The following is a 72,089-nucleotide window of genomic DNA, read 5'->3' on the forward strand; positions in this document are numbered from 1 at the left end:
TGAAATTCAGTGTATAACTCATCTGAGAAAAGGCTTTGTGAAATTCCATTGAAATAGAATGCCAACATGAAATACATAGGAAACTCATTAATAAATGGAAATATATGTTGATATATTACATAAATGCATATAATTCTAAGTCAGAGATTGGACTGTGTGTGTGTGTGTGTGTGTGTGTGTGTGTGTGTGTGTGAGAGAGAGAGAGAGAGAGAGAAAGTAACAGCTTAGAAAAAGTTTCTGTTTACAACCCTTCATTTCTGCTCTATTTCTATACTGAAGAATGAAACCCGACCAAAAAATAGATTGTAAGTTATTTTTTGTTTGTTTTTTTTTTAATTTTACAACACATGGGAAACTTCAAGCTGGAGGAATAAATTAGTAGATCTATATGGGTAGAGAGACACTTGCTAATTGCAAATTATATATCTTTACGTATATATATATCCATATATATGCAAAAATATATCTTTGCCAGTGAGCCACCTGGGAAGCCCCTCATAGAGTAAAAGATGAGACCAAATATATGACTTCCAATAACGAGAATCAATAAAGACAAAAAATGAAACTTTGTAATGAATAATGATTTAAATATTCACCTGAGGATTTATTCCTTTGTTGCAGGTTTTTGGAGCAATGGGCTATATTGTTTGAATCAAAACTGATGTGTATTGCCATAAATAAGGGACTTTTCAAGCTGGTTCCATGTGGTCTAAAATTATTTTATTTATTACTAAAAGGAATGCCTTAGACAAGTCCTGTGGTAGAAACAAATTTATTGCCTGTGCTATTCACCTGTGTTATTTCTCCATATATTACCATTGATATATATTATCCATTCTTCACAGCAATGGCTTTGCAGTGAGAAATTAAACATCTCATTGTCTTTCTCCGTCCATTTTACATTATAATGTTTCTGAGCAGACGTTTACAATTCTCTCAGAATTACAGCAGATCTTTAAATAGAAACGAAGTTAAAGCAAAAATCTTAAGACTCGGTTGAAAATTTCTTTATTTTATATGTGGGATGTTTAAGCAAAATATGCTTTCTTCTATTTTTAAGAAGAAAACAAATAAGTGGCATGTCAGTGGAATTATCTGGAGCTGACTCTGTCTTAAATAACAGCAAGGCTAGACTAGAGACAGTCTAACATAGATATGGTGACAGAAACAGGAAAAATAATTATTTATTTTACATTCTTTTATTCTAACATGTTAATCTAGTCTATACTATGCTATACCACATGTTATAAAATGTGAAAATAACTGAAAGAAAACTTCATGTGAAATTGTATCAGGAGGGTCTGCAGGGAGCACTCTCACGCACAGACCAGAGTGAGCCTGCAAAGAAGGTCCAGAAGTGATTGTAATGAGGTCTGTTTGTATAGAATTCTTGTGTAACATTCTCTGTGTTTCAACCATTTATCCATGATGTTACAAACGTTACTGTTCTTCTGGTACAAGGAGGGACATTTTTTACATAGGAATTTCACCACCTGCTTTTAAGAAAAGGAAGGAAGATCCCTCCCTGTCCTGGCAACAACGCATAAACCACCAGTAAGAGACCAAAACAACTTTGAACTCTTGTTCTTCTCCGGGGAACTTTCATTCAAAATGACCCTCTGCAATCTCCTCATTTGAACCTTTCTAGCAACACATGGACGGAGAAGGCAGTGGCGCCCCACTCCATACTCTTGCCTGGAAAATCCCATGGACCGAGGAGCCTGGTGGGCTGCAGTCCATGGGCTCGCGGAGAGTGGGACACGACTGAGCGACTTCACTTTCACTTTCACGCATTGGAGAAGGAAATGGCAACCCACTCCAGTGTTCTTGCCTGGAGAATCCCAGGGATGGCGGAGCCTGGTGGGCTGCGGTCTATGGGGTCAACACAGAGTCGAACACGACTGAAGTGACTTAGCAGCAGCAGCAACACATGGAAAAGACCTTGATGCTGGGAGGGATTGGGGGCAGGAGGAGAAGGGGACGACAGACGATGAGATGGCTGGGTGGCATCACCGACTCGATGGACATGTTTCAGTAAACTCCGGGAGTTGGTGATGGACAGGGAGGCCTGGCGTGCTGCGATTCATGGGGTCGCAAAGAGTCAGATAGGACTGAGCGACTGACCTGAGCTGACTGAACTGAGCAACCATTGTGAAGGACTGATCCCTGATAAATCTAGATAAACGGTGCTTTATATTTTATGTACTTTCTGCATGTCTGAAATATCATATGATTGCATTGTTATAAAAATGATGATTTTGTATTTCAAAGTGTGTTTTTGGAAATTTCCAGATCAGATTGAATTTTAAGGACTATAATAATGATTTCAGTGTGAAAATGATTTTATACCAACTTCATTAGATTAGCAATAGGTATTCCTTGATACATCCACACCAAGCCTTTCTTTCTATGTATGCAAAGTTTCTTGACTATATCTTTGTTGCTAGGGAATGTATAAAATCATTCTAAACTAGCAAAAAAATATCCATACACAATGTGTATATCTTCCATATGTGTGTGTGTGCTAAACTGCATCAGTCGTGTCCAGTCCTTTGCGACCCTATGGACTGTAACCCGCCAGGCTCCTCTGTCCATGGGCTTCTTCAGGTAAGAATAACAGAGTGGGTTGCCATGCCCTCCTCCAGCGGATGGAACCCACATCTCATATGTCTCTTACAGGTGAGTTATTTATGACTAGCACCACCTGGGAGCCCTGTCTTTAATATACCACTATCTTGAAAGGTGTTAAATTGAAATATAATGTATGTATAAAAATGAAAAATTTTAAGTGTGTAGCTCAATCAATTTGCACATCATGAGGACATTTAACACCTACACAGTTCACAGAGCAGTTCCTCATTATACTTCTCCTGCCTCTCCCTCCAAATAACCATTGTCTTTATTTCCAACCGCTTAGATAATTTTGTCTAGGTTGTGCTTGATCTATGTGTGTGTACATCGTGCATGGTGAAGGTGTGAGTTATTGTTTATGAATGTATATAAGTGTGTGAATATATGTGTCTTCTTTAGTCTAATTTTGGGTTGATGACATTCATCAGAGATGTTGCTTGTAGCAACAGTTAATTCATTTGTGTTGATTTATAATTTCATATTATAGAAATATATAACAATTGGTTTATTCAGTGCATTGTTGATAAATATTTGGTTTGCTTCCAGTTTAGAGCAGGTATAGTCAAACTTCCATGTTTATTTTTGTTTTGTCTCCTAATGAACATATTGTGCATTTCTGTTTGAGACATACAATTGAATAAAATTGTTAGTACATGAGTATCAACAAAAGATAGTGCCAATTCTCCATTTTTGTCTATCACATTGTAGCTCCATCAGTAATATATAGGTTATTCTCAATCCTATTAACTGCAGCAACCTAGTGGGTGTATAGTGTTACCTTGTTTATTTATTTATTTTTCATCATGATAACTATATCTTATATTGCCCTCATGATTAATGGGAACATTTTCATACAGTAATTGACCATTTGGATGTTCTTTTTATCTAAGTGCCTCATCAACCATCCTGTCCATTGCTTATGAGATTCTATTTTCTTATTGATTGGTAAGACTTTGTATATTGTTCTGAAGATAAGCTTTTGCCAGTTATATTTTTTACAAATATTGTTCCTTAGTTTGTGACTTGAATATTTAATCTGATATATATGGTATTGTATTAACTAGTACATTACTATATATTTTGTGGTGTTTTAAAAATTGACATAACACTATCGGTTGAACAGACCCATCTTTTCTTTATTGTCATATATCATGTCCATGTATGTGTGAGTGTTTCTGGACTCCCAAATCTGTACCATTGACTTTTTTTTTTCGCTTAACCTTAATCCAAAACATACCTTTCTAATTTACTTTCCAGTATATATAATAGTCATTAGAATAATCTACCAACTCTTTATTTTTAATTAATTACCTTTGCATTACTTATACTTTGTATTTTAATATCTAATTTACAATATCCACAAAAGAAACTCATTGTAATGTTTGTGATTGTGCAGCATGTTTAGAACAATCTGAGCAGATTAATGTTTATCAGGTTTGAATCACTGGTTGCAGGAATAGGATATCATCTGCATTTATTTAGGTCTTTCTAAATGTACATCAATAAGCTTCATGGTCTTTAGTTCGAAGGACTTTTTCATTTAATATGAATATATTTTGTGCCTCTTGATTTTGCTGTCAGCTATATCATTTTCTTTCCATAAAGCTTATATCTGGTATATAGATATTCAATCAATTGTTGCACAGTAGTCACATTCTAATGACATATTAGTAACATACTATTGTTATTATTTAGTATTATATTTCTGAATAATAATAGTTTTACACCTTCTTCTAATGTATCTTCTTCCTTAGTTCACAGAGAAAATGTTAAACTTTCCTTTTCAATGATATTTCAAATCTTTTTGTGGGTTTTGTGAATATCCTTTATCCTTTTTGTAAATGTCCTTCTTTAATGGATAAATATCTTTTATCCCTTATGGAAATTCTCTATTACTAGCTTAATTTTTATTAAGATGATAAGTGAATTTTACCTAGTGCTTTCATTGGTGCTTAGTGTTATAATATTCTCTCCTGATTCAGTTATGATGGGATTATACTGACAAAGTTTGAATTTCAAAGGATGTTTCATTCATGGTCTAATAAACCCAATGTGTTCATAAAGAACTGTCATTCATATATATTGTTTATATATATTTTATTTAGTATTTAGGCATACTCACTTCTGAGTGAGAGATTGACCTGAATTTAGCAAGTAATTCTTCTTTTTCTGATCTTGGCAGAGTTTGTAGAAGATTTACACTTTTTTCACTATAAGTTTCAAAGAATTTGTCAGAAAAATGCATTGGCCTTCTTGTGGAAATGTAGTCAGATATGCAAGTTATTCATTGGTTATAGAACTATATAAAATCTTCTTTCTTCTTTTTTATTACTTTTAATGAGTTGTATGTTGCTTTACTCAGAGAAGGCAATGGCACCCCATTCCATTACTCTTGCCTGGGAAATCCCATGGACGGAGGAGCCTGGTGGGCTACAGTCCATAGGATCGCGAAGAGTCAGACACAACTGAGTGACTTCACTTTCACATTTCACTTTCATGCATTGGAGAAGGAAATGGCAACCCACTCCAGTGTTCTTGCCTGAAGAATCCCAGGGACGGGGGAGCCTGGTGGGCTGCCGTCTATGGGGTCGCACAGAGTCGAACAGGACTGAAGCAACTTAGCAGCAGCAGCAGCGTGTTGCTTTACTAAGGTTTTTCGATGTAATGAGATACCCAACTCGAAAACTACTGATCTTGTTTAGATCAGATTGTAACAAAATTGAAAGAGCAATAAAGTAGAGCTATATCCATTAATCCTAAGAAATTCTTTTTTATCTAATTCCTTTAGAATTCTCCACAATTAGTTTTCTTTCTGTGTGGTTGTATTTATGCCTCATCATTTAAATATGATTTAATGGATATAAAAATTTCTGTATAAGCGGTGATCATTATTTCTAGGTTATCAAGGTAAATCACTAGTAATATGCAGGTACTTGGACCTGTTTTTGACTCTTGCTTTCACCTAATCTGATTAACACTTTGACATAAATAAAAAGTAAAATAATGATGTGCATGCATGCTAAGATCTTCAGTCATGTCTGACTTTGTACAACCCTATGGACGGTAGCCCAAGAGTCTCCTCTGTCCATGGGATTCTCCAGGCAAGAATACTGGAGAGGCTTGCCTCCAGGGGATCTTCACGACCCAAGGATTGAACTCACATCTTCGGCAGCTCCTGCACTGCAGGCAGATTCTTTACTACTGAGCCACTGGGGAAGCCCAAAATAATGGTATTTTATTGCAAAAATATGAAATAATATTTAAAATTAAATTTTTGGTTAGTTGGTGTGATGATGCAGCTCTTTGCATATCACAGAAAACATGAGATGAAGGATGCCGTTTATATCATTTTAGGTTAACTTCAAAGAAGAATCCTATGAAATATTAATGGGAACAGGATTAAAGAATGTATAGGTAATTTCTAAAGATTCTACAAAGCATTCTGCAGAGTCTATAATACCCTGTAATACCAATAATTGGATAAACGTCAGGATTATTATTTTCCCATATGATTTTCATTTTGTACAAGTACAAATGATTCAAAATTTAAATATAGTAACAGGAAGTAACCAGTGCCATTATCAATCTAAAAATTTAGATTTACAGGAGCCCAAGTGCTAGCTTATTCCTGCTGCCTCCCTCAAAGTAATTCTTACAGAAAATACTAGTCACATGTATAAGCTAACAATATACATTTTTTCTTGTGACCTATCATTTAATTGTAGAGAAGTACACTATTAATCATCATGATTATAAAATGAAAGCAGAATGAAAATTCAGTTTATTTATGCAGAACATGGAAATAACAATATTCCTTGTAATATTAAGGAGACTATAAAGTACATCTCAGTCTCACCACAGTTACAAGTTGCATCAGTAAATGTAATTGCTCTGTACCATAGCAATTACTTTAAACTGCTTAGCCTTCAGTTATATGAGGGTTTTGTTTTTTGAACAGTATCAGGTCATTAAATGTGCTGACTGGTGTTATCATTTCATTTTCCTTTCCTTCTGAAGCTCGTGACAATGAAAGCATTTCTGCAGATTCTATACAAAGTCACAAACAAAGTCACCGGGCTGAAGCTTGTCACCCAATAATAGACTTCGTCATTTATGAGTTCCCACTTTATGGCACTCCTGAAATGCTTTCACCTGAACCATTACTGAGCAACCTGAATCATGAGGATAAATCTGCCACTGTGTTCTGCATACAATGACAGATCATCTAAAGGGCGAAAGAGTCTCAGTGAGAAGAGAGCCACTTCTATCGCACCTCCCCTCTGCCTATCTATATGCATGCCTGAGTAGGAGGAAACTCTTGCTTTCTTACAATATTATTTATTGGAAGCTGTTACTCCATTGCATTTTTCACTCACAATTTGACAATTCCTCCTACAGTGTGGTTGCTGCAGCAAAGACATACTTCTCTTCCGTAGTAACTGCTGTCAGCAAAGGAGAGTTAATTTCCTTCTTGCTGATTCTCAATTTGAGCATCTATATGTCAGGCATTCTGCTTGCATTTTGCTTCATTATTTCATTTAGTTTTCATGGCAGTCCTATGGAATGAATATTATTATTTTCATTAAAAGAATCTCGGCCACAAACCTAGTTAAATAGTGCAATAACTATTCAACCTTGATTTTCTCTGATTCCAAACTCTGCCCTTTCAATGGGCTGTGTCTCTAGTTTTTGTGCACATAATGTACCATTAGTATTGTTTTATATAATGTATTATTAGCATTGTATTCTTTTCATTTTTAAACCATGAAATATATATATATATACATACATACAAGTATACATATAGCTGCTGCTGTGTATAAATTAGATGTACAATTATATCATGTTGATAAGCCAAACAATATATTTAGAAGTCAGCTTCATACCTTAAAAAATCCTTGTTTGTTCCCTGTCAAATTCATTCTCTTGGGAGTAATAACCACTTTTTCCAAATTATGTGTTATTAAACATCTCTCTTTTCTTTAGAGTTTTACTATCTGTATTATGTATATATAGTTGCTTAGTTCATTTTTTTCATTTCTAGTGCATTTCTGATTTACATAAATGAAACTGGTTTTATTCTTTTGAAGCTTGCTATTCTCAGTTAATATTATGCTTTTAAGATTCATCCAGTTTGACACATGCGCCTGCAGTCTTGGGCTTCCCAGTTGGCAATAGTGATAAAGAACCCACCTGCCAATGCAGGATACATAAGAGACATGGGTTTCATCCCTGGGTGGGAAAGATCCCCTGGAGGAGGGCATGGCTCCCCACTCCAGTATTCTTGCTTGGAGAATCCCATGGACAGACAGCCTGGTGGGCTACAGTCCATAGGGTTGCAAAGAGTCGAACACCACTGAAGAGATGTAGCATGCACACAGCTGCTGTTTTTGCCATTGTTGATGGGAATTTGAGTGGTTTCCAGTGTTTTACTATTATTAACAGGACTGGAAGGAAAATTATGATTTCATGTCTGCAGAAGCACATATGCAAGATTGTCTCTAGGATATACACCACGTAGTGGGATTGCTAGCTCATAAAATATGCACATGTTAACTATATGGGTAGTGGTTTAGCTGCTAAGCTGTGTCCAGCTCTTATCACTGCCTGGACTGTAGCCCTCCAGGCCCCTCTTCCATGGGATATTCCCAGCAAGAATACTGGAGTGGGTTGCATTTTCTTTCTCCAGGTGGTCATCTAGACCCAGGGATAGAACTGGAGTCTCCACTGAGGTCTCCATTTGCATTGTAGGCGTATTCTTTACCAACTGATCCACCAGGTATTGTCACAATCATATGGCTTTCTTTCTTTAATTTGTTAATGTTTAAAAACACATTGATCAATTTTCTGTTGTTAAATTAATCTAGAATTTTTGGGAAACAAACAAATAGCTCATTATATATATATATATCTTTTAATATATAGTCTTGAATCGTCTTGGTAATTTTGCTCTTAATAATTTTCATTTTCAGAAGCTTAACTTTTTGTTTTGTTTCTTCAACTCTCTGCAAGTATATGTGTGAGACTGGACTTAAATATCTCTTGATAGATGCTTAGAAAAAAATAATTCTAATGCTGTTTTATTATTGTGTGGAATTTTAAGAGGTTACTGATTTCAATTCACTAGAGTTAAATTTCCATTTCAATTTTCTAGTTCTTTACATCTTAGTCAAATTATCTTATTGAGGGAAGTTATCCACATAAGTTTTCTAAACTACTAGCATACAAACATTCAATTTTAGCATGTAATATATTTAAATTTTAATATCCTACTTTCATACTTTTCTTTACTTCTATTGTAGTACATTTGTATATTCTCTTTTTATCATTATCTTGCCAAATGTTGTCTATTTGCCTCAAACATAATCCAAGCACTCCTAACTAAATATATCATTTTAAAATAATTAAAAAGCCTCAGATATTTAAAATTACTCAAACCAATGGATACAAGAAAAAGTCTAGAAAATTAATATTTATATGATCCCAGTTTCATATTTAAGCAAAAAGTAAGTAATTATAAACTTCAGTTTCCTGTTATAATGATGTAATTTCATAAACAAAAAGTTCATCCTTCTAAAAATTGAGATATAAATATATATAAAAATTAAAGATTTATTTTAAAATAGTGAATGCTGTTTCTATTATAGGTAAAAGTATTATCACATGATTTTGTTTTAGATTAGTATCTCCATCTAAAGGCCTACCCTCATTTCTCTAAGATATTATGATAAAAGCGGGATACTCATGAATGAGTCACTCCTTCAAGCAGTAGAAACTCATCATGGTGACAGAAAACATAATGTTTACCAATGGAAATTGCTATGCTTATTATAAAACAGGTAATTTATTCCTAAATTTAAGAGTCATAAATATTGTACCAGTACATTTTACTCTTTTAATAATGCTTTTATATTATCCACCTTGTAATAAAATTTTGAATCCCTTTTGAAGAAGGAAAAGGCATATGGTTTCCATCTTGCAGAAGTACAATTTTATAAGTATACTTGGAGGAAAGAGTTGCTAAATGATAATAAGTAACATGCTGTGGTGTTTTAATGGATTCAGGAAGTCATTTGCTTTCTCAGTATGAATGTCTTGAAAAGTTTTTGAATATTAGTCGAATAGTGATGAAAAAGTAAACATTAAATTGCTTTGAAATGGTAGAAAGAGCTATTTGATATTCATAGACAATGGGGTGACTATTTGGGGGTATTAAATATTTTATCACCTGCAATCTTTAGTTAAAAATTGTACCTTGACCCCCAGTAAAAATCATACCATGGAGAAACTATGATCATAAAATTTTGTACATAAGGCAGAATTTTTTAATGCCCCTTACATAATGTTTCCAATAAACCTTTAATATCTTCGCTGCATTAAGGTAAAGGGGGATATAGCAAGGCAAAAAATGAGATAGACAACCATCCTTTCTAATCTAAAGAAATTGAAGGAGAAAGTGAATAAAGTATGAGAGCCCATTGCTCATATATCTGCTTCTTCACAAAGAAACCTCAGGTGGAGTTTGGATTCTAGGAGAGGCCTCAAACCAATGGAGACACCTGAAGCTGCAGATTCAGGAATCTGAAAAACAGATTGTCCGGGGGGATAGATTCAGTGAAGAGAGAGGGTAGGTTTGGCAAAGGGAAAGAATAGCCGGTGGAACTTGCAGCAGCACTCTTGCATCCATTTGAACTGTACATTGTTTAGTAGGTCAGGATTTTATTTCCTGTTTGTGGCCAAAGTACCAGAGGACCATGGAGTAGCAAAAGCTAAAATATCATGACCAAACAGTCACTAGTGATGAAGTCTTTAATCTAGCACAGTGAGCTATAGGTTTTGGTGAAAGCAAGACACGGTTTAAGCCAGGTGCAATTACTTATACCAGAATGCTCTCCAGTCAAGAGGAGACAGAGATTCCAGACAGAAAGGAGGGAGAATTTTGTAGTTATAGCTGTGAAATCTCAGGCCTCTTGCCCTCCACCCACAAAATGTTAAGGCTCAGAAGCCACAAAGCCTCAATCCCACTTATATTTGGTACATTGTTATAGAAGATATTTATCTAATCAGAAAGAAAAAATAATTGTATCAAGGTAAATTTATCAATGTCAAAAACAGATTAATGGCCCCCCCAAAGATGTCCATGTCCCAATTCCCAGAAGAGGGGACAGTGTTACATTGCATGGTAAAGAGGAAAGTCAATTGTAGCTGGAATTAAGGTTATTCATCATTTGACCTTAAACTAGGGAGAATGGCTTGAAGGAGCCAGGTGTGCCTGATGTAATCACAAGCGTCTTTAAAAGTGGATGTGACGGCAGACAGTCAGAGTGATGTGAGCTGAGAGCTCCACCAATCTTAAGAAGTCTTCCCCCCGAGAGTCCCCAGAAAGGAACACAGACCTGCCAGTACCTTGGATCTAATTCAAGGGAACGCCCAAGCTACAGAAAAGTAAGTAAGTTTGTGGGGACTTTTTGTTTGGTTTTGGCTATGCCAGAGAGCATGTGGGATCCTGGTTCCCAGACTAGGAAAGTTTGTGTTTTAATCCACTCACTATGTGGTAATTTGTTACAGCAGCTCTAGAAAACAAAAACAGTGAGATTAAACCAAAGCTGTTTTATGTTTTTGTTTATTTCTTTGTTTATTTTTCTCTGTATTCAATGATGGAGTACTCATGGGGGGAAAATTGATTACACAGTAGTAGAAAGAAATGTGAATATACTTGTAACTCTGACAAACATCTCTCAAAGATGGAGAAATGACCAAATTTACATTTCCTGATAAATCTTTTCAAGTGCCTAATGAGATGTGAGTTTTCTTCTTACAACTTAAAGATATATTTCATCTACTCCCCTCAAAATCTACCCACTATAAGTTCTCCTAGTATCTTAATGTCTAGGCTTCATCTTGGTTTTTTTTTTTTTTTTTTTTAACTTTAAAGCTGAAAAGCAGTTTCATGTAATCTTGGATAATCAACTGGTTTCTGAAACTCATTATCTCTGATAGCAAGTTAATTGCATTCCCTTCCAACCTGTTTTGGCAAGAGCACACTGTGTGTGCTCTTAATCTTTGTTAAGACTTTGCTATTTACATAGCCATTGAAATTAAATCTGTGGGGGCTATCCTTTACTAATAACTTTCTTTCATGTCCACCTGGTCTCAGTCCTCTTGAACCTGGCTTTATTCTTTCCTTCACCTTTGCCACAATCTTAGATTATTCTCACCATTTCTCACCTGGACTATGGCAATAACATTAATTTTATTTTATTTTTTCCATTTATTTTTATTAGTTGGAGGCTAATTACTTTACAATATTGTAGTGGTTTTTGTCATACATTGACATGAATCAGCCATGGAGTTACATGTGTTCCCCATCCCGATCCCCCCTCCCACCTCCCTCTCCACCCGATCCCTCTGGGTCTTCCCAGTGCACCAGCCCCGAGCACTTGTCTCATGCATCCAGCCTGGGCTGGTGATCTGTTTCACCCTAGATAATATACATGTTTCAATGCTGTTCTCTCGAAACATCCCACCCTCGCCTTCTCCCACAGAGTCCAAAATTCTGTTCTGTACATCTATGTCTCTCTTTCTGTTTTGCATATAAGGTTATTGTTACCATCTTTCTAAATTCCATATATATGCGTTAGTATACTGTATTGGTCTTTGTCTTTCTGGCTTACTTCACTCTGTGTAATGGGCTCCAGTTTCATCCATCTCATTAGAACTGATTCAAATGAATTCTTTTTAATGGCTGAGTAATATTCCATAGTGTATATGTACCACAGCTTCCTTATCCATTCGTCTGCTGATGGGCATCTAGGTTGCTTCCATGTCCTGGCTATTATCAACAGTGCTGCGATGAACATTGGGGTGGGCAATAACATTTAGTTGGTCTCTCTGTTGCCATTCTATTTCCCTTCTAGGTATAGGCATGTTCCTGTGACGCTGCCCTTTCGAAATCCCGCTTCTGATGTCAGTTTGTTGGAAGTCATCACTGTATCTCTCCTTCCCCCTGGCCCTAGCCCATCTCCACTCCTTCTCTACAAGTTACATAATTGTGATCTGTTCATGCTCTGTGCTCAGCCATGTCCGACTCTTTGTGGCCCAGTGAACTGTAGTCCTCCAAATTCCTCTGTCCATGTAATTTTCCAGGCAAGAATACTGGAATGGGTTGCCATTTCCTTCTGTAGGGGATCTTCTCAGCCCAGGGATTGAATCTGCACTGGCAGGCGGATTCTTTATCACTAGCACCACCTGGGAAGCCCTCTTTTCTACTGTAATATCTAATAAAGAGCTTGGAAAACTTAATGTACCAAATAGTATGTGTAAATAAATATTTCAAAATAGTTAAAACCAATACTTTACACAGTAATGGATCAGAGATTATTCTGATCTTTGCTGGTATTCCACTGACAGAGGAAGAAAAGGAATCTTTTTATCTCCTGAAGCTGAAGTTGCATTAATCACAATCAACACTCGATTATATTCATTTTTGACAAACTAAAATTTGATCTGTGCAGTAAGAGACTGATGTAACTGTTTTAAGAGGCTGTTGTTAATTAACCTAGGACCAGGGAGACTGAAATTAGTACATCAAAGAATACACCTTCTGTCCAGTGACTTCTCTTTTGTTCAATGAATAATTTTTAGCATTATTATTGAAAGCGGTGGCTTCACTCAGTCTATTGATATTGATCTACTGTTCATAAAGTTATCAAAACTCTTAAACTGATGGTAACTCACCTTTAAAAGGATGTTTCCTGGGATTAAAAAAAAATAGGAAAAGTACAACAAAGCAGTTCACCATTTGTTACCATCCTTAACCATTGGTCCACACCTGATTATTCCTAACAGGCCATTGCTTTTCATTCTCTAAGTTTACTTTTTTTCACTTGCTGATACTACTATTTGTTTCATAGTTGATTAGTGTAACTTTTAATTATGGCACCCTGCCTAGCATGGAACCTAGTCAAACTGGCACTAACCCAGACTTTAAATGGATCCTTGTTTATTTTCCCTGAGCTCTTCATGAGGGATAGAAAAGCAAAATGTTATTATAAAAATGTTTCCTTGTTATAAAACCTCTCCATTTATAAATTATACTGTTTCAAGAAGTCTTATAGTATCTTTCATATTACTTTACCAAGCACCAATGTTAATAAAAAATATTAAAAAGGCACATAACTGATGATAAAAAGGCTGAGGTTTATAATAGAAATATAAGTTTTCTAGGTCACTCTGTACGTGCTCTTTGAAAAAAAATAAAAAGACAAGTGTTTCTACTTAAAATAATTTGGAGATTCTTCCCTCCTTGTGAGAGGATTGTAAGGATGACAAATGACCTATACATCTATGCTGAGATTGGGATGGAGCTATATATCAGTGAAATAAACTAGTTTGGAGTGAAAATATATAGGCTCTTTTAAGATTTTGTACATTGGATAGAACAACACAATACAGATTCCATGAAAAATGCTAATAAAGGAGAAATGTTTGAAATTTCCAGATTTTTTCCTTTCTTAAGGAAAACTGCTGAGTGCTTTATCCTGGTTGCATTTTTTTGTTTTTTAAGAAATTTTGTTATTGCTGTCTTTAACTTTAGAAAATTATCTTTCGAATGAAAAATAATGCTTCATTTTATTTATCCCTGTTATGAGCCAACCTCTCTCAAAATGTAAGGTCATTCAATTGCCAGTGAAGATGTGGAAATTTAGAAAGTTTACAGATTTATCCCAGCCCCCAAACCAGGAAGCAGCAGAGTAGGTCTCCAAGACTAGTTTTCTCAACTACAAATCAAGTCTTATCACTGCACAATACAATGTATTAGTTTCCTTGTTTTTGTTGCTTAGTTGCTAAGTGATGTCCAACTCTGTGCACCTCCATGGACTGTACCTCACCCAGCTCCTCTGTCCATGGTGTTTCACAGGCATGAATACTGGAATGGGGGCCATTTCCTTCTCCAGGGGTTCTTTCCGAATCAGAGATGGAACCTGCATCTCTTCAATTGGCAGGCAGATTCTTTCACCAATGAGCCATCAGGGAAGCCCATTAGTTTCTTGGGGCTGTCCAAACAAAATACTATGAACTGTGTGGCTTCAACAAAAGAAATGTTTTCTTTCACAATTATGGAGGTTAGAAGTCCAAGATCAGGGTGTCCACAGGGTTAGTTCCCTCTGAGGACTATTAGGGGAAATCTGTTCAATGCCTCTCTCCTAACTCCAGGTAATTTGGCAGGCATTTTTCACATTCCTTGGTGTCTGCTGCATCGCTCAGATCCCTGCCTTCATCATCATGTGGCGTTCTCCCAGTGCACATGTCTGCCTCTGTACCTGCCTCTCCCCCCTTTGTGTTGTTGTTCAGTTGCTCAATTGTGTCCGACTCTTTGAGACGCCATGGACTGCAGCATGCCAGGCTTCCCTGTCCTTCACCATCTCCCGAAGTTTGCTCAAGTTAGTGTCCACTAAGTTGGTGAAGCCATCAAACCATCTCATCCTCTGTCATCCCCTGTCCTCATGCCTTCAATCTCGTGCAGCATCAGGGTCTTTTATAATGAGTTGGCCCTTCCCATCTGGTAGCCAAAGTATTGGAGCTTCAGAATCAGTCCTTCCAATGAATATTCAGGATTGACTGCCTTTATGATTAATTGGTTTGATCTCCTTGCAGTCCAAGGGACTCTCAACAGTCTTCTCCAAAACCACAGTTCAAAGGCATCAATTCTTCAGCACTCAACTTCTTTTATTGTCCATTTCTCACATCTGTACAAGACTACTGGAAAAACCGTAGCTTTGAGTATAGGGAACTTTGGAGGCAAAATAATGTCTCCTCTTTTTAATACACTTTATAGGTTTGTCATTGCTTTTCTTCCCCCCATTTGAAAGATTCTAATTAAATTAGAGCTGTTAAGTAAAAACTGCACCAGACAGGATGAACAGCCAAAGAAGATTGTATTCACGGATATTGCGAAAGTTGTCTAGACTATTACAATAGAGAAATTGAACTCAACTCTGTTGAGACAAATGGCAAGAGAATTTTTAAGCTCTGGGGTGAGCTAGTGAAAAAGTAGTGGCAGGGATATTAGTGGAGGTGGTGGGGGTGGGGACTGACTCCTGTGATTAGGCCATCTGTGTTTGCTAATTGGGGCCTATTGAAGTCAGGTCCCTACCCTCCCACAGAGACTGGGAGATAGGGCCTCTGTCTTAATGATTATATTTCAAAGGGATGACTCCCAGGTCTTTGGGAAAGACATTCTTATTTCTAAAGCAAGGTTATTTCAAGGTTAAAAAGCCTGGCAAGAGGCTGAGAGAGGATTTACATCTTAATGGAGCAGAAATAATTTACAATTGCAAGCTTTCTTTAATGTCTAAAAAGAGAGGTCAGGGACCCAGAGTTAGGAAGAAATCTATTTAAAGCTTAGTCAAGCTAAGCAGAACTGTCAAGGTCCCTTTAGGAAAGGAGAGCCCACCCTAATGACAACATTGAATTTATTCCCCACCTAAAGACCCTCTTCCAAATGCCCTCACTTTCTGTGTTTAAGGTTAGCACTTCAACATATTTAAAATGGCGGTGGGGGTAGGGGAATTCAGCTCAAAACACATGGATATGTAACTCACTAATCACTGAAAAGGAAGAGAAATATTTCTAAAATATTTTTGATTCTTGAAATATTTTAATAGGTCAAACTAGAAAAGTTTTATAACAAAAGTATAAATTCCAATGTCATGTTGAATGTTATTTTGATGCCTTCTAATGTATAGCAGAATTTTATGAAAGGAGTAATAAATGTACAATAATGGCAAGTGAGTAAAGTGTTTTACTCATTATGTGGATGACAAAAATAAAACAATTTATGAAAAATTAAATGTTAGATTTATTAAGGTAATATAAAAATTTCCTACAATAAATTTAGCTAAACCTCTCAAGATGAACAAATATAAGCAAAACAAACATTGTTTCATATACTTGTATAATTATGCTTGGAAAAAATTAAATTTTAAAAACATCAGATTTCCAGGACTCTTAGAAATTCTAATTCAGACATTACATGTGTAAGATGTGTAATTTGTATGTAACCATATCCCATGTGGTGATGGTTTTTCAGTCACTAAGTTGTGTCTGACTCTGTGATCCTGGGACTGCAGCACCATATGCTTCCCTGTCTTTCAGTTTTTCTCCAAGTTTGCTTAAACTCATGCCCATTGAGTCAGTTCAGTGATGACGCCAACTATCTCATTCTCTGTTGCTGCCTTTTCCACCTCTCAGCCCTTCCCAGCATCAGGGGTCTTTTCCAGTGAGTCAGCTCTTCACATCAGGTGACCAATGTGTTAGAGCTTCAGCATCAGTCCTTCCAGTGAATATTCAGGGTTGCTTTCCTTTAGGATTGACCTGTTTGAACTCCTTGTTGTCCAATGGACTTTCAAGAGTCTTCTCCAGCACTGCAATTTGAAAGCATCAATTCTTCGGTGCTCAGCCTTCTTTATGGTCCAACTCTCAGAACTGTACATGACTACTGTAAAAACCACAGCTTTGTTTACATGGATCTTTGTTTGCAAAGTGATGTCTCTGCTTTTTAACTTGCTGTCCAGGCTTGTCATGGCTCGAAGGAGCAAGCGTCTTTTAATTTCATAGCTGCAGTTAAATATCCACAGTGATTTTGGAGCCCAAGAAGATAAAGTCTGTCACTGTTGCTGTTGTTTCCCCATCTATTTGCCATGAAATTATAGGACTCAATGCCATGATCTTCGGTTTTTGAATGTTGAGTTTTAAGCCAGTTTTTTCACGCTCTTCTTTCACTTTTATCAAGAGTCTCTCCAGTTCCTTTTCACTTTCTGCCATTAGGGTGGTGGTGTCTGCATATCTGAAGTTATTGATATTTCTCCCTGCAATCTTGATTCCAGCTTGTGAGTCATCCAGCCCAGCATTTCTCATGATGTACTCTGCATGTAAGTTAAATAAGCAGGGTGACAATATACAGCCTTGATGTACTCCTTTTCCTATTTGGAACCAGTTTGTTGTTCCATGTCCAGTTCCAACAGTTGCTCCTTGACCTGCATACAGGTTTCCAGAAGGCAGGCAAAGTGGTCTGGTATTCCCATATTGTTAAGAATTTTCCAGTTTGTTGTGATATACACAGTTTGTGTTAATCCTATGTGATTATTATTAGGGAATTTTTGACAAAATAAGATCTAAAGTCCTTTAAAAAAAAAAATGAAGCAGGAAACTTTTTTTAAAGGTAAGAAATTTCATCAACTTTGGGAGAAGATTATTTCTGCAAAAACATATCATAAACTTGTTCATATCAAATATGGTTAAATCTAGCTGGAAAATTTTTTTAAAAAGCTATGTCATGCAATAAGAAATTATGTGATTTTTTTCAAATAATAATCTTTTGGGCTGAATATACAGCTTCTGACTAATCCTTTTCTTCCAACGTATGTATTAAGTGCTTAAAATATGTTAAACACTAAAGCTGAAATACTGTCATCTCTTCCTTTAAATGACCTTTTTCATTGCTTGGTAGATAATTTAGAAACTCGCAGCTTTTCCATATATAGAAACAGAAGGTATGGGTGATATTTATATTACATATCTGTATGTAGTTCTACTTTAATAACTTAAAATTATTATTGGTCTTCCCTGGTGGCTCAGTGGTAAAAAACAAAACAAACAAACAAAAAAAACTCCTGCTAATGCAGAAGACATCAGTTTGAGCCCTGGGTCAGGAATGAACCCCTGGAGAAGGAAATGACAACCCACTCCAATATTTTTGCATGGGAAATCCCATGAATGAGGAGCCAGGTGGGCTACAGTCCCTGGTATTATAAAAGAATCAGACATGACTTAGCACCTAAAAAATAACCACCATGAATGGTAGGACATGTTTGTGGACTTATTTTGGAGCCTGTATATAGAATAACAAGCCTGCATGTAGAATAACAGACCTATCTTCTGAAGTTGATCATTCCGTGGATCTAGTTCAAAGGGCGTTGCATTTCTCTTAGCTCAGAAATGAACTTGAGTTGGTGGTCCCTAGCTTGGAAACAATGTAAGATAATATCTTGAAATTGGTTTTATTTCATGGAGGCTAGTTTCACTGTGGAGCCTGGTGGACTGCCGTCTGTGGGGTCACACGGAGTTGGACACAACTGAAGCAACTTAGCAGCAGCAGCAGCAGTTTCACTGTGAAGATAAAAAGATGGAGAGAGACATGTGGAGATATACTCAAAGCTAGAAAATAAGCAAAAACCTGGCAAAGTTGTACCACCCCTAAGACCTCAAGAAGTTAATCATATTTTTTCCCCGGACTTCCAAAGCATAAAATACCATTGCAGAAACAATTCAAGTTGTAAGCATATCACTTTTTGAAAGTTGAAGGCATGTTACCATAATTTGAGCATTCTGTAGTGAAATCCATGAAACAAGAAAAAGAAACTGAGGAAAAGTTACCTTAAGTTCAGTTCAGTCACTCAGTCGTGTCTGACTCTTTGCTACACCATGGAACACAGCTCACCAGGCCTCCCTGTCCATCATCAACTCTCAGAGTTTACCCAAACTCATGTCCATTAAGTCGGTGATGCCATCCAACCATCTCCATCCAATGTCGTCTCCTCCTGCCTTCATTCTTTGCCAGCATCAGGGTCTTTTCAAATGAGCCAGCTCTTCAAATCAGGTACCAAAGTATTGGAGTTTCAGGGTTCAACATCAGTGCTTCCAATGAACACCCAGGATGATCTCCTTGCAGTCCAAGGGACCCTCAAGAGTTTTCTCCAACACCACAGTTCAAAGCATCAGTTCTTCACCATTGAGCTTCTTTAGAGTCCAACTCTCACACATACATGACTACTGGAAAAACCATAGCCTTGACTAGATGGACCTTTGTTGGCAAAGTAATGTCTGCTTTTTAATATGCTCTCTAGGTTTGTCATAACTTTCCTTCCAAGGAGCAAGTGTCTTTTAATTTCATGGCATCTGTCACCATCTGCAGTGAGCCCCCAAAAATAGTCTCTCGCTGTCTCCACTGTTTCCCCATCTATGTGCCATGAAGTGATGGAACCAGTTGCCATGATCTTAGTTTTCTGAATGTTGAGTTGTAGCCAACTTTTTGACTCTCCTCTTTCACTTTCATCAAGAGGCTCTTAAGTTCTTCACTTTCTGCCATAAGGGTGGTGTCATCTGCATATCTGAGGTTGTGATATTTCTCCCAGCAATCTTGATTCCACCTTGTGCTTCTTCTAGCCCAGTGTTTCTCATGATGTACTCTGCATATAAGTTAAATAAGCAGGGTGACAACATACAGCCTTGACGTACTCCTTTTCCTATTTGGAACCAGTCTGTTCCATGTCCAGTTCTAACTGTTGCTTCATGACCTTCATACAGGTTTCTCAAGAGGCAGGTCAGGTGGTCTGGTATTCCCATCTCTTTCAGAATTTTCCACAGTTTATTGTGATCCACACAGTCAAAGGCTTTGGCATAGTCAATAAAACAGGAATAGATGTTTTGTTGAAACTCTCTTGCTTTATCAGTGATCCAGCAGATGTTAGCAACTTGGTCTCTGGTTCCTCTGTCTTTTCTAAAACCAGCTTGAGTATCGGGAAGTTCACAGTTCACATATTGCTAAAACCTGGCTTGGAGTATTTTGAGCATAGCGTGTGAGATGAGAGCAATTGTGCATTAATTTGAGCATTCTTTGGCATTGCCTTTCCTTGGGATTGGAATGAAAACTGACCTTTTCCAGTCCTGTGGCCACTGCTGAGTTTTCCACATTTGCTGACGTATGGAGTGTAGCCCTTTCACAGCATCATCTTTTAGGATTTGAAATAGCTCAACTGGAATTCCAGCACCTCCACTAGTTTTGTTGGTAGTGATGCTTCCTAAGGCCCACTTGATTCACCTTCCAGGATGTCTGACTCTAGGTGAGTGGTCACACCATCATGATTATCTGTGTCATGAAGATCTTTTTTGTACAGTTTTTCTGTGTTTTCTTGCCACCTCTTCTTAATATCTTATGCTTCTGGTAGGTCCATACCATTTCTTTATTGAGCCCATTTTTACATGAAATATTCCCTTGGTATCTCTAATTTTCTTGAAGAGATCTCCAGTCTTTCCCATTATATTGTTTTCCTCTAATTCTTTGCACTGATAACTGAGGAAGGCTTTCTTATCTCTCCTTGCTAGTCTCTGGAACTCTGCATTCACATGGGAATATCTTTCCTTTTCTCCTTAGCTTTGTGTTTCTGTTCTTTTCACAGCTATTTGTAAGGCCTCCTCAGACAACCATTTTGTTTTGTTGCATGTCTTTTTCTTGGGGATGGTCTTGATCCCTGTCTCTTACACAATGTTACGAACCTCCATCCATAGTTCATCAGGCACTCTGGATATCAGATCTAGTCCCTTAAATCTATTTCTCACTTCTACTGTATAGTCATAAGAGATTTGATTTAGGTCATACCTGAATGGTCTAGTGGTTTTCCCCTCTTTCTTCAATTTAAGTCTGAATTTGGCAATATGGAGTTCATGATCTGAGCCACAGTCAGCTCCTGGTCTTGTTTTTGCTGACTGTATAGAGCTTCTCCATCTTTGGCTTCAAAGAATATAATCAATCTGATTCCGGTATTGACCATCTGGTGATGTCCATGTGTACAGTCTTCTCTTTTGTTGTTGAAAGAGGGTGTTTGCTATGATCAGTGCGTTCTCTTGGCAGAATCCTATTGGCCTTTGCCCTGCTTCTTTCTGTACTCCAAGGCCAAATTTGCCTGTTACTCCAGGTGTTTCTTGACTTCCTAGTTTTGCATTCCAACCCCCTATAATGAAAAGGACATCTGTTTTGAGTGTTAGTTCTAGAAGGTCTTGTAGGTCTTCATAGGACTGTTCAACTTCAGCTTCCTCAGTATTACTGGTCAGGGCATAGACTTTGATTACCATGATATTGAATGGTTTGCCTTGGAAACGAACAGAGATCATTCTGTCATTTTTGAGATTGCATCCAAGTACTGCATTTCAGACTCTTTTGTTGACTATGATGGCTACTCCATTTATTCTAAGGGATTCTTGCCCACAGTAGTAGATATAAGGGTCATCTGAGTTAAATTCACCTATTTCAGTCCATTTTAGTTTGCTGATTCCTAAAATGTCAACATTTACTCTTGCCATCTCCTGTTTGACCACTTCCAATTTGCCTTGATTCATGGACCTAACATTCCAGGTTCCTATGCAATATTGCTCTTTACATCATTGGACCTTGCTTCCATCACCGGTCACATCCACAGCTGGGTGTTTTGGTTTTGCTTTGGCTCTGTCTTAAAGTTACTTTAATATTAGTGAAAGTCTCATAAAATCATGTTTAACATATTTAAAGCAAATGCATAAATGATTTAACTTCCACACATTTACATTTTTGTTTAACATGCTGAATTCTTACAGCTAATGCTTATAATGTCTTTGTTGTGTATTTCCCTCACTTTCATTCTAAAAATTGTTAGAAATATTATCAAAAGTTGTGGGCTTACATAACATTCACTAGTACACCTTAATGAATGCTTATTATGTGAAAGGCATCACTCTGAAGAGTTTCCCTGTATTTGCCTCTTACCATTTTACATTAAAATGATACATGGAGAATTTGAATGTCTTTCTCAAGGTCTAATATGTAATAGTTGGTGTCATAACATTCACAGCCAGTGTCTGTCTGTTATGTCAGAGAACCTTAAATGTTTAATGTTCACAAGTATAACACACTTATATATATTATTTTGAAAAACACCCCAAATTTCAAGCAGGTAGGTCAGTAGTACAAGTTGTTTTTTTTTTTTTTTTTTAATCTTGATGATTCTTAATATTCCATCATTACAGGTTGGGACAAAACAGTCTCTAAGCTATCATAAGTGTAATAATGAGTTTACTACTTGCAACTCTGTATCTCTCCCTCACTAAGTAATAGTATAACAGTATACTAGAAGTACATGAAAGAAGCAGTACTATGGAGATTTACAATCCCTGAAAGTTACATTGAAATATAAATTATTTGCTGTACTATGCAGGATATATTTTTAGTGCCCCTAAAAACAATAACCCACCCTATACGGAAGTCATCCGTGAGACTGATTCTGGTATCCTCTTGCAGTTGTAGGTTTGTCCAATGGGGAACAGCAGATGGCTGTAGGCGGAAATGTGAGTAGTAAATCTGGATATTTATCTGCTTACCATCTCTGGGGTTACCACAGGCTGATTACTGACTGGATCCAAGAGCACAGCTTCTGGTAGTCAGTTGTTTGGATACAGTTCATGACTGTGTTCCATGTCATAGCCCCTCTAAGTGTCTCTTGAGAGCCAGGGGTGTTAAAAGATTCCTGCTTTTGCCAGCTCCAAAGCATTGCAGTAATTTTGTGGGTTTTCTATACCCTGGCTTTATCTTGTAATTTTTTTTCCTTTATTAAGCTCTTCCAAATTACAAAATTTCCATGTGCCATCTGTTTCCTGTAGGAACCCTGTCTGGTACCTTCACTATAATTGAAAATAACTTAATTATGATATCACTTTAATTTTTCCTTCAGCCAAACATTTAAGTCATTCCCTATTTTATTCCAGCATTATCCATCATTATATACTTTCATGTATTCCAATACATAATAGATTAGATTATTATGCAGTAAATTGTTACTCTTCTGCACCACCAGAATAATACTCCTTTGGACAATGTAAATCTCCAGGCATAGTGTACAGTCTATGGTTGGGGTTTAATAATATCACGAGATTCAGTCCAGAAATGATCAGCAGGTGTGATGAAATCAGAGCTTTTAAATATTCTACTGGATTTACTTACTCACCTGTGCTTCTATTATCTATGATGCTAAGAAAATGTCTTGGGTTGATGCTACTTCCAGGGGAACAAGGAGATACTTGGAGCATATTGGACGCAATTCACAGAGTCTCAAGAGTTATACACAGTAAGACATATGATGGGATTAGCATAGTGTCTTTAACAAAGACTCAGTGCTAGTTGTGGCTCTTATCACCTGATTTGAACATGCACTTCTGTAAATATATTTTTACCTACTTTTCTCCATGTGCTTGTGATAAAAGCCAGTTTCAAAGTCACATTTGAATCTAGTTTCTACAAGGATAGCCTGTGGTTTTTATTTGGTGGGGGAGGTGGAATCAGCATAACATGCAAATATTATATTACTGAGATTTTTGCCTGTGCCTCAAGGATGTCACTAGGAGAGATACATTAATTACTTAAAGACTTTATGTATTTGACTATTCAAGCTGAAGTGAATAATTAGAAAACTGAAGATAGCATATTCATATTTTACCTTGAATGCTTAAATCAACAGCCTCTGATAATCACACATACCCTTTCCTCATTCCTCCACCTGCCCCTGAGTCTCTGCCAAAAGATGAGTGTGACCGCCTGTCTATAGTGAGCTCTGAATGAAGCATATTTGCATTCAAAAAAAAAAAATTAAGGTGATTGGAATACTGTCCTGTACCTGTCAAATTAGTTTAGTAACAAAACGTTTGCTATGTGTGCATTTCCTAAAAGAATGTTTATTACTAGCTAGACTTTTGATCTCTAAAAAAAAGACTAAAAAATAGTCTGTTTTGGAGAGACATCAAGTCCATTCTAGAAAAGAATTGCATAGTAGGTGGTTATAATTCAGTTTAACAGATTTAGTAAATGAATGTGAATTATAAAAGCATAAAACAGTGCATTATCTGTTAATATTGGCACAGTATTAATATGATTTGAGTGACACCTATTCATTTTGGGCTCAGCTTTGCATTGCTTATGCCTGCTTTAAAAATTAAATTATAATATCTTTGCAGCTTCTCAATCTTACTCAAATTTATGTGTTCTAAGTTACAGGGAAACAACACAGTAAACTTTGAAATGCCTAATATATAAGTAGGTCAATCACAATCCCTAATTATTCAAATTCTCCCCATCCTGGTCTTGACTTTTAATGAAAGAAGTGTATTCTTCCTTGTCTAGGGTTAACACCCATTTACTGTTATGGTTCTTAGCCCTTTATATTTCTTTACAGATCTTATGTAAATTTATTCAGCAAGAATTTATTAGCATCATCACTCTAGACAATAAGTATATGAAGTTTACAAGACAGATAAAATACAGTCTATATTCTAGTAGAGGAAACCAACATAAAAATATACAGTCTTTTGATTGTGAAAATTTCCAGATACTTTCTACCAGTTTACTTTTCACATTTATTTATTCAATCATCATTGTATATATGGTTCCATTTCTTCATTATACAAATATGTTCTAAGTGTATGTCCTAAGCAAACCATTTTTTTACCTCAAAGAAAAAGAAACAAATGATACTTTAGTTACTTTCCTATCTTCCTGCTTCCCTTCAAACCACTATCAGACTTTCTAATTCTCTGATCACCTTTAACACCTAATACTTTGGATGTCTGGTTTTCCTCCAACATTCTCTGAAATCACTTTTACTGAAGCAACTGTACCCTGTGATTTTTCTCAGTCAGTGAGCCCTGTATCTTTAGAATTTAGATTACAGATAAATGCAGATAAATAAATATAATTCAATCTTTTTGTTTCTAACTCAAGAAATCTTAACAAATCAAAATACATAAAAGTTTTATAACAACTCATATCAGCTCTAAATTATATTGAAAATGAAGTTATTTGAAAAAGTATAGTAGAAAAGCAATGACTTAAAGAAAAAGTGTGTTCAGTTCAGTCACTCAGTCGTGTCCAAGTCTTTGTGACCCCATGAACTGCAGCACACCAGGCCTCCCTGTCCATCACCAACTCCTGGAGTTTACTCAAACTCATGTCCATCGAGTCAGTATGCCATCCAACCATCTCGTCCTCTGTCGTCCCCTTCTCCTCCTGTCCCCAATCCCTCCCAGCATCAGGGTCTTTTCCAATGAATCAATTCTTCTCATCAGGTGGCCAAAGTACTGGAGTTTCAGCTTCAGCATCAGTCCTTCCAATGAACACCCAGGACTGATCTCCTTCAGGATGGACTGGTTGGATCTCCTTGCAGTCCAAGGGACTCTCAAGAGTCTTCTCCAACACCATAGTTCAAAAGCATTCATTTTTCAGCGCTCAGCTTTCTTCATAGTCCAACTCTCACATCCTTACATGACACACTGGAAAAAAACCTACCCTTTGGCAAATATTTAGAACATTTTGTGAAATAATATCTTCCTTTTGAGGTCTACTTTTAACTATCACTATCTTTTGAAACATCTGATCTCTAACTCCTGGAAAACAGTTCTTGCTTATGGGGTGGATGTGTGTGCTGTGTACCACAGTCACTTTTATCCTTAATAGTGAATAGGTATGCAAACTTTTGTTTTATATACCATTATAGCATAACTACAAATATATTAAGAATTTTTAAGAATTAATGTTTAATCTGAGAATGTAAGTTAAAAGTGTATGCAAATCACACCTATTAGAGTGTGACACAGAATAAGCTCTCAAAAGATAGTGATTGTTTCATACAATGATTAGGTTTTTCTTTTTTCTTTTTTTTTTTTTACCCCCAATATACCTATTAAGAATATTTTGAAATACCTCTAAACTGATGTCTGGAAATAACATTAACCTTGGTATTTCTTGGGCTTCCCTTGTGGCTCAACTGGTAAAGAATCTGCCTGCAATGCGGGAGACCTAGATTTGATCCCTGGGTTGGGAAGATCCCTGGAGAAGGGAAAGGCTACCCACTCCAGTATTCCGGCCTGGAGAATTCCATGGACTGTATAGTATGTGGGATAGTAAAGAGTGGGACCCAATTGAACGACTTTCGCTTTCACTTTCACTTAGTATTCCAGTGAAAATTATGCTTGTTACACCTCAAGAAAAGTGAAGAAGAAAATTACTTTTTTATTAGTAGGGAATGAAATTGAGCATTTGAGGGGAAGGTAAATCTTATTTCCCTTGAGGAAGGTAATGTCCACCGACTGAGAATAAGTGTTGGCCAAAGGAAGTGGTCAAATACAGATACAGTCAGCTGTCCATGTCTGTGGGCTCTGTATCTGTGAATTCAACCAACCACAGGTTGAAAATATTTAAAATTTCTGAAAGTTCCAAAAAGCAAAATTTGAACTTCCCATACCCTAGACCATTTACATAGCATTTACATTGTATCAGGTATTATAAGTAACCTAGAGATGATTTAAACTACACAGAAGGATGTGTGTTATCTATATGCAAATACTGGACTGTTTTGGAGTACCTGCACATTTTTACATCTACAAGGGTCCTAGAATCAACCCTTCCTGGGTATTGAGGTGTCATAGAGTTCTGGAGATGGATGTTAGTGATAATTGCACAATAATGTGAATGTACCTGATGCCGTGAACAATACACTTAACAATAGTTAGATAATAAATTTAATGTTATGTGTATTTTCTACAGCTTAAAATTTTGACATGAGATTTTTTAACATACTCTTTATATATATTTGGAAACGTGGAAACTTACGAAGCTTGTGTGGACTTATTACAAAAACAGCAGCAACAACAACAAAGTATCAATTGTTTACTTTGTTGATGTTCTCGACATGCACTGAGATGTGTTAAAACCCGCTAGCAAAGCCAGGCTACAGTGAGCCTATCTCTATACAGAGAGGGAATGAAATAAAGCATATGAAATATTCTCTGCCTCAGACCTGCAATCTGGATGGAAATCCCTTGATTTGGAGCCTTAAAGAACTGGGAAAGTCAACTTCTGTACTTGGTCAGTTCTACCACAATTTTTAGCTGCAGTCACCCTCTTGATTGCTTCTACTTTATTCTGTACATAGTAGCCAAAGAACTTTAAAATAATTATGGCATTATGCTAAGTGAAATAAGGCAGAGAAACACAAATACTGAATGATCTTACTCATATGTAGATTCTAAAATAGTTGAACACAGAGAAGTAGAGAATAGAATGGTGATTGCCAGGGGCTGGTGGTAGTTGAAATGGGGAGATATTTGTCAAATAGGAAAAAAATTTATTTTTAAGATGGATAAGTTCTGGGGATCTAATGTAAAGAATAGTGACTGTGGTTAACAATACTATTTTATATACTTGAAAGTTGCTGAGAAAGAAGATCTTAAATATTTGCAACACACACACATACATTCACAGTATGGTAATTAACCTTATTGTGGTAATCATTTCATAATATACAAGAATATTAAATCATATTGTACACCTTAAACTTAAACAATGTTATATGTAAACTACATCTCAATAAAGCTGAAAAAATACATCCAAAAAAAAAATAAAATTCTTCAGGGAGATGAACCAATACAGGTTTATAGAAATGCTAAATGTTATGTTTAGCTAAATGCTAAAGGTTATGTTTATAGAAATGCTAAAAATGAAGCCAGAGCATATATAAAGGTAAATTGTTGAATTGGCTATGTGTCATGTATAGAAAGGAGAAGGCAATGGCAACCCACTCCAGTACTCTTGCCTAGAAACTCCTGTGGACGGAGGAGCCTGGTAGGTTGCAGTTCATGGGGTCGCTACCAATCGGACACGACTGAGTGATTTCATTTTCACTTTCACGCACTGAACAAGGAAATGGCAACCCACTCCAGTGTTCTTGCCTGGAGAATCCCAGGGACAGGGGAGCCTGGTGGGCTGCCGTCTATGGGGTCACACAGAGTTGGACATGACTGAAGCGACTTAGCAGCAGCAGCATGTATAGAAAGTGATGCAGTATGTTTAAGAAGATAGGCAATCAGAAATAAGAACTCCCTGAAACTCACCCTTTTTTTTTTCTATTTTAATTTTTAAAATTTCTAATTGAGTTATAATTGTATACACATATTGTTTGTACAATTTTTTGTACTAGTATATTTTGGGTATTAACCACTTATTCAACATATCATTTGCAAATATCTTCTGTTAAGTATGGGGCCTTTTATGTTCAGTTTACTTCACTGTGCAAAAGTTTCCTAGTTTAACATAGTCCCATGTATTTATTTTTGCTTTTGTTTCCCTTGCCAGAGGAGACATACAAAAAAATTACTTCTAAGATAAATGTCAAAAAGCATATTGCCTAAGTTTTCTAGTAGGAGTTTTATGGTTTCAGGCCTTAAATTTAAATCTTTAATCTATTTTAAGTTTCTGTATATGCTGTGAGAAAATAGTCCAGTTTAAATCTTTTGCATCTAGCTGTTATGTTTTCTCAGCACCATTAATTGAAGTGTCTCTTTTCCCCATTGTATAATCTTGCCTCCTTTGTTGTAGATTAATTGACCAAATAAGTATGGGTTTATTTCTAGACCCTCTGTTCTGTTCCTTTGACTTATGTGTCTGGTTTTATTTTAGCACTCTATTGTTTTGATTAGTGGAGGATTTTAGGATAGTTTGGAACTGGGAAACATGATACTTCCAGATTTGTTCTTAATATCACTTTGGCTATTTAGGGTCTTTTGTGATCGCATATAAAACCTTAGAGTTATTCTAGTTCTTTAAGAAAAGCCTGTGGTATTTTTATAGGGTTTGCATTCAACCTGTAGATTGCCTTGGAGTTTGGTGATTTTAAAAATGTTCTTTAATCCATGAAAATCCATGAGGATTTTAATCCACAGTATATCTCTCCATTTGTCTGTTTCATCTTCAGTTTCTCTCATCAGTATAATAGTTTTCCAAGCACAAGTCTTTTATCTATTTGGTGAAATTTATTCCTAGGAATTTTATTCTTTTTGGTATAGTTGTAAAAGGGATTGTAAATTATATTGTTAATATCTTTTTGATAGTTTGTTCTGTGTACTGTGCTAAGTAGCTTCAGGCATGTCTGACTCTTTGGGATCCTATGAAGCCTACCGGACTCCTCTGTCTATGTGATTCTCTGGGCAAGAATACTGGAGTGGGTTGCCATGCCCTCCTCCAGGGGCTCTTACAGCCCCCAGGGCTCCAACTCCAAGTCTCTTGTGCCTCCTGCATTGGCAGGAGTGTTCTTTAACACTAGTGCCACTTGGGAATATAGTGTATACAAATGCAACAGATTTTTGCATATTGACTGTGTACTCTTGCAGCTTCATTGAATTTGTTTGAGGTCTGTTTTGGGATGGAGACTTTAGGATTTTATATATAATCATATTGTTCACAGATAACTGACAGTTTTGCTTCCTTTTCCAATTTTTATTTTTCCTTGAATGCATTTTATTCATTTTCCTTGTCTAATTGCTCTGGTTAAGACTTAACAATACTATGTTGAATAAAAGAGGCAAGGGTGGGCATCCTTGTTTTGTTCCTGATCTTAGAGAAAATGCATTCAGGTTTTCACTGTTGAATGTTATGTGAGCTGTGTGTTTGATATATGGATTTTATAAGGTTGAGGTATGTTTCCTCTAGATGTACATTGTTGTAAGTTTTATTATCATAAATGAATTATTTTGTCAAACTTTTCCTGCATCTATTGATCATATAAATTTTACTCAATTTATTGTGGTATATTAGGTTGATTTGCAGATATTGAACCTTCCTATTATCCCTGGGATCAATTTTACTTGAACATTGTATGGATGATCCTTTTAATGCATTTTTTAGTTCAGCTTACTGATATTTTGTTGAAGACTTCTGCATCTATGTTCATCAGGAACACTGGCCTGTAATTTTTGTGTGTATGTGTGTGTGCGTGGTGTCTGGTTTGGGGATCAGCATGATGCTGTCCTAGTAGAATGATTTTGAAGGCATTTCTTCCTCTTGGATTGAGAGAGACAGGTATCAACTTTTCCTTAAATGTTTTGTTGATTTCACCTGTGAAGTTTTCTGTCCTGGACTTCTGTTGACATGAAGTTTTCTTTTGTAATTCAATTTAACTGGTAATCTGTTTGTTTATATTTATTATTTCTTCCTGATTCAGTGAGGAGAATTTACATTTCTAGGAATTTATTTATTTCTTCTAGGTTGTCTGTTTAATTAGCATGTAATTGTGTTCAGTACTCTCTTCTGAACATTTGTTTTTCTCTGGTGTCGGCTGTAATTTATTTCTTATTTTATTTGAACCTCTTTCTTCCTTGATGGGTTTTGTTAAGGCTTTATTACTTTTGTTTTCTAAGTAACAGTTCTTAAGTTTTTTCCCCCCTCATTCTCTATTTTATGTCCACTCTGATCTTTCTTCCCTTGTACTAACATTGGGTTTTGTTGGTCCTTTTTTAGTTTCTTTAGAGATAAGATAGGTTATTTCAGATTTGTTTCCTGAGGTATACTTGCATCACTATAAACTTTAATCTTAGAACTGCTTTTGCTGTATGCAATAGATTTTGGATCATTTTATTTGTGTTTTCATGTCTCCAGGTATTATCTTTTATTTCTTCAGTAACCCATTGGTTGTTCAGTAGCATGTTTAGATACCATATGTGTATTTTTTTCAGTTTGGTTTTCATGTAGTTAATAGTCTCATACTGTTGGTGGTTGGAAGACATGCATGATGTTTAAAACTTAAATTTACTGAAACATATGATCTATCCTGGATAACATTTCATGTGTACTTGAAAAGAATGTGTTTTTTCCTATCTCTGAAATATATCTATTAATTTTTTTTATCTAAATTGTATACTGTATCTGATCTAATGTGTCATTTAAGGCTAGTGTTTCCTCATTGATTTCTTTTATGTCTGTATGATCTGTTCATTGACATAACTGGGATAGTAAAGTCCCTTAGTACAGTATTGCCAAGTTCTCCCTTTGTGTGATCTTATTTGCTTTATGTATTTATATATGCTCAAGTAGCTCAGACAGTGAAAAATACACTGGCAATGCAGGAGACCAAGGTTCAATCCCTGGGTTGGAAACGTCCTCTGGAGAAGGGAATGGCTACCTACTCAAATATATTCCTGGAGAATTCCACGGAAGAAACAGCCTGGCAGGCTACTGACCATGGGGTCACGAAGAGTCAGACATGACTGAGCGACAAACACTTCATTTCCTTCACATGTTGGGCGTATATATATTTACAGATGTCCTATCTTATATTTATTTTTTGTCTGTTGAAAGCTACAATTGTTTTTAACCTTTTGGCATTGGTGAAAGAGATGGCAGTGTTTACTGGCATATATAAAATGTTTCAAAACAGTGATAATGATAAACTGTTACTTCTTTGTTGCAAGCATAGAAGTTATGATGTTTCAGCAGCTTCTGGTTATACTACCAAGTAAAAGTTATATTTATTGAAAATTTGTATTATATTTCATTTGCATTTTGTTATTGGTAATATACTCCTATTTTAGTTCCGGGGGAAAAACATAAATAAGGGTTTTGGTTTTTTTTTTTTTTTGCATTATACTATGCCAACAGACAATTTTCAAAACATGGGATTATATTTGATCAAAAATCAAAGCAATTAGTATAGTATAGTATATAGTGCTCCAACTCATTGGAAAAGACCCTGATGCTGGTAAAGATTGAAGGCAGGAGAAGGGGATAATAAAGGATGAGATGGTTGGATGGCATCACCGACTCAGTGGACATGAGTTTGAACAAACTCCAGGAGATAGTGAAGAACATAGAAGGCTGGTTTGCTGTAATCCATGGGATCACAAAGAGTTAGGCACTACTGAGCAACCAAACAATAGTAGTATAATATAATATATAGTATATTGTATATATGTAAAATATCATGGGGCTTCCTGGATTTCACTAATGTTAAAGAACCCACCTGCCAAAGCAGGAGAGGAAAGAGATGCAGCTTCAATTCCTGTCTTAGGAGAATCCCCTGGAGGAGAGCATAGCAACCCATTCCAGTATTCTTGCCTGAAGAACTCCATGGACAGAGGAGCCTGGTGAGCTATGGTCCATAGGATGACATACAGTCAAACACAACTAAAGCAACCTAGCACACACATAGTATATTACATAATACAAAAATTAGAATCATTAATATATTGAAATAGCATGTGTGATTATTGTTACAATAAATGGGAAAAAATATCATTCTCAGATAAAATAGCACACTGCATCCTCACGGCATAGTCCATGAGTTGTCATGTGCCTAAATACTCAAAATCATGATAACGGCAATCTGACATTTTCAAAAGCATTAATTTATTTTTGTTTTCAGATTTTTTATTTATAACATTATACATTTCATGTGTATAATATTTATATCTTGACTTCTGTATAAATTTCAATGTGCTCACCACCAAAGTCTTTGTTCCCATCCCTCCCCCTACAGTTGACCTGCTTTATTCTTTTCACATTTTGCCCACCCTCTTTCCCTCCAGTAATCACTTCTTTTTCTCTGTATCTGTTTTTGTTTTGATTTGTTCATTTTTTTTTTTTAAGAGAAAAATTCACCTGGGGGTGAAATCCTATGATATTTGCCTTTCTTCATCTGACATTTCATTCAGCCTGAGACCTATCCACATTGTCACAAATGACAAGTTTCTTTTTTTTTTTTTAATGACTAAGTAGTATTACATTGTGTATATCTAATTTATCCATTTATCTGTCTGTGGGTACTTAGATTTTTTCCACATCTTGGCTATTGTAAATAGTGCTGCAGTGAACACAGGAGGGCATGTATTTTTTCAAACTTGTGTTCTTGTTTTCTTTGGATAAATACCCAGAAGTGAAATAGCTGGATAATATGATAGTTCTATTTTTAATTTAGTGAGGAACCTCCACACTGTTTTCTACTGTTGCTGCACCAACTTATATTCCCACCAGAAGTGTATGAGGATTCACTTTTCTCCATCCTCTCTAACACTTTTCATTTCTTGCCTTGCTTTCTAATAGCCATTCTAAAGGGTAAAGTGATAGTTCATTGTGGTTGTGATTTCAATTTCCCTAATAGTGATGTTCAACCATCTATACAGTTGGCTATCCATATGTCTTCTTTGGAAAAATATCTGTTCAGCTTCTCTCCCCATTAAAATTTTTTTTTAGTATGAGTTAGTTATGTATTTAAGATGTTAACCCCTTTCAGTTATGATTTGCAGATATCTTTTCCAAAATATGTTTTAACTAGGTTGATGGTTTTCTTTGCTGTGCAAATCCAGTTTGTAGCCCCATTTATTTATTTTTGCTTTTGTTTCCCTTGCCAGAGAAGACATACTCAGAGTGATATTTCTAAGGTCAGTGTTAATGTACTGCTTATGTACTTATAGCTGTTTGAGTGTCCTGGAATCAGCATATAGTTGAGTCTTATTTTTTAATTCCTTCAGTCACTCTGTGTCTTTTGATTGACTAATTCAACCCATTTATATTTAGGGTAACTATTAATAGATGAGGTTTTAGTACTTCATTTTATCTTTTGTTTTCTGGTTTCTCTGTATCTGTATTATTCCTTTTTCCTTGTGTTTTTCTGTGATTTTAGTTTGATGGTTTTGTATGATTTTCTGTTTCCTCTTATGTTTCATGTCTCTTCTCTAGATTTATGTTTTGTGGTTACCATGAGGTTTGTATAAAACATCTCATAGATAAAATAGTCATTTTCTGATGATACCATCTTCATTTGTCTATACAAGTCCCATGTTTTTCCTCTTTCCTTTTAGTTTTATCAAATTACCAAATTATGCACTTTAACATTGTGAGTTCTTTACCAATTTGAAGTGGTTAGTTATTTTTACTGCTTTTATTTCCCTTGACCTTTATGATATAAGTAAGTATTTAAGAACCTATTCTGATATAGAGTTGCAGTTTTCTGATTCTAGTACCTGACTCAAATTTTTCTTTACATTTGCCTTTTTTGTTCCAAGTAGAAAGCACCCCTTTCAACATTTCTTGTAAGACAGGTCCAGTGTTGATGGAATTCCTCAGCTTTTGTTTGTCTGGAAAACCCTTTATTTTTCCTTCATATATGAATGAAAGCTTTGCTGAATAGAGTATTCTTAGCTGAAAGGTTTTATCTTCAAGGATTTTGAATGTCATCTGAGCTCTCCTTGCATATAAAGTTCCTGCTAAAAAATTTGCTGCTAGCCTAATGGGGATATATCTGTAGGTTATCATCCTTCTTTCCCCTGGATTACTTTAAAATTCTTTGTCACTGACTTTTACAATTTAGATATAATGTGTCTCAGAGAAAGTATCTTTGAATGGTGGTAGTTAGGAGTTCTCTTAGCTTGATGGCCTTGTATACCTAGTTTACACCCCAGGTTTGGGACATTCTCAGCTCCTATTTCTTTAAATTTATCCTCTGTTCTCTTCTCCCTCTCTTTTCCCTCTGGATCTTCATTATTTAATATTGCTCTCTTAATAGAATTGGATAGTTTTCAAAGAATTTTTTCACTGAAATTCTCCCTTCTTTTCTACCTGTATCATTTCAAAATTCCCATCATCTAGCTCACTAATTCTCTCTTCCACGTGGTCTGTTCTATTTCCATTGCTTTTTATGTATTCTTCTCTTTGTGTTTTTCAGCTTCAGAATTTGATTTTTTTTATAATTTCAATACCTTTAGTAGAGTGTTTCTTGTGCTGATTAATTTTATTTCTGAGCTCAATGTACTGCCTTTCTGAGTTTTCCTATAACTCTTTGAGTTTCTTTATGGCAATTATCTTGAATTCTCTGTCAGTTAGGTCATAATATTCCATGAGTTTGTTGATTTCTGGAGAGTTGTAATTTGTACCTTCTTATTGTGGCTTTTCATGCATGAGTTAGCCCTCTGTGGGCACATTTGAAGTAACAAGCACCTTTCTTCTTGAGACAAAATCTTTTTTTTTAATCCTAAAAGTCCATCATGCTATTACTGAGTAATTAGAGGCCTTTCTTTGGTTTTTTAGTAAGTAGCAGTATAGCACAAATTTTAAGTTTCTCTTAGCTGAGCTGCCTCTGGCCATATTTCAGAATGGATAGTTTTAACCTCCATTACCTTTGTCAGAATCCCCATGAGCAGAGGAACCTGGAGGGCTACAGTCCACGGGGTCACAAAGAGTCGGACACGACTGAGCAGCTGGCACCGCACCTTTGTCAGAGGTGTTGTCTGGAACCCTTGTCAGCGCTTACACTTCTGAGATCATAATATCCTGCTACTGCTAGCGTTGCTACATGGGGCACCAGCATGTTGGACTCAATCACTGCATTCGGAGTCTCTTGGATCACAGGCTCCAACACCGCAGGAAAAGGGGGCCTGGAGCAAAAGCCAGGATAAGGGTGTCTCTGCTGTGACCCGGGTTGTCAGGTCACAACTGCTGGAGAGATAAGATTCCAAGTCCTATGGCCATCTGGTTCCCTGTGACCACAAACCCTTCTGCAGCCAGGAGGCTGGCATTTTTTATGCTCACATCCACACTTGCTGGTTCTCTGGAGCTGTAGGCTGATCTGCCCCATCTGGGGGTCCAGGATTGCAAGTACCCTATCTGTTGCTTTCCTCATTTTTTCTCCTCTTTAATTCCACTCATCTTTTAGATGTATGGATGTGAGTAATTATCTGCTGTCCATGTGTGTTGGGCTGACACACCTTTGAGTTATAGAAGTGTTACTGTTGGTAGATTGAAGGGAAGAGACAAAGGGAACACCTCACATTATCATGATGCTGACATTACTCTTGTTGTTCAATTGTTAAGTTATGTCCAGCTTTTGCAATCCATGGACTACAGCATGCCAGGCTTCCCTGTTCTTTACTAACTCCTGGAGTTTGTTCAAACTCATGTCCATTGACTCAGTGATGCCATCCAACCATCTCATCCTCTGTTGCCCCCTTCTTCTCCTGATGTCCAAGTTCCCAGCATCAGGGTCTTTCCAGTGGGTTGGCTCTTTGCATTAGGTGGCCAAAAGTATTGGAACTTTATTTTCAGCACCAGCCTTTCCAATGAATATTCTGGATTGGTTTCCTTTAGGATTGACTGATTTGATTGTCTTGCTGTCCAAGGGACTCTCAAGAGCCTTCTCTAGCACCACAGTTCAAAAACATCAATTCTTTGGCACTCGGCCATCTCTATGGTCTACCGCTCACATCTGTACATGGCTCCTGGAAAAACCATAGCTTTGACTATACAGAGCTTTGTTGGCAAAGTGGTGTCTCTGCTTTTTCATATGCTGTTTTGGTTTGTCATGGCTTTCTTTTCAAGGAACAAGCATCTTTTAATTTCATGGCTACCGTCATTGTCCACAGTGTTTTTGGAGCCCAAGAAAATGAGATCTGACACTGTTTCCATTTTCCCCATCCAATTGCCATGAAGTGGTGGGCCTGATGCTATGATCTTAATTCTTTAATTTTTTTTTAAGCTAACTTTTTCAGTCTCCTCTTTCACCTTCCTTCATCAAGAGGCTCTTTAGTTCCTCTTTGCTTTCTGCCACTAGAGTGGTATCATCTGCCTATCTGAGGTTGGTATTTCTCCCAGCAATTTTGATTCCATCTTATAGGTCATCCAGCTTGTCATTTTGCATGATGTATTCTGCATATAAGTTAAATAAGCAGGATAACACTATATAGCCTTGACATACTCTTTTCCTAATTTTGCACCAGTTCATTGTTCGATGTCCAATTCTAAATGTTGCTTCTTTACCTGCATACAGGTTTCTCAGGAGATGGGTAAGGTGATCTGATATTCCCATCTCTTTAAGAATTTCCCGCAGTTTATTGTGACCCACACAGTCAAAGGCTTTTGAAAAGTATTTATTAAAGAGTCTTACAAACAGCACTTTCTAAATTAAAATTTTCTTTCCTCTAGTAGTTTAACTCTAGTTAGTCACTTACTCTTTTTTATAATCTTCTTATCCCTCTTTTTGAGGTAACTGCGTTGAAATAGGCTTTGGACTGAGGAACATATTCAGGGAAATAAGAACATTTCTATTTAAAATATTTCCTTCATATGTATCTAAAAAAATGTCTTTTATTATCCTGACTAACATTGCAGAGATGATGACCAAGCTTGGGATGTTTCAGAGGTAGAATACAGGGATGGATTTGAGGGAAAGGAATTTTCAGTTACTCTGCCAATCCCCACCATTCATCATTCCATTTTCATAGGCCAGAGATGGCATATAAACTAGAGATGGGCTCACATTCATAATAATGTTCCTTGTTAGCTTTATTCCATAATTTTAAAAACCATAATACAAAAACCAGTTCAAATAAGTTATTCCAAAATACTCTGCCTTATCTCATTCTGACTGCTTCTCCTCAATTTATTCTACTGCTCAATAATTTTGGGGTTACATGATCTCATTCCGTCTTCTCTCTCCTTTCTCTTAAACCTAAACATCCCTCGTATTTCTATCCATGCCACTCCTCTGTTTAAAAACCATCAGTGGCTACTCATTTCCTACAGAATAAATTTTAAACCACTCAGATTTTCAAAACTATCTTCATTCCGACCCAGACTGCCTATATAGTTGATTCCATATTAGAAGCTCTTGTCCTCAATAGCACTAAACAAATAGTTATTCTTTTAGCCCAATCTATGCTTTTCTTGGTCCAGAGTTCTCTTTCCCTAATGGCATGCACTGCACTGTAACATTAAACAATTAAACAATCTGTAACATTAAATGTTGTTTACTGTGTGATGCCCATATCGTCTGCAATGGCCTATGTGAACTTTTTAAAGTCACTGGAATATTCAGTGTCTTCAATTTCATATAGTCTACTTTTACGTAGTTTTTGCCATGAGGATACACATCAAATTCTTACAGTGATGTGTAGGTCACTTTTTCCCTTTCATTGGAAATATGTAAGAAGAAAACAGGTATTTCATGGAACAGCTAAGGAAGAATGATAACATTGTCTCTTACCGGGGTATTTAGAGTCAAAGAATAACCATGTGCCATTTGATACACTTAGCTCTTCTTAGGTAATTTCACACATTTCTATGATAGATTTCACACATTTCTATTAATCCAATATCTAACCACTGTGCTTCCTGGATTTAATTGTGCTTTCTGGAATGTTGATTTAAAATAAATTTTAAAAATATTTTATTTTTTCTATGTGACTTGGGGGGTGACAATAACCTTTTTAACATTCTGTTCCTCCTATTACAACCTGTCCTTTTATTCATATCATAGCACCTAGTCATGTGATCTCTTCTTCTCCTGATTTTAAATATTTTTCTGGCCTTCATTTCCTTTTATGATACAGGTTAGTCAGTTATTTTATTTCTAGCAAACCCTAAACCTGATCAGTCTGTGTACTATCCTGGAACACATTTCTAGAGTCTCTAGTACTAATATAAACTATCAGTATTGGGTCCATGCTTTACAGAATAAAGGCAGTCTATTGAAAATACCTGTGATCTTTGTCTAAGGTAAGGTAAGATGAAGTCGCTCAGTCATGTCCAACTCTTTGCGACCCCGTGGACTGTAGCCTACCAGGCTCTTCCATCCATGGAATTTTCCAGACGAGTACTGGAGTGGGTTGCCATTTCCTTTAGATGCTTTTTTTTTTTTTTCCTGGCCCAAGAAGTCCACTGGTCCAAATTCAGGGCAAACCAGAGTGACAGTCCCCCGAAGGAGACCCTCATCCAGTGACATTAGTGATTTGGCATACAAACACCACATAATTCTTGTTCCCTAGTTGGGAGAGCCAAGGCATATATTTGATTTTACTCAGACTACCCCCAGATAAGCTGAGCTTCTAGAGTACATGATGATAACTGGCTTGACAATGCATACTTTAGTTCTCCACTTTTCCCTCTTCCTGTTGTTTCCTACTCCCCTACCCATGATCACTTTCTAAAGAAACAATACTCAGGTACTTGGGTCTCCTTGCGGGAGAACTCAAATCAAGTGAGTTGAAAACAAAAGAGTTCTTAGGAAGTAAACCCTGAGGATGGAGTTGGGGAAAATCCGATCACTTGCTGACCAGATGATAGTGGAGACTACATTACTGATAGTTAAGTAGGGTATTGAAAACCCCTGACTTGCTGAAGTACTCAGCTCCTAAGACTTTATAAGCAGTATGAATCATGATACTGCTAGAAAGGTATCAACCAGCTTCATAAATATAAGTACATAAGAGATGTAGGGAATGCTGTTAGATGAATCATGATGTTGTCTGCTTGCCATAAGAGCAGTCAAACCTTAGTGACAAGGTTTGCTGTCTGCTGCAGATGGTATGATTAACTAAAAAAGTTCAGCACAACTTCTCACACATGGCACATTGTTATCAATCTGCAAATTCATTCCTTCCAATCCCTACTGAGTAGAAGAAGCCAGGAGTATTTCACATTCATCTGACATGGACAGTAACTTATCTCTGATAGTCCCCCCCATGGACATATTTACTCTCTATAGTACAAATAGACTTTACTCGTAGCTCAGTCAGTAAATAATCTGCCTGCAATGCAGGAGACCCAGGTTCGATTCCTGGGTCAGGAAGATCCCCTGGAGAAAGGAATGGCAACACACTCCAGTATTCTTGCCTGGAGAATCCCATGGATAGAGGAGCCTGGCAGGCTATAGTCCATGGGGTCACAAGAGTCAGACACAACTTAGCAACTAAACCACTATAGTGGTTTAGTATATAATGAAGTGGACCTTCATTGTACACATACTGCACATGAGCACATTAGTGCACTCTACTGACAATATGATAAGAATGAGACCTGGTAAGCCAGAAGTGACAAGTAATCTGGGTATCCTTATGTGAGGACATGTGTGTGAGAAGATGGGAAATAATATTACAAAGATTCAGAGGGCTATTATTTTGTTATTTGGGGGAGAGGGTTTATTGGTCTGTGACATGCTAAAGCATCCAAGGTAAAGTCATTATGCTTTGTATTATCTAAAAAAAAAAAAAAAAAAACGACACTTAGTAGGCTTTTAAGGTTTGAAGAGGGCTCATAGCAAATTTTGGGATACATATTGAACTCATTCAGCAAGTGACTTGTTTACTTCTCAGTTTTAAATGGATCCAGAACAAAGGAATATGCAGCATGTTAATGTCTCAGTATACATGACCCTCTCTGTTTGATCACTTAAGTCATTAGATCCCATGGTGCCGGAGGTATCTAAGGTAGATTAAAACATTTTATCTGTAAAACATTTAGAGGGTATAGAGTCTCTCATAATCTTAATAGAGTTTTAGTGACAGCTCTAGCGACCTAGGGTTCTGGAGTGATATCATACAATCTACAGTCTATGATTATTCACTATCTGTGAAGCAGCTTTAAGACTGCAACAAAGCCATAGTAAAAACTGAGGACTTGGCAGTATGGCTGAAAATTATTATACAACCAGAGATGCCTTCAGGAACTGTGTAACCAGACCCAACAAGTCATGAGATGGATTAAAAATAGTACTAACCACTGTAAACTGGAAATAGTGTGTTTGGGATAGGTATGAGAAAGGTCTGGGGAGTATCAGTAAGTTATTGTTCTGGAGAGTATTAACTAGAGTCAGATGGGCTACTGAAGAAAACAAGCGTCTTCTTCAGTGAAGGTCAGCCATTTGCTGTATTCAGCCACCCCAGTGGATGCACAATTAACACTTGAAATGGATGAGACATGGAAGCAATATATGGGGCTTCTCCTGCAGTATATTGGCCCAGATAGCATCAGACTCACCAAAACCTTAGACAATACTTCCAACTTAGGACTCAGGAAGCCTCCAACTAATATTATGACATCCTGCATAATATTACCTCAGACTAAGGGTGCATGAGATATAGAAAAATGGCACATGTCCATGAGATACTCTATTGTATCTCATTGTACTCTATTGATACTCTATTGATACCTTGATACTCTATTGTATCAAGGTCCTATTGTATACTGCCTTGTCTAAAAACTGACAGATAAATAGAACATGACCTTAAAACACAACCAAGATATTATCAAGACACCCTGTAAGGTTTGATGACTATCTTCAAGATGAGTTATAAACTTTTAACTGTTGGCCATCACATAGTTCTGTGATCATAATAGTTTTTAAAAAATGAGCTAGGGCAGTAATGTCTGAAATAGTAGCTGATTGCACTATCACTCCTCTGAGGAACATGTGAAATTTGTACTTCCAACCTTGTTACTGTAGTTGCTAGTGGGATAGAGATTGCCAGGATCAAGACTGCTGGGAGAAATAGCAATACCTTCAGATACACAGATGACACCACCGTTATGGCAGACAACAAAGAAGAACTAAAGAGCCTCTTGATGAAAGTGAAAGAGGAGAGTGAAAAAGTTGGCTTAAAGCTCAACATTCATAAAACTAAGATCATGGCATCCGGTCCCATCAATTCATGGCAAATAGATGGGGAAACGAGGGAAACAGTGTCAGACTTTAATCTCTGGGGGCTCTAAAATCACTGCAGATGGTGACTACAGACATGAAATTAAAAGACGCTTGCTCCTTGGAAGAAAAGTTATGACCAACCCAGACAGCATATTAAAAAGCAGAGACATTATTTGCCAACAAAGATCCATCTAGTCAAGGCTATGGTTTTTCCAGTAGCCATGTATGGATGTGAGGTTTGGACTATATAGAAAGCTGGGCACCAAAGAATTGTTGCTTTTGAACTGTGGTGTCGGAAAAGACTCATGAGAATCCCTTGAACTGCAAGGAGATCAAACCAGTCAATCCTAAAGGAAATCAGTCCTGAATATTCATTGGAAGGACTGATGCTGAAGCTGAAACTCCAATACTTTGGCTACCTGATGTTAAGAACTGACTCATTTGCAAAGACCCTGATGCTGGGAAAGATTGAAGGCAGGAGAAGAAGGGGACGACAGGGGATGAGATGGTTGGATGGCATCACTGACTTGATGTGCACAAGTTTGAGCAAGCTACAGAAGTTGGTAGTGGACAGGGAAGACTGGCGTGTTGCAGTCCATGGGGTAGCAAAGATTCAGACACTACTGAGCAACTAAACTAGAGATTATGGTTAACAAGAATGGATGCTGCTAGCAGGATATGGTTACTTCTAATTTTATAACTACCCCTACATTCTGGTCATAATTGGGAGTACTCATATCAGTATTTGTAATAGTTATTCACTCTAATTATCATTAGAAAATACAATCTCATTATTTATTGTGAGAAAATATTTATGCTGATACTAATTTGCTTTACAAAGGTAGAGTTGCAAGAAAACCCAGATATTTACTGGGATGTCTCATGGTACTTCATGCCAAGTAATATTAATACCATAAAAGGATATTTGAAACCATGACCTAAAAAGAACAAGGTAATTCAAATTTACCATGGATGCATGCTAAGTCACTCAGTCATGTCCAACTCTTTGCAGCTCTATAGATTGTAGCCCACCAGGCTCCACTGTCCATGGGATTTTCTAGGCAAGAATACTGGAGTGGGTTGCCATTTCCTTCTCCAGGGGATCTTTCCAACCCAGAATCAAACCCCCATTTCTTATGTCTCCTGCCTTGGCAGGCAGGTTCTTTTACCACTACACCACCTGGACATTGTTAACTATAATGTAAGAATATAGTAAAAATAACATTTCCAAGAAAATTAAGACAACTCAGTGGGATGCATATCATTTAATGCTTTTCTCCCCAACTTTACCCTTTGTGGATTGTTTTCAAAATTTATAGAAACAATGAATCTAAACATATTTAATAAAAAAATGACATGAGAGCAAAATATGAATGAGAACTTTTGTCTTCTACCCTTTATACCATTAGTGAGAAATAATCACCTTCAAATCCCTTTCTAGTGCTTTTGGAAAGTATAATTTTTAACTTTATAAAATCTGTCTGTATAAAATTGCTTAAATATCTTACTTAGATTATATCCATCATTTGCCATTATAAATTATGAAGAATTTTCATAATTTGGTACCAGTCACTGTATTTTTTAAAAAGTATTTAATGAAATACAAGAATCTATTTCCTAGAGCTTGATGCATACATGACTAAAGGGTTGATTAGAGGGTAGTGGGTGAGTGGATAAGTGATTGAATAGATAGGTAGATGGGCAGATTCTTTAGACTTCTTAATAAACCTCTTATTTTGAAAGGGAGACACATCAGATATATTATCAGACCCTTACTTGGAATTAGATTCAGTATTGGTCTTGAATGTCTTTTCTCTTAGTTAATCTAAGAACTTTGTCAGTAATTCTTAATATATCCTGAATTTTTTCTTTCTGGCCTTAATAATCCACCTTACAAATATATTCAAGTCCCTTTTATATTAAAACTTTAAAATAGAATTTTTCATTTGTCCTAAATGCTTTCTAGATACTGTTCTAATACTTCCCCATCTTATTTAAGTTTCTTAAAAGTTAGTCCACTTCAGATCTTATAAAATCTATATTCTTGACCTCCTGATGTTCAGCTTCTGAATTTCATTATGCCTTTTACTCAGCTGTCACTGGAATAATTAATGACCAAATTCAACATTTGCTTGTGAATTCTTATTTCTTTTCTCAGTATTTGACATAGTATATAGATCTAACTTTTAAAAAATACTCTCCATCTTAGCTTCTAGAGTGAATATAAATATGCTCTCCCTGATCAACTATCTTTATTTGGACTTTTTCCTAACTCTGTTGCTCATATCTACAGTTAGTGTGCCTTGGGTTGAAACAGTTCTCTTTCCTTTGACCTTCTGAATAGTCACCTTGTACAAATTTATATACTCCAAAAATTTATATCAATTACCAGAATCTGATGAACCTTAAACCTCTGTATTGTTGTTGCTCAGTTGCTAAGTCATGTCTGACTTTTTGTGATGCCATGAACTGCAGCACACCAGGCTCCTCTGTCCTTCACTATCTCCTGCAGTTTGCAAAAATCCACGTCCATTGAGACGATGATGCCATCCAACCATCTCATCTTCTGTCACCCCCTTCTCCTTCTGCCCTCAGTCTTTCCCAGGAGCAGGGTCTTTTCCAATGAGTAATCTCCTGGTATCAGGTGGCCCAAGTTTTACAGCTTCAGCATCAGTCCTTCCATTGAATTTTGAGGGTTGATTGCTTTTAGGATTGACTGGTTTGATCACCTTGCTGTCCAAGGGGGTCCCAAGAGTCTTCTCCAGCACCACAGTGAGAATGCATCAGTTCTATGGCACTCAGCCTTCTCTATGGTCCAACTCTCAAATCCATACATGACTACTGGAAAAACCAAAGCTTTGTCTGTATGGACCTTTGTTGTCAAGGAGGTGTCTCTGCTTTTTAATATACCGCACATATAATTGTATCTTGTAGAAATAATTCAATAAATGGTCCCTACCCTTTCCAATATTCCTATCCCTTGGTTATTCAGTTAAACACTAATCCAGGTACTATTGTGAAGGGATTTTACCGATATAATTGAATTCTAAAGTCAACCTTAAATTACGAATTAACTGAATTGGTCTGGTCTAATCACATGAGCCTATAAAAACAGAGACTTTGCCTTGCTTTGGAGCAGAAAAGGAAGGCAGATGCAGCAGCTGCAGCAGAACTTAAGGATATCTGAAGCATGAGAAGGACTTAGTACATATTGCCTTCTTTGACTATGGGGATGAAACATGGAAGGGAATGCAGGCAGTATCTTAACAGAGAGAAGCTCCCAGCTGCTAGCAAGGAAACAGGGGCCTAAGACCTACCGCCACAAGAGACGGAATTAAATCAACAGGAGGAATGAGCTTGTACTCAAGAGTTTTCCTCAGATCTTTCAGTAAAGAGCCCAGATAGGTACACCTTAATTTGGAGGCATGTAAGACCCAATCCAGCCACTTGAAACCTAGACTTCTGAACTACTTAATGTTGACCTTAGAACAATGCAGGGATTAACAAGGTGCAGACAGGGTCTATTCTTAAGTTAAATGTTGCTATGTAGTCCCTTCCTAGCTACAGATCTGTATTTGTAGATTTTATTGACTAGGAATTATATAGACATGCAGTATTTACTATTGAAAAACAACAACATTTAAGAGTGGAGCAGCTCAGCTCAAATCCCTGTTATTCCATAGGTTAGCTGTAAGTTAATAGAGTTGTTTTAAGCCACTGTTTAAATTTCTGTGCAACAATAAAAAACTAATACATGTGCCATTCCCATGCTCTTCTATATTATCCCCCCTTCCTGTCTCTGACAAAAGGAGATAATTTTTTAAAGTAAATAAGATAATGGTTAGCCACATGCACTTCAGATTTACAAAGCCTGAAACTTCAACATCTATAGCTTCTGAGACTTAGCATCAGTAAATTAGCATTAATAATATTAATACTATTAATATTAATACCATCAATTAATTGTGACATTATATGCTCATTAATCAAGTTAGAAACTAGCTTCTCCAAATAAACTGAATTTACTAATTTAACATAAAATACATACACATGCATGTGTAGTTTTATCCATTTGTCATTGTCCTCATATTCTTAATTCAGCTTATATTGTCTCTTATTTACAGTAGTATAAAAATCTCAAATGAGGTGCTGACTCTCCAAATGCAGTCACAATGTCTGTGAGAAATTTCAACCTAATAACTCTGCCATTCTTTTACTGGAAATTCTTACATTCCTTTCTGTTGTCTACAGTAAAAGCCTAGCTTCTAAATATTTAATATAAATTCCTCTGTGTTCTTCTTTCTCAGTTTCATCTCTAGGAACTCTTCACTTTCCTCCACCACCAGATACTGTAATACTTATATAGCAAAGTATCCTGTTTGAATCTTTTTCATACTATTTCATGAATCTGATGAGAAATTCTCAATTCCTTCATCTGGGTAATTTTTATTTCTAACCAAGTATCTGAGGTGAGGTACTTCTAAAAATACTCATTCATGGGACCAAATTGTTTAGAGATGAAGCACTGGTATTGGTGTTTTCATTTTCTACTTCTCTGTAGGTGATCCTTGTAAGCACAGGATTGGAAAGTACTAGTGCAACTAAACTGAAGTAGACCTAGACATCACTCAGATGCATAAGGGTCATTCATTGCTTTCAGTCTCTATATTAAATTCATTGGATCTGCTTTTTCCAACAAATCACAGAAACCTTAAAAGCAGGGGTAAAATGGTTGTGAAATGTCAATTGTTTCATCTCAGTGATCTGTAATTTCTCATCTGTCTTATTCACTGATCTACTGATTTTTTTCCCCTTTTTTGTATAGGTGAAACTTCCTACTACATTCAGTCATTAGTATATGCACTAATACTTAAATGTTTACTATTTGACCAGGGTCCTAGGCTTTGGGTCTGGAACTGGCAATATACTATGGGAAAAGAACAGAAATATGGACCTAACTGTGCCTTGTGTGTGTGTGTGTTGCTCAGTTATGTCTGAATCTTTGTAAAGACATAGACTGTAGCTCTCCAGGCTCCTCTGTCCATGGAATTCTGCAGGCAAGAATACTGGAGTCAGTTGCTCTTCCCTTTTCCAAGGGATCTTCCCAACTCAGGAGTTGAACCTGTATCTCCCGCACTGCAGGTGGATACTTTACCATCTGAGCCACCAGGGAAGCCCCCACCTGTGCTATAGAGGACCATTATGAATATATTTGATCTGTTTTATCCTCAGGAGTTCTAGTGATTTTTGACGTCTTGATATCACTCATTATTATGTAATTAACTTAGCCCTGGTAATGAGTAATGAGCATGACTTTGATATTTAAGGATTAACAAAACTGAAGCATTCTAATTAGGGACATGAATGGTATTAACATTGTTATAATTCAGTAAATCTTATGTTGCCCAGAAAAATATGGTAAATCTTAAAATCACATGGAAAGAATATTTTTAGACCAGATTTTAAAATAAGGCATATTTGCCTTATTACAGTCATACTACTTACATGAATCTTGGATTCAGTTTGTTGTTGCTCAGTTGTATCCAACTCTTTGCAGCCCCATAGACTATAGCACTCCAGTCTTCCCTGTCCTTGACCATCTCCCAGAGCTTGCAAAAACTCATGTCCATTGAGTTGGTGATGCCATCCAACCATCACATCCTCTATCATCCCCTTCTCTTCCTGCCTTCATTCTTTCCCAGTATCAGGGTCTTTTCTAATGAGTTTTCTCTTTGCATCAGATGGCCAAAGTATTGGAGTTTCAGCTTCAATTCTTCCAGTGAATATTCAGAGTTGATTTCCTTTAGGATTGACTGGTTGGATCTTGTTACAGTCCAAGGGACTCTCAAGAGTTTTCACCAATGACACATTTCAAAAGCATCAATTCTTTGGCACTCAGTATTCTTTATGGTCCAATTCTTGCATCCATACATGACTACTGGAAAAGCCATAGCTTTGACAATAAGGACCATTGTTGGTAAAGTAATGTCTCTTCTTTTTAATATGCTGTCTAGGATTGTCACAGCCTTTCTTCCAGGGAGCAAGCATCTTTTAATTTCATGACTGCAGTCACCATCTGCAGTGATTTTTGAGGCCAAGAAAATAAAATCTGTCACTGTTTCCATTGTTTCCCCATCTATTTGCCATGAATTGATGGGACCACATGCCATGATCTTAGTTTTTTGAAGGTTGAGTTTTAAGCCAGCCACTTCACTTTCTTCTCTAACCTCCATCAAGAGACTCTTCAGTTCTTCACTTTCTGTATTCTGCATTAAATAAGCAGGGTGACAATATACAGCCCGACATACTCCTTTTCCTATTTGGAACCAGTCTGTTGTTCCATGTCCAGTTCTAACTGATGCTCCTTGACCTGCACACAGATTTTTCAGGAGGCAGGTTGGGTGGTCTGGTATTCCCATCTCTTGAAGAATTTTCCACATTTTTTTGTGACCCACACAGTCAAAGGTTTTAACATTGTCAAAGATGCAGAAAAAGTTATATTTCTGAAATTCTCTTGCTTTTTCTATGATCCAGTGGGTGTTGGAAATTTGATCTCTGGTTCCTCTGTCTTTTCTAAGTCTTCCTTGAACATATGGGAGTCCTTGTTTCATGTACTGTTGAAGGCTTGCTTGGAGAATTGTGAGCTTTATTCTGCTAGCATGTGAAATGAGTGCAATTGAGTGGTAGTTTGAGCATTGGCATTGCCCTTCTTTGGAACTGGAATGAAAAACTGATCTTTTCCAGTCCTATGTTGTGTTTTCCACAAATGCTGGCATATTGAATTCAGTCTACATGACCTTCTACACAGCTAAGATTTTAAAATTCTGTTTTCTTAAAGTTCTTTCCATAGTTTCTTTATGGGATATGTTTAAATAAAGGGAACATTAGTTTTCTTAAAGTTTGACTTGAAAGTTTTTGCAATATCTTCCAAATTCAGCTTTTTTATATTTTTCTTTTATCTCTTTTTGATTATTACCATGATCACAAAAAATGGGTAGAGAAGGAAATGACTCTCAAAGCTTTAAGATAGCTAATTTTATTTATTTTGACTTATTTATAATTGTTACTGGAAATAATTTGCCAGTAACAGAATTAAACAGTGCTCTCAAATAATATATTAAAGGTTATATTTTCTTTTATTTGCTCTAACTGACAAAGATGAGATTTCCTACAAAGTTCAAGAGAGATTATATTTGTCATGACATTTGGATTGTTAGTTGGGTCACTGCAACCAGATGAATAGTGTTTATTCTATGGAGTAGATATAACAATTTATTTTCCCCATCTGCTCAAGATACTGAGAAAAGAAAGTTTAGGAACTATAATGCATTGTCTCTTTTTCTGTGTCCTCCACCCCAGTTGATAGATAGCTATCCCTTTCTAGAAGTAGAAATCCATAAATATCTGTCCATTCATCCATATAGATAATCTTGATATCTTGATCTCTGTATATGCATCTGTGTATGGATGTATTGATCTACTTATATATGTAGGTAGATATAGATAGTACTGGCATTAGTGGTGTTGGAATTAATGGATAAATAAGGAGATAAAATTATATAGACACTATTTTCAAACATACTATTTTAAAACATACATCAATAATTAAGAGTCTATAAGTTCTTACATATCCATAGTATCCAAAGAGAAATTTGTTGCTAAAATATCAAAGTATATTTAAAACTCTCCACCTACTGCTGTTTTATGTACATAGTATTACTAGATGTATTTTTTATTTTTAGTAATTACATCTAATTTAAAAGCATCATTTGTCATAGAAAATATTAGCCTTATCAAATAATATGTACTTTCTTATAAATATGTATCAGATTATTCATATTTGGCATAGAAAGTTTTTTCTTAATATCTTTAAAAACCATTTGTACCTACTTAACTTTATCTATATGACTAGAAATAAATGTGTGAGATAATAATCATTACATTTATAAAGTTACTGATCATTCCATTAGATAACACTTGGGATCTTAATGTGTAGCTGCCATTTAAAGTATGTATTATCTGTGTATGTGTGTATATATACATATATATATTTGCATACATGAACTCATTCAGTTATCACAAGCCAAATTTATAAATCAGGAATCTAAGAACAAATAAATGAGGTCATACACACACAAAGTGATAGAGTTGGAACTGATTAATCCCAACAAGTTACTTTTCAAGGCAGAATTGTTGCTATTAATTTAGAAAACCCACAAAGGATAAACCATTTTTCTTCATTAAAATATTTTGATTAACAGTATACTACTATCGAGAAAGTCTTAATTAATCAACAAAAAGTTGAATATGAAAATGTTTTTACTGTAGTATTTTCAAAATATGTATGCTCCAAGTTGTATTAGTTAGTGAGCATGCACAAGACATCTGACATAGGGCAAATAGATTCAGCAAATCTGAAGTGCTTTACACACATTGTAAGGCAACATTTTATGGAACAATGGAGCATCTTTTTTTCCCCCTGGTTTTAACATGAAAATACAAAATATCTATGTGCCTAGTAAGTTTTGCAACATTTTTGAAAGCAAAATTGGCAGAATTAAATAAAACAGATCAACATGATTGAAATTTTAAAAACTACTTCTTACAGTGACTGATAAAACATAAATGAATAGCAATAACAATATGGACAATGTGAGCAAAGCTATCAACCAAGCTAAACAAATTGACATTCATGGAACACTATAAGAACTCTTAGAGAGTAGGGCAGTCCAAAGATGGCGGAGAAATAGGATGGCAGATCACTTTCAACCCCACGGGTTCATCAAAAGGTCATTTGAATGCTGCGCAACTTCCACAAAACAATTTCTGAACGCTGGTGGAGGATACCAGGCACCCATAAAGTCACCGTATTCTCTTCAAAAGGAGACAGGACAAATATAAAAGAAAAAAAAAACCAGAGACAAAAGAGTTAGGGATGGATCTGTCCTGGGGAGAGAGTCGTGAAGGAAGAGAAGTTTCCACACAGTAGAAACACTCTCACAGGCGGGTCTGTGGGGAGTTTTGGAATCTCAGATGGCAACATAACTGGGGGGGTGGGGGGGAAGCCACAGAATATGCACCTAATCACAACTGCTAGCAGACAAATAGCCCAGTCACTTGAATCTGCCACCGGTGAGCAGGAGCTGGACAGGGAGGCATGGACTGCATAGTCGGTTCTTAGAGTAAGGACAGGGCCTGAATACCTGAGGGCAATCTGAGGGAAGCTAATGTGGTCTAGCAACTCAAACTGTGGGATCACCAGAGAGAGAGAGAAAAAGGGAACTTTCCTATGAAAGGCTCTAATGCATAGCCTGGCCCACTCACAGAACAAAAGAATGAGTGAATACCAAAGGAGAGAGGCAGGCATGTGACAGCCAGAGTCAGAAGGCAAGGGGCTGCTGCAGTCTCAGCCTGAGAGACAGAATCTTCTGGCAAACTGTGAGCAGGCTCCCAGTTGCTAACCATGTCTTCCTGGGATCCTAGATGGTCGGCATCCACCAGGAGGGTCGCACCCTGAGATCAGCTCCCCAGAGGAGACACATGGCACCCCTGAGAAACACCCAGGAAACCGAGGTACCAGGACCAGGGAGGTGATTGAGACGCACGTCCCACTTGGGACAGTGTGCTCACTAAGCACCTGGCTGCTGAGCTGCTTGGACCTGGGAAGCTCACAGAACACAGGCCCAGCCAAGTCTGTGCCCTTGTGGGGTACCTGAGAACCTGGGCCACTTAGTCCTGGGAAGTGCACGAAGTGCAGGGCCTGCTTTGGACACTGCCCTTGCGGAGTACCCTGGAGCATGAGCAGTGTAGGCCCAGGAAGCACACATAGCCTTGAACTGTGGCAAACCCACTGTGGTCTATACACTGCGCGCACTCCCCACACATGCCAGTGATATTTGTTTGCAGTGTCTCTCCCTCCCCACAACACAACTGAACAAGTGAGCCTAAATAAGTGACCACTTTCACCCCCTTGTGTCAGGACGGAAAGCAAACAGAATCCAACAACATATTAAAAAGATCACATATCATGACCAGTGGGCTTTATCCCAAGGATACAAGGATTCTTCAGTATTTGCAAATCAATCAATGTGATACACCACACTAACAAATTGAAAGATAAAAACCATATGATTAAAAAAAAAACACCATATGATTAACTCAATAAATGCAGGAAAAAGTCTTTGACAAAATACAACACCCATTTATGTTAAAAACTTTGCAGAAAGGCCAGCATAGAAGGAATATACCTCAACATAATTAAAGCCATATATAATAAACCCACAGCAAACATTATCCTCAGTGGCAAAAAATTGAAAGCATCTCCCCTAAAGTCAAGAACAAGACAAGGGTGCCCACTCTTCACTACTATTCAACATAGTTTTGGAAGTTTTAGCCACAGCAATCAGAGAAGACAGAGAAATAAAAGGAATCCAGATAGGAAAAGAAGAAGTAAACTCTCACTGTTTTCAGATGACATGATCCTCTACATAGAAAACCCTAAAGACACCACCATAAAATTACTATACCTAATCAATGAATATAGTAAAGTTGCAGGATACAAAATTAATGCACAGCAATCCCTTGCATTCCTATATGCTAATGATGAGAAAACTGAAAGAGAAATTAAGGAAACAATCCCATTTACTACTGCAATGAAAAGAATAAAGTATTTAGGAATAAATTCACCTAAAGAAACAAAAGACCTAGATATAGAAAACTATAAAACACTGATGAAAGAAATCAAAAAGGACACAAATAGGTGGCGAAATATGCCATGTTCATGGATTGTAAGAATCAGTATAGTGAAAATGAATATACTGTATAAAGCAATCTGTAGATTCAATGCAATCCCTATCAAGCTACCAATAATATTTTTTTACAGAACTAGAAAAAATAATTTAATGATTTGTATGGAAATACAAAAAACCTTGAATAGCCAAAGCAGTCTTGATAAAGAAGAATGGAACTGGAGGAATCAACCTACCTGGCTTTAGACTGTACTACAAAGCTACAGTCATCAAGACAGTATGATACTGGCACAAAGACAGAAATGTAGATCAATGGAACAAAATAGAAAGCCCAGAGTTAAATCCACATACCTATGGATACCTTATCTTTGACAAAGGAGCAAAAATATACAATGAAGAAAAGAAAATCTCTTTAACAAGTGGTGCTGGGAAAACTGGTCAACCACCCGTAAAAGAATGAAAACTAGAATATTTTGTAACACCAAACACAAAAACTCAACATGGATTAAAGATCTAAATTTAAGACCAGAAACTATAAAACTCCTAGAGGAAAACATAGGCAAAACACTCTCTGACATAGATCACAGCAGGATCCTCTATGACACACCTCCCAGAGTAATACAAATAAAAGCAAAAATAAATGGGACCTAATGAAACTTAAAAGCATTTGCACAACAAAGGAAACTATAAGCAAGGTGAAAAGACAGCCCTCAGATTGGGAGAAAATAATAGCAAATGAATCAACAGACAAATTAATCTCAAAAATATACAAGCAGCTCGTGCAGCTCAATTCCAGAAAAATAAACGACCCAATCAAAAAATGCACCAAAGAACTAAACAGACATTTCTCCAAAGAAGATATACAGATGGCTAACAAACACATGAAAAGATGCTCAACATCACTCATTATCAGAAAAATGCAAATCAAAACAATGAGGTACCACCTTACGCCAGTCAGAATGACTGCCATCAAAAAGTCTACAAACAATAAACACTGGAGTGTGGAGAAAAGGAAACCCTCTTACACTGTTGGTGGGAATGCAAACTAGTACAGCCACTATGGAGAACAGTGTGGAAATTCCTTTAAAAACTGGAGATAAAACTGCCATGACACAGCAATCCTACTGCGGGGCATACACAATGATCAAACCAGAATTGAAAGAGACACATGTACCCCAGTGTTCATCGCAGCACTGTTTACAATAGCCAGAACATGGATGCAACCTAGATGCCCATCAGCAGATGAATGGATAAGAAAGTTGTGGTGAAAATGGAATATTACTCAAATATTAAAAAGAACACATTTGAGTCAGTTCTAATGAGGTGGATGAAATGAGCCTATTATACACAGTGAAGTAGGTCAGAAAGAAAAACACCAATATAGTTTATTAACACACATATATATGAAATTTAGAAAGATGGTAATGATGACCCTATATGCAAGACAGCAAAAGAGACACAGGTGTAAAGAACAGACTTTTGGACTCTGTGGGAGAAGGTGAGGATGGGATGATTTGAGAGAATAGCATTGAAACATGTCTATTACCATATGTGAAATAGATGACCAGTCCAAATTCAATGCATGAATTGAATTGAATGCACTCAAAGCCAGTGCACTGGGACAACACAGAGGGATGGGATGGAGAGGGATGTGAGAGGGTGTTTCGCATTGGGGAACACATGTTCACCCGTGGCTGATTCAAGTCAATGTATGGCAAAAACCACCAAAATATTGTAAAGTAACTAGCCTCCAATTATAATAAATAAACTAATTTTAAAAAATAAACAAAGGGACTGTCCTCTTAATAGAGAGAGGAAATTACATCCTCCCCCCAAAAAAAAGAATTGTTAAAGAGAATATTTGTTTTTCAACAGACCCACATTTACCAAGATACACCCGCTATTGAACCAAATAAAAAGTCAATCAAATAACAAATCAGTAATTCAATCCATAAAATTTAAAAGATCGAAATATAACAGTATGTGCTCTGATGATTGTTTAGTAAAACTGCCTACCAATGATGATAAATATATCTAGTATACCAATAAATTTTTGAATTAAAACACATATAGCAACAGTGTATCAAAAAATAAAATACCTGAGAAATTATAAAGCATTTCAAGTCAAGTAATGAAAATACAGCCCATCTGAATTTGTGAGACCAGATTAAGCATTGCTTAGAAGAAAATTTTTACCACAAAGTTCCCATATTGTAAAAAAGAAATGTATAAAAGCAATGATAGATGTTTCTACATTAAGGAAGATTTCAAAAGAGCAATTTACCCATAGTAAATGCAAGGAAAGAAATGGTTGGTAATAATAAAAGCACTTATAAATGGAATAGAAGAGAAAATATTTTAAGAGGAAACAAAGGCAAGTGGTAGCTATTTGGAAAGGAAAATAAATCTGGTAAATTCTTGACTAGATCAGTAGGTAATCACACAAGCACAAGTTATTAATTAGGAGGAACAAATGAGAAAAAATCATTGCAGCAATTCAGACATTAAAAGAATAATGGTGATCTCTGAGCAACCTCAAGTCAACAAAACGGATAACATATTTAATGGATAAATTTCTAAAATAAATTTCAAAAACTTCAGAGAAACAATGTCCCAAAACTGATTTAAAAAATTAGAATTTTTTATTAACCTTATACATTTTAAGCATTTAATTTTACCCATAAAGCTTTCTATAAAGAGTATATTAAGATGACTTCATAGATTTAATCCTAAATGAGAGAATACTTACTCATTTTTTGAGACCAGCTTATCTGTGACATTCAAGACTATATAGATGTTATAAGAAATTTCAGACATTTTAAATCTGAAGATCCTCCACAAAAGAGCAGTATATATGACAATATATCATTAAGCTGAATTTGTACACAAGAATGCAATATTTTTTCAATATTTAAGAAGCAATATGATTCACTATATTAACAGAATAAAAACAACTCACAAAATCTTCTCAATAAGTGCAAAGAAAGCATTCACAATACTAAAAACCTATTCATGGTTTTTAAAAATCAGTCAACTAGGAATAGAATAGCCATTTAACAAAATATTGAAATATAGTTGATTTACAATGTTGTATTTCACTTCTGCTGTATAGAAAAATGACTCAGTTGTATACACACACACACACACACACACACACACACACACACACACTTTTCCATTATGGTTTGTTACAGGATATTAACAATAGTTTCCTGTGCTATACAATAGGACCTTGTTGTTTATCCATCCTATATACAATAGTTTGCATCTGCTAATTCCAAACTTCCAGTCCTTCCATCCCCTAACCCTACCTTGGCAACCACGAGTCTCTTATCTGTGTCTATGAGTCTGTGTTTGCTTTGTAGATACGTTCATTTGTGTCAGATTTCAGTTTCTACATATATTTGATAAGATATGGCATTTGTCTTTCTCTTTCTGACTTACTTCCCTAAGTATAATAATCTCTATATTATTACTATAGAGATTATATATATTATTATATTACTATATATGCTATTACTATATTATTATATCTCCATGCATATTATTGCAAATAGCAATTATTTCATTCTTTTTAATGGCTAAAGATTGTAAGTATATACCACATAATCTTTATCCAGTCATCTGTTGATAGACATTTAGCTTACTTTTATGTCTTGGCTATCATAAATAGTGCTGCTATCAACATAATGGATACATGTATCTTTTCAAATTATAGTTTTGTCTGGGCATATGCCTAGGAGTAGGATTACTAGATCATATGACACTTTATTTTTACTTTTTAAGAAACCTCTATACTGTTTCCCATAGTGGCTGCACCAATTTACATTCCAACAAACTTATAGGAGCTTCCCCTTTTCTCCACACTATCTCCATCATTTGTTATGCATAGACTTTATAAAAATGGCTATTGTAGCTGCTCTGTGGTAGTTTTGATTTGCATTTCTATATTAACTAGTGATGATGAACATATTTTCATGTGCTTTTTGGTCATCTGCGTGTCTTCTTTGGAGAAGTGTCCATTTAGGTCTTCTGCCCATTTTTAAAATTTATTTTAATTGGATGATAGTTGCTTTACAACGTTATATTTGTTTCTGGCATACACCAACTATGAATCGGTCATAGGAGTACAAATGTCCCCTCTCTCTTGAACTTCCCTCCCCCATCCCATCCCATCCCTCCCCTCTAGATGGTCACAGAACACCAGGCAGATCTCCCTGCGTTATACAGCAACTTCCCATTAGTTATATATTTTACACATAGTAATGTATATATTTCAATGCTACTCTCTCAATTCGTCCCACCCTCTCCTTCTCCCACTGTATCCACAAATCTGCTCTCTATGTCTGTGTCTCTACTCCTGCCCTGCAAAATAGGTTCATCAGTACCATTTTTCTAGATTCCATATATACTTGCCTTAATATACGATATTTGTTTTTCTCTTTTTGACTTACTTCATTCTGTAAGACAAGCTCTAGGTACATCCACATCACTAGAACTGACTCAGATGTGTTCCTTTTTATGGCTGAAATTAATATCCCATTGTATATATGTACCACAACTTCCTTATGCATTCATCTGTCAATGGGCATCTAGCTTGCTTCCATGTTCTGGCTATTGTAAATACTGTTGGAATGAACATTGGGGTACATGTATCTTTTTCAATTAAGGTTTTCTCAGGGTACATGCCCAGCAGTGAGATTGCTGGGTCATATGGTAGTTTTATTCCTAGTTTTTCAAAAAATCTCTATACTGTTGTCCATAGTGGCTGTATCAATCAATTTACATTCTCACCAACAGTGTAAGAGGGTTCCCTTTCCTTCACATCCTCTCCAGCATTTATTGTTTGTAGAACTTTTTTTTTTTAATGATGATGGCCATTCTGAATTATGTGAAGTTGTACCTCATCATAGTTTTGATTTACATTTCTCTAATAATTAGCAATGTTGAGAATTTTTTCATGCATTTATTAGCCATATGGATATCTTCTTTGGAGAAATGTCTGTTTAAGTCTTCTGCCCATTTTTTTGATTAGGTTGTTTGCTTTTTTATTTTCTGAATTGTAGGAATTGTTTGTATACATATTTTGGAAATTAAGTCCTAGTTGATCACATCATTTGCAAATATTTTCTCCCAGTCCACAGGTTCTTTTCATTTTGTTTGTACTTTTCTTTGCTGTGCAAAAGTTTATAAGTTTAAGTCACATTTGTTTATTTTTTCTTTTATTTCTATTGCTTTGGGAGACTGACCAAAGAAAACACTGGTACAATTTACATCAGAGGAGGTTTGCCTATGCTCTCTTCTAAGAGATGTATGTCATGTCCTATAGTTGACACTTTTAGCCATTTTGAGTGAATTTTTGTGTATGGTGTAAGAGTGTGTTCTAGCGTCATTGATTTACATGCTGATGTCCAACATTCCCAGTAGCATTTGCTGAAGAGATTATCTTTTCACCATGGTATATTCTGGCCTCCTCTGTCAGAGGCTAATTGTTCACAGGCGTTGGGTTTACTTCTGAACTCTGTATTGTTCTGTTGATGTGTGTCTGTTTTTGTGCCAGTAACAATCTGTTTTGATTACTGTAGCTCTGTAGTATTATCTGAAGTCTGGGAGCATATGTCTCCTGCTTTGTTCTTTTTCTCAGTATTGTTTTGACAATTCTGGGTCTTTTTGATTCTATATAAATTTTAAGATTGAGTTTTCTAGTTCTGTGAAAATTGCCATGAGCATTTTGATAGGTATTACATTAAAACTGTAGATTGCTTTGGGCACATTGACAGTTTTAACAATATTAATTCTTCCAATCCAAAAACTTGTGCTATCTTTCCATTTGAGTTATACTCAGTTTCCTTTATTAATATTAGGTAGTTCTAAGCATATAAGCCTTTCACCTCCTTGATGAGGTTTATTTCTAAGGATTTTTATATGGTTTTACATTCCATTTTGATATTTCATTGTTAGTATAAAGAAATGCAATTTATTTCTATATGTTAGTTATATCTACTATCTTGCTGAATTTATTTATCAGTTCTAGTAGTTTATATGTAGAGTCTTTAGGATTTTATTTCTAGAGTATCATGTCATCTGCATATAATGACAATTTTACCCTTTCCCTACCAACCTGAATATCTTTTATTTCTTTCTCTTATCTGATTACTACGGCTAGGACTTCTAATACTATGTCAAAAAGAAGTGCTGGAGTGGGCATATTTATCTTGTTCCAGATTTTAGCAGGAAGGCTTTCAGCTTTTCAGCATTGAGTTTTATATTGGTTTTAGATTTGTCATAGGTAGCTTTTATTATGTTGAGATATGTTCCTTCTATACCCACTTAAGGATTTTTATCATGAATTGATGTTGAATTTTATGAAATACTTTTTTCTCTCTCTCATCTATAGAGGTGATCATATACTTTTGTCTTCTATTGATATAGTGTATCACACAGTTTGATATTCATATGTTTATCAATCCTTGTGGGCAGGAATAAATCCAACTTGGTCATGGTATACAATCTTTATTATGTGTTATTAGATTTGGTTTGCTAATATTTTCTTGAATATTTGCATCTATATTCATCAAACATATTGGCCTCTAATTTTATTTTTTGGTAGTATCTTTGTCTGATTTTAGTATCAGGGTAATGGGGGCTTTATTGAATGCCTTTGGGAGTATTTCTTCCTCTTTAATCTTTTGGAAGAGTTTGAAAAGGACCAGATAAGTTCTTTGTGTGTATGTTATAGAATTTGCCTGTGAAGCCATCTGACCCTGGACTTTTATGACCTGTCTGTTCAAGTCATATATTCTTGATTCAGTTTGGTGGGTTCTTTGCTTCTCACACATTGTCCATTTCTTCTACCTTGTCAAATTTATTGGCATGTAATTGTTCATATATACTTTTATAATTTTTGGTATTTCTGTAATACCAGTTGTGACTTCTTCTCTTTAATTTTTTACTTTATTTATTTGGTCCTTCTCTCTTTTTGGTGATCCTGAATAGAGGTTTGTCAATTTTGTTTACCCTTTCAAAGAATCACTTCCTGCTTTTATTGTTTTTTTTTTCCTAATTTTTATCTCCTATTTATTTCCTCATTGATATTTGTTATTTCTTCCTTATGATAACTATAGGTTTTTTTTCTCTTATTTTTGTAATTATTTTAGGTGGTAGGTTACATTGTTGAGATTTTTCTTCTTAAAGAAGACATCTGTCACTAAAGCCTTCTTCTTAGAATTGCTGTTGTTGCATCCCATAGATTTTTGTATTGTGTTTTCATTGTCATTTGCAATAAGGTGTTTTTTTTTTTTCTGTTTTATATAATCATTAACTGTTTTTTTTAAAACTATCCTGTTGTTTAATCTCCATGCAATTGTTTTTTTTTTTTTCTCTCTCTCTCTCTCTTTATTTTCCCCCATGATTGATTTCTAGTTTCAGACCATTGTGGTCAGAAAAGATACTTGAAATAATTCCTACACTCTTAAATGTGTAGAGCCTGTTTTTGTTTTTTTTTTTTTCTCTAGTATGTTGTTAATCTCAGATAATATTACATGTGCAATTGAAAGGAACATGTATTATACTTTTTTTGGATTTAATATCTTGAAAATATCAACTAAGTCTAAATCTTCTATTGTATCATTTAGGATCTCTGTTGCCTTATTGATTTTCTGTCTTGAAGATCTGTCCATTGATGTGGGTGGAGTGTTAAAGTATCCTATTATTATTGTATTCCTGTCAGTTTCCTTTAGGATGAACTGGTTGGATCTCCCTGCAGTCCAAGGGACCTTCGAGTCTTCTCCAGCACCACAGTTCAAAAGCATCAATTCTTTGGCCCTCAGCCTTCTTTGTGGTCCAACTTTCACGTCTATACATACTATTGGAAAAACCACAGCTTTGACTATATGGACCTTTATCAGCAAAGTGGTGTCTCTGATTTTAAATATGCTGTCTAGGTTTGTCATAGCTTTTCTTCCAAGGAGCAAGCGTCTTTGAATTCCATGGCTGCAGTCACCATTCACAGTGATTTTGGAGCCCAAAAAAATTCTTTTAGTATTTTCATTATCTCCTTTTTGAACTCAGTGTCTATGAGACTGAAGAGATCTCTTTCATTGTTTATTACTTTAGGGGAATCATCTTGATGCTTTGAGAGTGGCTCCTCTAATTCTTCATTATACTATTTCCCTTGTTCTATTAGTTCAGGAGAAACAATTATCTAGAGTGGACTTGGAGGACTATTTTTATGTGCAGATTTCACTCTGTAACCTGTGTGAGTTTAATATTTGTCAGTGCAAGAGCTGTTTTTAATATGAATGCTTGCCATCTCTTTCCTTACTATAAGCTGGTTGTTATTCCCTTGGTGATGTGGTGACGAGATCTTGCCCTGAATGTTGAGTGGGTCTTCCTCTGAGCTCTGTGCTTGTCATTGTCATCTCAGGGACAGGGTCTGCTCCCTAATTGTTGGAGCATAAGCCCCCAGATCTGTCTGAGATGTATTTCTGAGCTGTGGTGCAAAGTAGGTGGGATTGGAGGCACTCTCACTGGGTGAGGAGCAAATGAATATTTCTTCACCAGAGATTTCACCAGTGAGTGTGCTCTGTTGGGTTATCTTTCACCCATTTTGCAAACTCACAATGGGCATTTCTGTTGGCACAATGCTCAGCACCATCTCAATCATGGGAATGCTGGAAATTGGCCCTGGTGCCTCTCAGGGCTTGTTTTCACAAGGCTACCAGTGCAAATCCACTGAAATCAGGTCCCAGGGCTGCAGTATTTATGAACCTGGACCCACTCTGGGAGCTATGAAGGCAGCTCAGACCCTGGCCTGGGCTAGTCCCCATGGGCATGCACCCACAAAGCCCATAGTTGCTAAAATCAGATGTATCCAAGCTGCAGTGGAGCATCCTTTGTCCACTTGGATGTCCCATAAGTACCGAATTTACAAAGCCAGATGCAGAGGTGTAAATAAACCCATGGCTCATGTAGCCACATTGAGAGCTTTCAGCCCTGCTTCCTAAGTCACACAGCCCCCGGGTCTCAGCTGTGGTTTCAGCTCCATCTCTGTGAGTGGGTCACTCCTAGGGCCTGCTGAGGTGGCAGTTGGCAAGGAAACCCTCCCCAGGAGGCAGCTGGAGTGTGCACGGCAGTGGCATTGCATCTGAGTAGGTCTCTGTCTATTCTGCCTGACACAGATGGTGTGTTGCCTTCTCTGAGCCTCTGAAGCTTCTTTTCTGTCCCAGCTGATCTACCTGCCAGTGAGGGAGATTCTTAGAGCGTGGGAACTTTCCCACCTTTTTAGAGCTCCCTCCAGGGGTGCACGTCCAGTCTGGTTTCCTCTTTTTTCTTTTCCTGTCATCCTACATAGTTATGGTGATCTTTCTTGTCCTTTCGCATGTTTGATATCTTCTCCTGGTGTTCAGTAGTTGTTCTGTGAGAGTTGTTCCATTTGTAGGTGTATTTTTTGATGCATTTGTGGGAGGAGGCATGTTCCATGCCCTACTACTCCACTACCTGGAGTGGAGCCACTACTTTTCAATTTATAAGCCATTTATGGAAAAACCCAGAATAAGGAAATACTAAATGTTGAAGGACTGAACAATTTCACTCTAAGTTTTGAAACAGGAAAAACATGTCTTACTCTAAAACTATCTCCAAACCATAATAATAATCTTTATGAAAATAAAAATGGAAAGAAATCTAAATAAATGACAAAATAAACCAATCATGGCAAGATTCAAAATACAAGAATAACAGATTTCTAAAGTTGCGCTTTAGACACCATGCGAACATAGTATTTCAATATAGAATGAAAATAAAGACATCATTTATAGTAGTATCAAAATCAAAATACTAAGGAATGAATTTGACAAAACAAACTATAAATTATAATATTACTTTAAAAGTTAAAATTTGAACAGATCATTGAAACAACTGCATCGATTGGGAAACTATAGCTTCATTTCAATCCCAATCAGAACCCCAGTAAGAAATTTTATAAACTTGACAGGCAAACTTTAAAATTTGTTGGAAATGCCATTTACTTAGAATAGAGAAATGTAATTTGAAAAATAATTTAAAGTGGTCAGATACTTGCCTATTCCAAGACTACTATGAAACTGTAGTAATCATGGCATTGGCATGAGAGGATTTCATTATATTTCAATTATGTTAAAATGTTTAATTAAAAATTTAAAGAATAGTGATGCCTAATTACAGTGACAGCTTCTCTCTCCTATAATCTAGCAAATTAACATTTCTTACTATTAAAATATGTCAGATATATTATGTTTCAAATGAGACGCAAATCTTTCTGGGATAGGAAACTTTTGATAGTTTCCTTGAATAACTGTTTTCCCACCATTATGTTGTGCTTCTCCAATATAATACTAAAAATGAGCCCAGCAGGGAATCTCGTTTTCCTATCCTCCAAACACTCATTAGTAGTTTACACTCCCTTGTATACTCATCCACAAATGGTACACTGGTTGGACCAAAAATTAATGGTCCTGAGCACTACAAGCTGCAAACAGCATATGAAGATGGTGAAGAGAGCAAAATATTTTGATAACAGGACACCTTAAAGAACTGCTGAAACTGTGGCCAGAGCAATAGCCATCTCTCTCTATCTCTCTCTCTCTTTTTTTTTTTTTTTTTGGCCTGGGGCTATAGAGAACAATTCACTTTTTAAAGTAAAATTTAAAATTTAACTGTAACTTGATTGCTATTAATATATCAGGATGAAGTCAAAACAGATAACCTCTCAGGCCATAGATGATGATTTAATCAGAAAGAATCTGAATTGTGAAATTAGTCTAATTTCAGTTCATATTTAACTCATGTACTTTTGCAGTGCTATTTTCCTATACCTTGGGACCTGGTCTCTCAGATTTCCAAATGTTGCTGCTACCAGATTGCTAAAGAAAAACTCTTTTGCCCCAGGTCCCTTCATACTGTCCTCATTCCACCACTGCAGGTTCTGACCATCTGGCAGATGCCTTCTAAATAGTGTCTGTGTGTCATCTGTCACATCTCACATCCCCTGAGGATGTCTTGAATAATTGCTCATCCTAAGCAATAATCACACCTCTTAAGGCCAAGAACATGTTGTTTATATATCTGCAGTGCCCTCAGCATTATCCAGGCATTTAAATTGAGAAATTAAATAAGCATTCTACAGCTCGCTATTAACTGTTAGTCAATAGATCAGTAACCTCTAGGTATGTAGGCCAGATAATATTAATGCAAACTGCAAGAGACCATCCCAGGTTATTATTCTGGTGGACACTAATCAAGAAATGTGATATATTGCTTCAGGTGCAGAGACAAATTATGTGGAAATGTTAGGATATCTTTGTATAACAGGTTTCCTCTTGAAATGACAGCTTCTTTAGAGCAATGAGAATGTTGAGTAATGAGCACAGATCTCATGGAATTTTAAGAGAGAAAATTAAACTTAGAAGCCAGTGTGTCCAAACTGTATTCATTTAGTTCCCTCCTATACAATAGAGTGAACCGTTAAATCTGACCTCATGCAACCTTCTAAATGACATCGCTCAGTCATGCCTGACGCTTTGCAACCCCATGGACTGCCCCCCATGGACTGCCCCTATATCCTGCCAGGCTTCTCTGTCCATGGGATTTTCCAGGCAAGTATACTGGAGTGGGTTGCCATTTCCTTCTCCAGGGGATCTTCCCAATCCAGGGATTGAACCCTGGTCTCCTGCATTACAGGTGGATTCTTTACCAGCTGAGCCACCATGGAAGCCCATGCAACCTCCTAAGAGTTTTATAAATACAGTATTATATTGAGAATTAAAAGGTGTTCTCGGAAATCTATGAATTCAGAGAATAAGTTCTTAAACACTCTTGGATAATACTGATGACATTTTTTCCCAGGGTTGATATGTGAGCAGATGTCAGGTTTGAGAAACCACTGGCTTTAGCAATAAAGTATCTTACATGAAAGCTCTGATCCCCTTGGTAGAACTAATGTCATATCACAATAGAAAAAAGTAAATATATGTGTACATATAGAATTACGTATGCCTATATGTGGCACTTCACCAGATATGATAATTTTTAACAATGGAACAACAGATTCTTTTTAACCAGAATTACTCATATTTTATTTTAAAACTAAATGCTGGTAATTTGCTATTTGGTTTGCATTTACTTGCAGAATTTATTACCTGTAAGATGAGGCTCTGGCTGCACAAAGGGGACACTTTCCAGTTGTGTACTCCTTTCCCATGGCCACCACACAAATACACACAGGCCCCCACCAGCGTATTTTCCAGCTCCATAACTGACAAAAAATTCTTCAGGGTAGAGTCTTCAATTGCTGAGTGTGAGTTGAGCACAATAGAAAACAATGTTGTGGGCAGTGAAAAAGTGACTTCATCATGAGATGACAGGAGTGAAACTTTTTTTGTGTATAAAAAGACCTTTTTTAACAGCAGGCAGAACAGCTATAATTTTAACCCATTTTGATACATTTAGTCATTATAAAATATTTCACAGTTAGGATTGAGTAACAGAATATTCTTTTTAATATTTCCAAAGAATTTATATATCATTAGCTAGATTATGGGAAAAGAGAATTATACATCAAAGCTATTTTGCAGCATTAAAATCCTCCCTTTGGAGGTCAGTCCTTAAAACCAAGTATAATATTAATGAAATCATAACTTCCCCTCAGTGATATGATCAGAGGTCTTGGTGACAGCATTAGGCAATATGGCTTTGTGAGTGGCCACATTACCACAAATATGAAATGACTACATTGTCTAATCTGCCAGTTTCCTAAATCAGTTCATAACACCTTTCAGATACCTCTTTGGAGCAGTTCCTTACAGTTAAGGGAGGAGCCAGGAATTTTTGGTGGGGGAAAAAGCAAGATTCCTGCTAACCAAAAAGAACAGACTTCTCAAGTTAATAATTTTAATGCTTTTCTATGTAGATGTAGATGCAAGAGTCCAGACTCATTGAAATTACTTCTTAGATATGCAGCTTAACTATTAGGGCCAGTATCCAAAGTATGGAATGCTTCCTGTTTATCTCCATCCTGAATTCCCCTCAGGGCATACCATGGGTGAAGGAGGCTGGCTATAGTGACTAATGGCTTGATCCTTGTAGAAGATCATACAAGAAGATCCTTGTAGAAGAGTATAGTGGGAAACATTCTTTCTTTACTAGAATGGCAAGCAACAATCCCCGTCCACAAAAGGAATCAGAAAACTGTTATCCTGCACTAAATGTTTCCAATTTTTAACCTAAAGCTATGAGGTTTGAAATGAACATCATTTAATGTTGTATTTTAAACAGTTATGTTTTAATATGGGTATGAAAATTATTTTACTAATTATATTATGTTAATTTTCATCAATTTTCCATTTTTCAGGGACATTAGGAGACAACCTGTTAAAAATCTCAGTAATTATTACACTACCTGAAGTTTAATTACAGCTAATTTTCTCAATAACCTGTTGTTTTATTAAAATGTTTGCAAATGTTTTAAGAAATTAATACATCTGAGTCTCAGAATCAGCAAATAATATTACTGCAATACAATTTATGTGTTAATATAATATTCTTATAGTAATAGAACAAACTAAATATAATTTATAGATATAATTCTTATATAATGATACTTGAATCAAGAAGTAATTATATATGTATGTGTATGACTTCAGGTAGAACTTCTTTTTATTTTATTTTGTCATTTTAGCTAATACTTTATATTTTTTATTATTTATTATTTTATATTTAATCCCAATTAGTTAATACATATTTTTCAGTTGATGTAAGAACAAACACTACTTTTTGCATATAGCTCAAGTCTAATATTTGCCAATAATTCTATATATACACTTGAGGTGACTCTTTGGAAAAGACCCTGATACTGGGAAAGATTGAAGGCAAAAGGAGAATGGGGCGGCAGAGAATAAGACCGTTAAACAGAAGCACTGACTCAATGGACACGAATTTGAGCAAACTCTAGGAGATAGTGGAGGACAGAGGAGCCATATACGCTGCAGTTCATGGAGTTTGTGAAAGCATGCTTGTTTGTGCTTAGTCATTCAGTCATGTCTGACTGTGACCACATGGACTGTAGCCCGCCAGGCTCCTTTGTTCATGAGGATTCTCCAGGCAAGAATACTGGAGTGGAGTTACTGTTTCCTCCTCCAGGTGATCTCCCCAATCCAGGGATCAAACCCAGGTCTCCCACATTGCAGGTGGATTCTTTACCAGCTGAGCCACCAGGAAAAGCCCATGGAGTTGGAAAGAGTCAGACACAACTTAGCAACTGGACAGCAAAAACCTGGATGGGGGCCTCATTCCTCACAGAAGAATTCCAAGATACTGGTGTGTATGTATATATATATATATGTGTGTCTGTGTGTGTGTGTGTGTGTATTTTGAAGAAGTACTACACCCTGCCAGTCACTGCACTATTGTTTGTTTGTTGATGGCTGCTCCTTTGTTCCTAAATTCTTTCCCTTCCCTGATAAACAGCTACTTGATTCTAACCTTTGGAACTCAGAGAAGTTCAAGGAGGGTGAAGCCTTTCTCCTACAGACAAGAAATGGGGGACATGGAAAGAATTTGTACCCAGGGCGGCCCCATAGGGTCCTGCATCATTCATTTCTACAACAATTTTAGAACTTTTCTTTCTCACTTTCTCTCTTTTAGAATATGCAGGGTTTGGATACTGGCTATACTTTGGAAAACCACACACCTAGTGATTCATGTTTTGTTTGCAGCCTGTGTATCCCTTGCTCTGGTGAGAAAGAAAGGAAAGCCAGTGATTTGTCAAATTGACTTGATCCACCCGATTGTCTTTTCCTACTTTTCCTACAGGTTGACCATTCTTAGAGTTAGGTAGGTAATACAGTATAGGAAACCTGTAAGTAAAAACTTTCCAGAAGCTAATTTTTCAATGTCAATTCAAATTCCTCTCTTGTAAGATTTAGGCAATGATTGTATATTCCGCATCTGCAGTTATTTGCTTCTTTGTCTTTTATTTTTACTTTATACATTTCTCTGCTAATGAAATAAGTAAACAAAAGAAAGCAACTTGGATTTATTTTATTTCAGATTCCCAGGTTGGCCTCATTTCAATTTAGTGAATGAGTAGGTCAAGGCAGTAAAACAAAATACCTAATTTTACTGAAAGATTGTCTTAGCAATCACCATATAAGCATACAGCAAAAAGATAATAAATGTTTGATCCACTAGTTTAAAGAGTCAGAACTACTGGACCATAGTGTACAAGAGAGTTTATATTAGGGTTTTTCTGTTACAATGTCACTGGAGAGAAAATATTTACATAAAGAAACACTTCAGTGAATATGAATATATGTATTCTGAAATTCTTCTTAAAGGTATTAAAATTCTTTGAATCCATGTAAGTTGTCATGTCTATTATATGGATTCCCTGCCCTTTCCAAGCTGACCCCACCTAATACTTTATGAAATCTTACTTATCTTTCAAGACGTAGCTCAGGTATCATCCTTCAGTTCATCTACAAACTAGAATGGATTGTCAATCTTGACATATAATCTTTGACCCCTTTGAATTCTTTTCCCTTCTTTAAACTCTTTAAATGCTTTATAAATGTCTTTTCCTACCAGACAGCCTTTAAGCTATTACATCCTAACATTTTATCTAGTCATGTGGTTGGCAATGTGTTTATTTGAGATAGCCATCCTTGAAGTAGATGACTCTTTAAAGTGGATGCCTTAACAGTCAAAACATGTCAGACACTTGCATTACCCAAACCAAAAAAACCCAAAACAACTTGTCAAAGCTTACACTACCACCTTGCATTTCTACTTTGAAACACAACTCAACAAAGAATTGCAGAGCAACACATATAATTTAAATAAATACTGGAAAAAAGTTTTGATTTCCAATAATGGACATTTCAAGTACACTGTATGGCCAGTGTTCCTGGGAAAATGACCTGAAAAATTAATATAGATTACTTGATTGCTTCAGTTAACCTTTTATGTAAAAAGCTTTCTCAGGAAATGCAACAACTGAGGCGGAACTGGTAATCTATTCTTTATAGCCTGGTTAATGCCTTCTTTATTATCTCAGCCTCAGAGTCCAGCAAGGCAGAGTATATATTGTCATAAAATGAAAATCAGTATACATTTACTATTTTGCCACAAAAGTATTTGAATTTGCCAACATGCATCCATGATTTAGTGATGCATGCTTTGAATTTACTAATTATTAACCGTTCTTAGTTAACAATGAGAATCTCATCCTATGGAAGGTGAAAGAATCCAGAAGAAAAATTCAAACAGTGAAGGAAACCAGTAAATCTATAGAATCATGTGTCCTTGAAACTATAAGAGAACTGATATTGGAAGGCAAACAAAATAAATTCCAGAAGGTGTTGAGAACCCCCCTCAATGATAAGGCACATAAGCCGTTTCACTTTGTTGGATAATGAGCCTGCCTAAGGTTGGAGAAACAAAACCAAGAAACTACTCCTGTCTCACTATGAGACTTCCATTAATAACAAGCAACCATCATCTACTGGCTTAGATAGAAGAATACAAGAGAACTGCTTTGAGGTCCAAGTGTGTTAGACTTGCTGAAAACTGAGGATGAAAAAAAGAAAAGTGAGAAAAATCCTCTCAATTTCCAAAATGCCACAAACAATGTAAAGTGGAATTTTAAAAAGAATTTAAAATTTTTGTTTTTCTTTGTCTATTCTGGTCCTTTCTTCTCCATAAAAACTTTAGAACCAATTTATCAGTATTCACAAAATAGCTTGATGGTATTTTGATTGAGATTCATTGAAGCTCTAGACCAAACTCAGAAGAACTGACATCCTAACACTGTTGAGTCTTTGTGTTCATTAGCATGGACTATCTCTCCATTCATTTAATTCTTTTCATTTATTTCAATAGTTTTGTGGTTTTCCTCAAATGGATCTTATATCCACTTTGTTAGATTTTTATGTATTTCATTTGAGGGAGGAGTAATACAAATGATATATTTTTAACTTCAAACTCTATTTGTTTATGTGTCATATATAGGTAAGTGATTTTTATAAATGAACCTTATGTTTTGCAACCTTGCTGTAATTGCTTACTTGTATAGAAATTGTTGATTCTTTCAAATTTTCTACATAGATAATCAAGTCATTTGTAAATGAAGATAACTTTTTTCCTTCCCAGTATGTATAACTTACTTTCCCCCTTTTCTTGCCATTCTGTATTAACTTATTATTCCACTACAATGTTGAAGGGCAGTGATGAGAGGTGACTGGGCTTCCCTGGTGTCTCATATGGTAAAGAATTAGTCTGCAATGCAGAAAACCCAGGTCCCATCCCTTGGTGGGACGATCCCCTGGAGAATGTTATGGCTACCCATTCCAAGATTCTTGCCTGGAGAATTCCTTTGACAGAGGGGCCTGGCAGACTACAGTCCATGAGGTTGCAAAGAGTTGGGCATGACTGAGGGACTGACACTTTCACTTTTTCCATGGCAGGGGGTATTCTTGTCCTGTTCCCAGTATTAGTCTGTGCTCAGTCATGTCCGAGTCTTTGCTACACCATGAACTATAGCCCACCAGGCTTCTCTATCCATGGAATTCTCCAGGCAAGAATAGTGAGGTGGGTTGCCATTTCAGTCTCGAGGGAATCTTCCTGACTCAAGGATAGAACCTGGGTTTCCTGCATTGCAGGAAGATTCTTTACCCCTGCACCACCTGGGTTGAAGCCTCACTTTTAGTGAGGAAGCTTGAAACTTTTCATCATTAAGTATGATTTCAGCTGTGAGATTTTGGCAGATGTTTTGTCAAGTTAAAGAGGTTTACTTATAATTTATTTTTATGAATGAATGTTGAATTTTTTTCAATTCTGTTTCTCCTTTTATTGATCATGTGATTTATCATCTATAGTGTGTTGATATGATGGACTACATTAATTCATTTTCAAATATTAAACCAGCCTTGCATACTTGGCATAAACCCTAATTCTTTGTAGTGTATAATCCTTTCTATTGTTGGATACAGTTTGCTAAAATTTTGTTGAGGATTTTTGTATCTATGTTAATTTCATTATAATATCATTGTTTGCTTGGGTATTAGGGTAATGCTCATCAAATGAGTCAGAGTATTTTCTTTGCTTTTCTCTTGTTAAAGAGGAAAGATAATTGGTATAATTTCTTTGTTAAATTTTGGTGGAATTCATCAGTGAACTCATGGAACTTTCTGTTTTGGAAATTTATTATTTACTCATTTTTTTAAAAGCATTATAGGTCTCTTCATAGTGTCTATTTTTATGTGAGTTTGTCAGATTGTCTTTCAAGAAATTAATCCACTTTAAGTTATTAAACTTTTTGGCATTAAATTGTTTGTATTACTTTATTATCTTTTAATATCCATAGAATCTATAGTGATGCCCCCTACTTCATTTCCGATATAAGTAATTTGTGTCTTCTCCCTTTTTTTTTTCATAGTTACCTGGTTGGAGGATTGTTGATTTTATTCATCTTTTTTGAGAGTCAGGTTTTGGTTTCGTTGATCTTTCTCAAATGGTTTCCTGTTTTTAATTGTGTTCATTTCTGCTCCAATTTTATTTCTTCTGCTTACTTGGAGCTAGTTTGCCCTTCATTTTCCAGTTCCTATAGGTAACTTTAGGTTATTAATTTCAGTTATTCTTTTCTGGTAGGTGCATTCAATGGTTTAAATTTCCCATTAAGTACTGATTTTGCTGCATACCATGTTTCTTTGATTTCTTTGATTTTTTACAAATTATTTCTCACTCTTTCTGACATAATTCTAAATTATGAAATGTTTTATTCAGTTTATATACTTTAATTTTTCAGAAATAATCATTCCTTTTTAAGATATGTTTTTATTTGAAATTTGGAATTACACTTATTCCCCCCTCTTTAGCTCTTGGTGTTTGCTTTCATTTATGATGAAATGTTATTACCTTCAGTTCAGTTCAGTTACTCAGTTCAGTTCAGTACAGTTGCTCAGTCATGTCCGACTCTTTGCTACCCCATGAATCACAGCACGCCACGCCTCCCTGTCCATCACAAACTCCCGGAGTTTACTCAAACTCATGCCCATTGAGTAGGTGATGCCATCCAACCATCTCATCCTCTATCATCCTCTTCTCCTCCTGCCCCCAATCCCTCCCAGCATCAGGGTCTTTTCCAATGAGTCAACTCTTCACATGAGGTGGTCAAAGTATTGGAGTTTCAGCTTCAGCATCAGTCCTTCCAATGAACACCCAGGACTGATCTCCTTTAGGATGGACTGGTTGGATCTCCTTGCAGTCACTCAGTCATGTCCGAATCTTTGTGACCCCATGGACTGCAGCATGCCAGGACTCCCTATTCATCATGAACTGCTGGAATTTACTCAAACCTATGTCCATTGAGTCGGTGATGCCATCCAAACATCTTATACTCTGTCATCCCCTTCTTCTCCTGCCTTCAATCTTTCCCAGTCTCAGGGTCTTTTCAAATGAGTAAGCTCTTATCATCAGGTGGCCAAATTACTGGAGTTTAAGCTTCAGCATCAGTCCTTCCAATGAATATTCAGTACTGATTTCGATTAGGTTGGATCTCCTTGCAGTCCAAGGAACTCTCCAGAGT

At 36.3% G+C, this 72,089-nt stretch overlaps 1 pseudogene; it reads right to left on the reverse strand.

Moving 5' to 3' along the window:
• Window positions 1–21,078: 21,078 nt before the first annotated feature.
• Window positions 21,079–51,522, reverse strand: LOC139038214 (craniofacial development protein 2-like; annotated as a pseudogene).
• Between the last annotated feature and the right edge of the window lie 20,567 nt (window positions 51,523–72,089).

Source organism: Odocoileus virginianus, chromosome 14 (genome assembly GCF_023699985.2).
Source record: "Odocoileus virginianus isolate 20LAN1187 ecotype Illinois chromosome 14, Ovbor_1.2, whole genome shotgun sequence".
Taxonomy (NCBI): domain Eukaryota; kingdom Metazoa; phylum Chordata; class Mammalia; order Artiodactyla; family Cervidae; genus Odocoileus; species Odocoileus virginianus.